The sequence below is a fragment of the Bos grunniens genome, chromosome 17 (assembly GCF_055505025.1).
Source record: "Bos grunniens cultivar Pamir isolate PY7600 chromosome 17, Bosgru_T2T1.0, whole genome shotgun sequence".
NCBI lineage: Eukaryota > Metazoa > Chordata > Mammalia > Artiodactyla > Bovidae > Bos > Bos grunniens.
This window is the reverse complement of record NC_141181.1, coordinates 4,995-76,426: the sequence shown is the minus strand read 5'-3', so window position 1 is coordinate 76,426 and position 71,432 is coordinate 4,995. Positions and strand designations below refer to the sequence as shown.

Genomic DNA, 71,432 nt, shown 5'->3' with positions numbered 1-71,432 from the left:
TAAGTCTTTAAAATCCAGTGTGAGTTTCATGCTTGCAGCGCATCTGATTGTAGAGCCAGCCGCATTTCAGGTACTTCATGGCTGCAGGTGACTACATACCAGGGCCCAGTTCCACGAGAGATGTGTCTTTAACGTCTCCCACTGGGATTATGAACTTGGCTGTTACTCCTTTTCTATTTCTGTTGGTTTTTATGTATTGGTATTTTGAAGTTATGTCATTAGGTACATTCAAGTTTAGAATCCTCATCTTCTTGCTAGATTGAACTTGTATCAGTATGAGATGCTCCTTTTTATTGCTAGAAATGCTTCTTTTTTAGAGAATATCTGACAGTGATATTGCCACATCGGTTTTCTGTCCTTGTTGGCCTGGGTATCTTTTAGGTTCACCTGTCTAAAAGATATTCCATCTTAACATGTAGCTCTGTGAATAGTGTACAGTTTTCATTGGAATCAGTTTGACACTTTATCTTTTAATGAGAGTGTTTGCTCTGTTTATAATGTTGATATTCAGTGTGTAGACACCATGTTGCTGTGTGTTTTCTGTTTGTCCCACCTAGTCTGTGTTCTTTGCTCTTGCCTTCTTTTAGAAGTTTGAAGTGTTTCTCTAGTTCTGTGCTCCTCTGTCAGGTTGTTGGGTGCACATTCAGAGACACAGCGTGTGTTTTACATTCAAGTCTAACTTAGTACTTTTACTGCCTCCCTGACACGACTGTTTCCTCCTTGTCACTGTTACACTTTAAACTGTTAGATGTATATTTGGCGTTAACATCATTGTTTTGTAGAGTTAGTATTTACCCTCACAGTTACCTCATTGTTGGTCTCTACTTGTTTTTTATATTTCCATCAGAGACTACTTTTCTTTTTCCCAAAGCACTGCCTGAATATTCTTTTAGTGCATGTGTGTGGGTGATGAGTTGTCTCATTTCCACTTGCCCTAAAAGTCTTTATTTTGCTTTCATTTTCGAAGAGTGTTTTTCTTGGGTATAGAATTCCAGGTTGGTGGTTATTTGTTTTTCAGCATTTTACAGATGCCAGTCCATTATTTTCTGACTTCCTTGTTCTTGAAAAGTCAGCTCTCAGTGTTGCTGTGCCATTAAAAGCCACACCATTTTTCCTCTGAGTGCTTGAACATGTTCTTCTAGCCTTAGGCACCGACAGAGCTGCTGAAACCAATGGGTGGTTATCATTTTTGAGTCAGTGGTCTGATTCTTGAACCAACTCTTACCACTGTCCCTGTCAGCCAGTTCAGTCGCTCAGTATCTGCCCCGTTGCAACCCCATGGACTGCAGCACACGAGGCTTCCCTGTCCATCACCAACTCCGGAGCTTGCTCAGACTCATGACCATCAAGTTGGTGATGCCATCCAACCATCTCATCCTCTGTTGTCCCCTTCTCCTCCTGCCCTCAGTCTTCCCCAGCATCAGGTTCTTTTCCAATGAGTCAGTTCTTTGCATCAGGTGGCCAAAATATTGGAGCTTCGGCATCAGTCTTTGCAGTGAATATTCAGGTCTGATTTGCTTTAGGACTGGCTTGTTGGATCTCCTGGCAGTCCAAGGGGCTCTCAAGAGTCTTCTCCAACTCCCCAGTTCAGAAGCATCGATTCTTTGGCATTCAGCCTTCTTCATGGGGCAACTCTTACATCCATACATGACTACTGGAAAAATCATAGCTTTGACTCAGTGAACCTTTGTCGGCAAAGTAATGTCTCTGCTTTTTAATATGCTGTCTAGGTTTGTCATAGGTTTCCTTCCAAGAAGCAAGCATCTTTTAATTTCACCATCTGCAGTAATTTTGGAGCCCAAGAAAATAAAGTCTGTCACTGTTTCCATTGTTTCTCCATTTATTTGCCATGAAGTGATGGGGCCGGATGCCATGATCTTCATTTTTTGAATGTTGAGTTTTATGCCAGCTTTTTCACTCTCCCCTTTCACTTTCATCAAGAGGCTCTCTAGTTTCAACCCCTGGAGGCATTTCTTATTCCCCTTTCTGTCTTTTCTCCACCATGAGGGTCCCCATTTATACTTTTTAACAACATAGTTTAACAACAGACTCCTTCAATATATTCTATCCTTTTTTTCTCTCTCTTATATATATTTTTTACTCGACCAGTCCTTCAGTTCACTGATCCTCTCTTCAGCTACGTCCAATTTGGTGTTAAGCCCAGAGACTGAGTTCTTAAATTCAGTCACTGTTATTGTAAAGTTCGAGAGTCGGTTTTGATTCTCAGAAATTTTTCCTTTTGTCAAGTATATTTTTGAACAGGTGACATTTGCATCTGATACCTCTAGCACACTTCTGATATGCTGATATACATCTGATACCTCTGGATCTGGTTCAGCTCTTTTTCTCTTGGTCTTGTTTGTTGTTACACCCTTTTTTGCTTCTTTGGTTGCATGTTGGACATTATGTTTGGAAAACCCTAGAGGTTCTGAGTGATGCTGCCTTCTCCAGAGTTTCCTCTGACACACACGTCCAGTGGGGACAGAGCTGTCTGTTCACTTAGGGCCTGAGGGACTTGAGGCTGGGGAGGGGGCAGTGTCCTTGTAAGCTCAGTCTCAGCAGCCTTCACCTACCTTCCACCACCACCCCAGGGAGGAGCTTTCCAGCATCTCGGTCTGGAAGCCTGGGCTGCCCCATATGTTTCCCCCCCCCCCCCCCTCTCGGCAGGTCCTGAAGTCGGGGGCTGCCCCCATCCGCAAGAGAGTGTAACCAAAGGGCCCGCCTGTGGGCACTTTTTCAGTGTTGCAACCCCAAGGCAAAGACCAAGACCAGGAAGAACTTGGCCTCGGCCCAAGTCCTGGAAGCAGAGTGGCCTGAGGTGAGAGCAGCCAGGGGCTGGGCCCATCAGATTGGGCCTCACCCAGTGAAGTTTTGGGGTTGTGTTTCATTTTGTTAGCATAGTTGTGGGCCCTGCCGGCCAGGGCGCTTTGGCCTTAGTGGGCACGATCGACCCCAGCAGGATTACCTTGTAAGAGGTTGTGCAGGTGCCACGTGGAGGACAGGTGGGGGCCCCACAAGAAGGGAAACACTGCATGGAGGAGTCACTGGGGCACGTGGACTAAGCTATAAAGTCAGTCCTTGAAGCAGAAAGGCTAAGCCCCTTAACGTCTCCCTTCTTCCAAAGAAAGGATACACTGGCTGGAGGAGTCTCTGGGGCATGAGGATCGAGCTAGAGAGTCAGTCCTTGAAGCAGAAAGGCTAAGCCCGTTAATGTCTCCCATCTTACAAAGCACAGACCAGTGTGTCCAGTATTTTAATGTCAGGTACCTACTGCTTACATGTATGACATACACCCTCATAGCTACACATGTCTACTACATGCCTCTTACAAGTGCTGGGCATTGTTCTGGGTGCTGGACACTCAGTATGTAGTAGGGGATACGTAGCCCAGGATTTTTTTATTTCTGCAAAGAAAAATAGAAGAACGAAAGATTCCATGTGGTTCAGTTTGAGAAAGTTCACCATGTGGAGGGCCCCATGTGCACACAAATTGTGGTAAAATACATATAACATAAATTTAACATTTTAACCACTTGACTGAATGACTGGGTGGCTTCAGTGGAGTCAGGCTAACAGATGGCCCTGAGGTGTCATCCACCTTTCTCCCAGAGGAACACTCCAAAGCTTGGTGGCCTTGTAGACCTTCCCTTTATTCTTCACTCTCCCCAGTGGCTCTAGGTCATTGGTCTGTGTGTCATTTAAGAATCTCTTTATCCACTTTGTTGTTAGGTTTATATTTTGGAAAGCTTCTCAGATGCCCCTGGGTCTTGAGAAGGTAGGCTTGGATTCCACGTTCTCCCCTGCCACATGCCTGCCAGGTTGAGGTGGAGGCCGAAGGCTGGTCTGAGTTGTGGTGGTCTGTGTGCTCGTGTGGTCAGTGGACCCCCTCTTCTCTGGAGGGGCAAGGAAATCCTTTGTGTGGAGCCTGGAGAGACTTGACAGCGTCAGTCTTCACAGTCTCTCTCTCTTTTTAATTTATGTTTGCATTTAGTTTCTCATTTAACTGTTTTCTAGGAGATTCCAACTCCTACTGAAGAACTAAAAATATGCATGGAGCAGCTTCTTGAAAGAATAAGAAGAAATCGCTGAGCTTAGAGTGGAAAGAAGCAATACCAGGGTCAGTAGGGGGATTCTCACGTGTTGACATTTGCCCCGCGGGGGTCACCGCTGGCCTCCGTGTGCTGTCTTTAAACTCTGTCTGATTTCCAAGTCATTTTTCACACCTTCCCACTGAGCAAACCAGGGTGGATCAGTTCGGGGTTCTCATACCTTGCTTCAAATTTATGATGAGAGCTAATGTAATTTTAGAACATTTGAGGGGGGAGTTCTCTTAACTTACATTTTTGTCCATGTTACACTTTGTGTGGGATCTTAGTTCCCCGATCAGGGATTAAAACCAATGACCCCTGCAGAAGTGTGGAGTCTTGACTACTGGGCCCCTGGGAAAGTCCACTCTAACTTTAGCCTGAACTGGCGGGATTCCGATGTGCCTTAGCATGTTTTCCGCTATAGGGTGAGTCTGAGAGGAGTTATTGGGCCTGAATCAAGCATGAGGTTGAAGGTGCTCCTTTGGCCCTGCCCTGCAGCTGCTACTGGAGCACCTGGAGTGCCTGGTTTCCTGGTATGTGTCATCCCTCCAGATGACGGTGGGCAAGCAGCAGGCGCAGTCCCTAGCCGGCATGACCAGCGACGTGGAGGTGCTCAGCGCACTGAAATTGCTGTTTGAGCACCACAAGACCCTGGACGAGAGGGTACCAGCCACCCAGTCGTCCTGGATTTGTACACTTGCTGTCTTGTTAGGTGGATGATGCATGTATTTATGTAACTACTTGACTTTTGAGCTTCTTGAATTCTTGTATATATATTTTTTCTGTAAGAAGTCAGAGTTTTATATAGTTAAAAAGCATTGCCTGTGTACATGCTCAGTCATGTCCAAATCTTTGTGACACTGTGGACTGTAGCCCACCACGCTCCTCTCTTCATGGGGCTTCCCAGGCGTGAATACTAGAGTGGGTGTCCATCTTCCACTCCAGGCAGTCTTCCCAACCCAGGGATCGAACCTGCCCTCTTGTATTGGCAAGTGGATTCTTTACCACTGAGCCACCTGGGAAACCCCCAGTTAAAAAGTGTTAGTTGGCATAAATGTCTCCAGATTTATTATATTCTGTATATCAACTTGCAGTTAAAAACTGGGTAATAGAATTAATTTAGGATAACATTTTGTTCTCTCAAATTTAGAATTTAAAGCTGTTAACAAGCAGATTTACTTGACGTTAAGATCAATGAGAGACATTAAAGGTATTCTGTGACAGTATCTATGTATTAGGGTGAGTATACACTAAGAAGTGTACTAATGTATATACACACATCAACACACAGTGACTTGGCCCCTTTTGTTTGAGTTGAGAGCGTGATTACGAGTAGCACTCGAAAGGTGTAGTTTGTTAGAAGAAGAATTAGGTGCCACACATAAAGAGGTAAGTTTGATCAGTCTTTGTGTAATTTCCGTGAAGGGTTTGTCATTTGAATCCTTTCATTTTAAAAAAGAATGAAAGCTGTAGTGGTGGGCATCAGATGTTATTTATCGTTCTGATTGAGGACCTGCCCACCTGGGTTATTTTAATGACTAGTAAACTAGACTTGTGGCTCAGAGTTGCAGGATCTCTTAAGTACCCCTTTTTCCAGCAGAAGACAAATTCTGACTCTAATCACCTGGTGGTATTCGGGATGGATAGTATCACCATGTATTTTCTTTTTATGTTGCGTTTTCAGTTTAGACTTGAATTTTTCCAGGTGTTTTGCTGTCTTTACTTATTTCTTTACTCTAATTCAACTTTTTGGTTTTAGCAGATGATTCTTAAAGAGGAGAATAACCAGGAAAAGATACTAATGCACAGGGTGCTTGATGTAAATCATGAGCAAGGAAACATGCCAAGCGCCAATGGAAAGGCAAGTCCTTGGTCTCACTCTCTGTCTGGTTCTTGTCTTACCATCCAGTCTGTGTGGGGCTGTCGGGACCTCTCACCAACATACCATGTAGGTCTGAGTGGCTGTGAGGGTCTTGTGAGCTCCCAGAGAGCAGAAGGCAGTTTTGACCTCACCGATTGCCCGGAAGTGCTGTGGTCCCTCCCTCTCAAAACAAGGCTGTATAAGGCTTCCTTTCCCCCTTAGAGACCCTCTAAGCCACGAGGAAGACCTGGCTAAGGTGATCGACCTCCAGGAAGTCATAGACAAGCAGGAGCAGAGCCAGATGGAGGAGCGCCTGGCAGCCCTCTTTGCCCATGTGACTGAAGGAGGACCTGGACATGGCCAGGAAGGACCTCCTCAAGTCCGAGGACGTGAACAGGAAACTGCAGCAGGATGTTCACGAAGTGAGTGACTGCAGCTGTGTCTGTTGTCCTGAGGTGGACTGTGAGTCCCTTGTTCTCCCGGTGATCTCAGCCTTGGCATGGCTGTGTGAGCAAGAGCAGAGCTCTGGTGAGACTGCAACTGGCTGCCTCCCCGCCTCTGCATTGAGATCTCTGGGGTAGAAGAGGCCTGGTCCAGGCATTCCGTTGGCAGTGAACCAACATTAGGGCAGCCCTAGCGCTGTGCTGCACCCTGGGTGTGGACTCCTCATTTCTACAAGTTCTAGGGTGCCCAGTGTGTTCCTTTTTTAAAAATTCATTCATCCATTTTTTGGCGTATAGTTGCTTTACACTGCTGTGTCAATTTCTGCTGTACAGCAAAGTGAATCAGTCATCTATCTATCTATCTATCTATCTACGTATCTCCCTCTCTTTTAGATTTCCTGCCCATTTACTTCACCACAGAGCACTGAGTAGACTTCCCTGTGCTATGCACTAGGTCCTCACTCGTTGACTTTATGTGTAGTATCAGTGCTGTATATATGTCAACCCGAGTCTCCCGGTTCTTCCTCCCCCACCCCCACCCCCACCCCCCGCAACTCCCTGTCAAATGTGTTCCTGATGATGCTGAAATTTCCTTCTGATTCACTCAGGCGAGTCTGGTGACGTCTGTGGAGCCCGTTCTCTCGGAGAGATGGGAGCATGCTGTGTGGACTCTGCTGAGGCAGCTTGCCTGGCCATCTTCTCTGGTTTTCTGAGGTTCCGCTCCTTGAAGGGATGTGTGACAGTGATACCGGCGGTCAGACAAGTCAAGTGGCATTTGCTCACCCTCAGATCCTCAGGCCCGAGTTGTGTAACCATGTGGAATCATGATGTTTCTGGCGGTCGTGTCTGCGGGTGTCATGATTTATAAGAAACTACCTAACGGTCACCGTGAAAACAGAAGAGTGCTGGGGGTTCAGGCCTCCTCCTGTGAGCCTCACCTCTCCTCTGTGCACAGACAGACAGCGCCCACCCTGCCCACCCCTCCCCCTTGAGACCATCTCAGAGAGAACCCCTCCAACATGTGGTACAGCAAGTGTCCTTGTTTAGTAGCTTGGTGTGAGTAATTCTGCGTGAGAACTCAAAAAAGAAATATTTGCACAGGTTTGTATAAGCTATTCACACTACTCTTTGGCAACAGGAGATTAGGTGGCAGAGTTTAATACATACAGAATTCTGGAAAAAGCGTTTTTAAGACCTTTCACTTTTAATGTTAGGACTTTGCCCACATTGGTTACTTAATGACCAGGGAGGGACCTGAAATGGATTTTGAACTGGCACACAGGAGTTGTACCAGCAGCAAGTTCTGGTCCTGGTTTGAGTGTTTCATACATGTGGTGTAACTCTGCTTTAGAAGAACTAGGCTTGAGAAATCTGTGCCCAGTTGTGTTACACTTTGATCTGCTTGCCTCATTCACAAGCCAGGTGATTCCTCCCACCATAGTCAATGACAAGTCATGTCTCAGTCTCCATTCATGTAAAAAAGACTACAGGTTATTAACCTTCTGCAACTCTTAAGAAATGGCAGTGTCACAGTCTGTCAGGCCCCTCAAATAAATACACCCAAATATCAACTGGTCGCCCCCCCCCCACCCAGTTCCAAACCTCTGCCTGTGTTTTTGAGTGTTGTCAATCCTGTGACTACCACTCCGTGGTACCAAGTTTGACCCTAAGGAACAATGTTTGTCTCTTCTCTCTCGCTGGCCACGAAGCTACAGGCTCCTTGATGTGCGACCATGAGCAACACCCAGTCATACTGTCCACACACCAGAGAGGCCCTTGTCACACTCGACAGCGCTGAGGGGAGCTGCTTGGGGGAGCGGCCTACCCATGGTGGAAGGGAGCCCCTCGTAGCCTCGTCTGGTCCAGTTCGGCTCTCAGGGGCTCCAGGTTTAGAATCAGCTGGACCTATGAAAAAGCAAATGACACAGCCTGCACCGCTTGCTTTCTGGATGTAAAATGACTTGCACCAAAATGTGTAGAACAGGTTATAGGAGTAGTTATCAACTCCAAATATTTTAATTGTGAGAAAATATTCTCTAGGTGTCCCATAGCAAATAGAAGCACTCAGAACAGTATTAAACCCTATAAACCATAATGAATAAGAAGTTCCATCTCAGGTGTAGAAAAGCTTCTGGAGGAAACACGGCAAGCCATTAACAATGATGAAGTCTGTAGAGAGAAGCTGGACTTGGGACGGGGCTTCGGGTAGGGGGTCAGGACTCACTCTATTGCCCTCGCTCCTCTCATTGCTTTAAACTGTATCCATGGAGCTCACCTGCATTCCTGGGCATTCCTCACATTCATTCCTCTACACCCCACTTCTTCATGGGGTAAAACAAGTCAAACGGGCCAAGTTTCTGAGTCACTTGACTCAACCTGGCAGCTCTGTGCTGTCGGCCATGGCAGTCACTCGCCTCCTGCAGCCCCTGAGCACGTGAGACAGGCTGGTGCAAACCTCGATGTGGAAATCACACAGGATTTCAAGACTCGCAGTGAAAAAAGGACGTCAAATAGCCTGTTGGTTTTTAAGAAAGTTTAGATTGCATATGTGACTCATATTATCTTTCTAACGGACAGCACAGTCCATGTGAAAGGCTCACGCTTTGTCTCAGCTTTCGGGTGAACCCAGAAAGGACTACTCAGAATTCTGAACCACACACAACGGCCACACACTCTAAATCCATCTATAATGCAAACACATTCAGTGTTCAAAACCAGAAATGCTATACATGTTACAGCAGTGGATTAGCCATAAGGAAAATGTAACTCGACATCTCCTAAGCATCTTTAGTGACTGGAACAATGAACCCAGCTCAATTCAGCTCTTAACAAATTGCTAAACGATTTAGAGATTTAAGTAGCTTGTTGTTTTGCATTTCTTCTAATTGCTTTTTAACATTTTTAGCTTCCCATAGGAGAGAATTCTGAAAAAGATACAAACAGCTTTAGTGTCAATTCTTACAGATGTTGCATGGACTGCGGGATGGCTACTCTTCTGTCTGAAAGCATAAAGCACCTTGGGATGAGTGGCGGACCTCGCGCCCAGAGTGAAGTGCCAGCAAGAGGCTGGATGACAACTTTTAACATTAACTTGTACACAGACAATCTCCTCCTTCCCTGACTGATCTTTTAGATACAAGGAGGCCAGGTCCCGGCAGAAGTGAAACTGCTTATAGCTTTTTGCAGTTCAGTGGTCACTCAGGAAACTGGCGCAGGTTTCACATGCCAAATTCAAGCCTGAGACAAAACTATCCCCACCTCAGGGCCAGCCCACAGTTCAGGGTGAAGTGAGGGGACCACACTGTGTGGTCTCTAGTGAGGTGTGTGTTTCATCTTGGGTTTTGTGGGGGGAAAACGTGCCACAGAACTTGTAGTGACCATTGGTCTCTCTCAGACAAGCGTTGCCCAAACGCCAACCTCGGGAAAGGTTCTGGGCCTCGTCTTTAGGGCACTGGTGCAGGTGGGACAGGTTTTCACCGAACCTGAACCAGAATGTTGCCCACTGAGCTGCTCTGGTAGAGGTTCTCAGCCATTTTTCAAAGCAAATGAAAAGAGAGAAGGCTGGAGTTGGAATATGAGAATACTTGCTTTTAGTTGATTCAGTCTTTTCTATCACTTTATGTAAAAGATCCTGAACTAAACTTATTGATTTGACTGTGTCAGGCCTTAGCTTAGCTGCATCATGCGGGATTCCTTTGTCATGGTTGCCACGTGGTCTGTGGGATCTTAGCTCCCCAACCAGCCATCGAACCTGTGTCCCTGACCTTGCAAGGCAGACTCTCAGTCACTGGACTGCCAGCAAAGCCCCAGAAATAAACTTCTAAGAAAGAAACGAAAGGGTGAGGGTGGACCTAGAAGAAAGTTCTAGCATGGTGGCTGGTAACACTGGGGCCATCAGTGGATCCGGCTCTCTGACGCTTTCTGTAAAGGTTGCAGGCACACATCTATGTCTGTTCCTTTACACACTGCCTGTGGATGCTGTCACGCTTATTCACTAGCATGAAATGCTGCTACTCAATTATTCGTACCAGTAAAGACATTCACTCCGGGGCCCTCTATGGGAAGAGTTTTCCAACTCCTATGCTGGAGATTTCCCCCACACACAGGCCGGGCCAGGCCGGGCCAGGCCAGAAGCGCCTCTTTCTAAAGAGGCCATGGGGCTGGCTCACCTTACCCTCCAAAGCTGCCATTCTCTCCTTCAGATGAAGCTGAAGTTTCTCATCTGATTCGCATAGAAGCTTATCCAAGGTATCTGATAAGCATTTATTGTGCTCTTCATTTTTAGTCTCTGCATCGCCTAAAACAGGAAAAACAAAAACTCATAAACTTCAAGAGCAAGTATGGTCTTTCTTTTAAAACACCAGGGAGCCGCGACGTGAGCGGCCTATGTCTTGGTTCCCGAGGCAGTCCCCTCCCATGGCCACCTCTGGTGGGCTCTTAAGCATCACCAGAGCAGATGGGCAGGTGCAGAGGGAGGCAGGGACTTCACTTGTCAAAGGTCACTCCCAATGCTTCTCTTTGGCAGAGCACCTGGTGGACCTTACTGGCACCAGATATTACTCGTCGCAGGGGCTTGGGGAGCAAGCAGATTTACACTCAGAAACAAGCAGACTTTAAAGGGGATCGGCTTACACACATGTTGGTGGAGGAATTTCCCAGTATACAAACAGAATCTTGATTCTGGATTAAGGGGGTAAAATGAATTCAATTTATAAAGCAAAAGGTGAGAAAATTCATTTTGGAAAAAAAGCCAGTGGAGATAGGCTTTCACATATTTGTCTTTACATGCAACATCACTTGAATTCTTTGAAATAATTGCTGTTGTTCAGTTGCTCAGTCATGTCTGACCCTTTGTGACCCCATGGACTGCAGCACGCCAGGCTTCCCTGTCCTTCACTATTTCCCAGAAGTTGCTCAAACTCATGTCCATCGAGTCAGTGATGCCATCCAACCATCTCGTCCTCTGTCACACCTTCTCCTCCTGCCTTCGCTCTTTCCCAGCATCAGGATCTTTTCCAAGGAGTGTGTTCTTCACATCAGGTGCCCAAGTATTGAATCTTCAGCTTCAGCATCAGTCCTTCCAATGAATATTCAGGACTGATTTCCTTTAGGATTCATTGGTTTGATTGCCATACAGTCCAGGGGACTCTCGAGTCTTTTCCAACACCTCAGTTGAAAAGCATCAATTCTTTGATGCTCAGCCTTCTTCATGGTCCAACTCTCACATCCGTACATGACTACTGGAAAATCCGTTTCTTTAAGTAGGTGGACCTTTGATGGCAAATGATGATCTTAGTTTTTTTTTTTTTTTTAATGTTCAGTTTCAAGCCATCTTTTTCACTTTTTTTCACCTTCATCAAGAGGCTCTTCATCAAGGTCCTCGTGGCTTTCTGCCATAAGGATGGTGTCATCTGCATATCTGAGGTTATTGATATTTCTCCTGATAATCTTGATTCTAGCTTTTTCTTCATCCAGTCCAGCATTTCTCATGATGTACTCTGGATATAAGTTAAATAAGGAGGACGATAATATACAGCCTTGACTTACTCCTTTCCTGATTTTGAACCAGTCTGTTGTTCCATATCCAGTTCTAACTGTTGCTTCTTGACCTGCATACAAATTTCTTAGGAGGCAGGTCAGGTGGTCTGGTATTCCCATCTCTTGATGAATTTTCCACCGTTTTTTTGTGATACACACAGTCAAAGGCTCTGGTGTAGTCAATTAAGCAGAAGTATGTGCTTTTCTGTAAGTCTCTTGCTTTTTCAATGACCCAACATATGTTGGAAATTTGATCTCTGATTCCTCTGCCTTTTCTAAATCCAGCTTGAACATCTGGAAGTTCATAGTTCACATACTACTGAAACCTGCCTTGGAGAATTTTGAGCATTACTTTGCTACCGTGTGAGATGAATGCAATTGTGCAGTAGTTTGAGCATTCTTTGGCATTGCCTTTCTTTGGGATTGGAATGAAAACGGACCTTTTCCAGTCCGGTGGCCACTGCTGAGTTTTTCCAAATTTGTTGGCATATTGGGTTCAGCACTTTCACAGCATCATCTTTCAGGATTTGAAATAGCTCAACTGGAATTCCATCACGTCCACTAGCTTTGTTCGTAGTGATGCTTCCTAAGGCCCACTTGACTTCACATTCCAGGATGTCTGGCTCTAGGTGAGTGATCACACCATCGTGAATATCTTGGTTGTGAAGATCTTTTTTGTACAGTTCTTCTGTGTATTCTTGCCACCTCTTCTTAATATCTTCTGCTTTTGTTAGGTCCATACCATGTCTGTCCTTTATTGTGCTATCTTTGCAGGAAAAGTTCCCTTGGTGTCTCTAATTTTCTTGGAGAGATCTCTAGTCTTTCCCATTCTATTGCTTTCCTCTATTTCTTTGGATTGATCACTGAGGAAGGCTTTCTTATCTCTCCTTGCTATTCTTTGGAACTCTGCATTCAAATGGGTATATCTTTCCTTTTCTCCTTTGCCTTTTGCTTCTCTTCTTTTCACAGCTATTTGTGTGGCCTCCTCAGAAAACCATTTTGCCTTTTTTGCATTTCTTTTTTTGGGGGGATGGTCTTGATTACTGTTTCCTGTACAATGTCACCAACTTCCGCCCATAATTCTTCAGGCATTCTATCAGATTTATTCCTTTGAATCTCTTTTATCACTTCCACTACATAATTGTAAGGGATTTGATTTAGGTCATACCTGAATTGTCTAGTGGTTTTCCCGACTTTCTTCAATAGAAGTATGAATTTAGCAATAAAGAGTTCATGATCTGAGCCACAGTCAGCTTCCGGTCTTGTTTTTGCTGACTGTATAGAGCTTCTCTATCTTTGGCTGCAAAGAGTATAATCTGTCTGATTGTGGTGTTGACCATCTGGTGATGTCCATGTGTGGAGTCTTCTCTTGTGTTGTTGGAAGAGGGTGTTTGCTATGACCAGCGTGTTCTCCTGGCAAAACTCTATTAGTCTATGCCCTGCTTCATTCTGTACTCCAAGGCTAAATTTGCTGTTACTCCAGCTATTTCTTGACAAATTAAGGTGCGTGAGTGTAAAGTCACTTCATTCGTGTCCCACTCTGTGCGACCCTATGTGCTGTAGCCTGCCAGGCTCCTCTGTCCATGGTATTCTCCAGGCAAGAACAATGGAGTGGATTGCCATGCCCTCCTCCAGGGGATCTTCCCGACCCACATAGTGGCACCTGTGAAGCTGCACAAATTAGGGGGGGGGGTCATATGTATTTTCATTTTGTAATCTATGGCTTTGTACTATTAAAAGACTCTTAGTTCTTGGAGGATCTCTTCAGTATTGAAATGTTGCTGCGATGAGCTGTGACAGATGCCAGGATACTTGGCCTCTGGAGGAAAGGAATTTGATCCAGTGCCAGTGATGAGGCTTGATTGCTCAGAGCTTTTTATGTAATAAAGTTTTATTAAAGTATAAAGGAGATAGAGAAAGCTTCTGATATATGTCAGGAGCCACCACGAGAGATCCCAACCATGACAAACGTCATGTGGAGAGGACCTGACAGACAAAGGCGAAACAGGACTCAAGGGATTCTCTGGATCTGCTCCAGCATCTACCCCAAAACTAAAATCTGTCTGTCTACTGTTTATTATATTATGCTTTTCACCAACTTTTTTGACATTTACAGGGGGCTATCCCTGACCACCTTTTTCTGAAACAAATCAACTTAGGGCTATAGTTACTAAGTCTCCTGGGCTTGAAAGGAACATTTTTCCTGTAACCCCTCTGTTACTATTTTAGCTTGTTTGGCAGGTTTATCCACATTCTTACAACTAATGCACATGATTGTTCACAACACCCCAAGCATAACCTTCGAGCGATAAAAAAGCTTTATTAAAATAATACTGCATTGTTGAGCCAATGTTTGCTGCTGAGTTTCCTTGTCCTTTACCCAATGTGCGCCTGGGAGTACATTAACAAAAATAGTTGGTATGCAAGAAAAACAAGCAGTAGCCTTGGCATTAGCAACATAAAACCCTTGAGTTAGTAAGTTCTTTCTTTGTTGTAACCCACTGTGCCTTTGTTCCATAAGAATGTATCTCTGTTTCTTGAGGGGGACTGTAGACTAAAACGATAAAGGGAAAACAGGTTTTCTGGGCGACCAACCTTTATCAAAAAAGAGTTACAAAATGTTAACAGGCCACAGGGCCAGAAGATGGTGTGCACAACATAAGACCCTTGTTTATAAAAAGCTATACAAAAAATGTCCTGCTTTTGATAAGGGTGAAACTGATGTAATGTTGAGCTGACTCTATATAACTCTGTATCTTTCACTTCTGGAAATATGCAACTTAGGGTATAAAAGCTCCTTTTGAAAATAAAGCTACAGACCTGGCTTCATCAGAGCTTGGTCTCCCTGTGTCATTTTTTTTTTTCCTTTTCATGCTTTTTTCCTCTCTGTTCTTTTTTTAGGATGACTACTTAAAACACAGGGGCTCTCTGTTCACTTTTTGCCTGGGCTTCTAAGACCCTATCGGGAAGGCGCCCTGCGTCTTCACCAGGGAGAGGGCGCCCTGCGTCCTAACCCCATCTGAGAGGGCGCCTGCGGACTCTGTGAACAGAACAAGTTCTGTGTCAGGAACTTTATTGGCTTTCTGTGTAAACCAAGGAAGATTAAGCCTATTTTTTCCCCCTTTTATCTATCTCCTTTACTTTCTCTATTTGCCGACACCGTTCTCCTGAGGGAATCCCTGGATCCAACTGGGGCTGGACCCCGCTAAGTGGCACCCGAAACAGGGTCCCGAAGGTAAGTCTCCCCCATTGTACAGTTTTTCGAACAGCTAGGACCCCACTCAGGATGCCGCAGACCCCCCTGCATAAAATAGGTAAAGTAAAAAACAGTGGGAAGTAAAAATCTTTTCGATGAAGAGATAAAAAAGATAATTTTCTGACACGGGTAACAGTGAGTCAAAAGAATGACAACTCTTTATAGGAGTAATCTTACAACTGTTAAACAAAAGAGGAATTAAGTTTAAGAAAGCTAATGTTCAATCCTTTTTACATTTGTACAAGAGCAATGTCCTTGGTTTCCAGAAGAGGGCACTGTTAACCTAGATATCTGGGAAAAAGTAGGGAAGCCCCTAAAAACTTATTACACTTTACATGGCCCAGAAAAGGTCCCTACTGACACCTTTTCTCTATGAAATATGATTAGAGACTCTTTAGATCCTGCTCATGAATCTGGTTAATCCACTACATTAATTGCCAACGTGATTTAGTAATAAAATATATAAATAACTTACATTAATTTATTAAAATGTATTATTATTATTTTGTAATTAAATAATATAATTTTAATATTAATAAATGTTTGTGAATCTAATAATATATAAATGTATTACATTTATTACATAATGCTATTATTACATTATTATATTATATATTATATATATTAATTATACTTATGTATATACACATACATTATATATGATTAATATTTAATATTAGCTACGAATTACATTATAATTATTTACATAAATAATATTACAAAAATTTATTGTAAATACTTATATTTACAGTATATTACTTTAATTAAAATGTACAATTATATAAATACATATATTTATTTATGACAATGCGTAAATAATTATAAATTAATAAAAACAATTCGTTAATTGTTTATAATTAATATACTTCACCTCAAGATGAAAAAGATTTAAAAGAGGCAGCAGCCCGATACCATTCTAATAAAGATTGGTCTTTTTTAGCTAAAAATGCTCCTAAGAGCTTAAGAGAAAAATCCCCAACCAGACCATCCATAAGATTCAGTCACCAAACAGTTAAAAGATCTCCGGAACAGGGAAAGAGAAACATGAGCCAAAAAGGGTTCCTGTAGATGCTTTTGCTCTGTGGAATGTGATTAGAAATGTCCTAGACCCCCGTCATGAGGCTGTTAGATAGCCTGTGGGGGAGGCTATGGCGGTGGATGGTGGTGGGTCTCCACTTTCTGCGCAGATCATATTTTTCTACCATTGATGAAGAAAAGGAGGGAGACTGTGCTCTACCTCCTGAGAAAGGAGGGGGCTTACAGGGCACTGCAGCTGGGCGCCCTGGCGAGCCCCCTGCCCCTCTACGCAAACCTTTAAAAACTTATCCACCACTTTCTGATTTAAGGCGATCGCCGCCGCCTCCGTTTGCGCCTCCCAGGGCCCTCCCGATCTCTGAGTCGGGAGGCACCTAACAAGTCAAGAGTCTTCGGAATAGTGTTTTATGTAGTGGTATCTGAGCCAATAACGAAACTTGTAACAGTAGTTGCCTGGATTCTTCAAAAAAAAAATGATAATAATCCTGGCTTTAAAATCTGTCTTATCTCCTGGTAGGCCTTATCACACCTCATCACTGGACCCGGCTTTTTTCCCTCAGGCTTTCCTAGGTATTCTTGCTCATTTTTCATGTGAAACTTAGAATCAGTTTATCCTGAAAATCAGTCTGAATGGCTGTTAATTAGGATTGCATTAGATGTTAGACTAACGAGAAGTGACATTTATATGACATTCAATCTGATCATTGAGAATACTGTGTGTCTTCACAATGACCCAAGTGCTTGCAGGTGTGTAGTTTCCTCCAGATGGTGTTGAAGTTTCCTTTATGTTCCCTCTGGAAACACTGGGCATCTGTACTGGAGATGCGGCATGAATGCAGCAGACACAAATTCCTGCCCTTGGACTTTTGGCTACCTGAGGTCATGAAGATATTCCCCTATGTCATCTACCGGTTTTTCTTTCCTTTCCACTTAGGTTCACTATTCACTTGGAACTGACTTCTGTTGGATCGATTTTATTCCATCTAGATGGGCAGTTAATTAAGCAGCATTTACTTTAAATCTACTTGCCTGCTCACTGGTACTGAGTCAGTGAGTGAATGAATGAAAGTCACTTAGTCGTGTCTGACTCTTTTCAGCCACCTGGACTGTACACTCCATGGAATTCTCTAGGCCAGAATACTGGAGTGGGTAGCTTATCCCTTCTCTAGTGGATCTTCCCAAGCCAGGAATCGAACTGGGGTCTCCTACATGGCATGCAGATTCTTTACCATCTGAGCTATCAGGGAAGTCACTGGTACTAGTAGTGTAATAAAGCAAGTACTCATGTATGGGCAGAACTAGATATATCTCAAAGACAGAATCAACTTTATTTTCTTCAATTCATGTCTGGAACTGGTGGAAGGAAGGACCCAAGAATGGAATCGTTGTTTGGGCCTGAGAAACAATAAGCAGTGATTACTATGGGGGGAGGGGTGGGGGGGGGCATCTGCAGGAACAGAGTAGAGGCAGAAAGTCATGGCTGTGGCCCTGCTGATACTGAGGCAGATCTTAGACTTCAGAATGAAGATGGGAGGTAGGCAGGTGGAGATGAAAGTATCAAGTTATATCTCTGAGCACCATTCCCTTTACAAAATTAGTTCTCTGAAAGCAAAAAAGTATTAAGATCCTCCATGTAGTCAAAAATCTGTGTACACTTTACAGTGAGCCCTCTATAACCTCGGTTTAATGTCTGTGGATTCAAAAACCATGGGACATGCCATAGTATATATTTATTGAAAAAAATACAGGTGTAAGTGGACCTGTGCAGTTCAAATCTGTGTGGTTTGAGGGGTAACTGTGTTTGTAATGCATTTTGCTTATCCATTGCCCATGGATGAACGTTTGGGTTGCATCTCCCTTTTGTCTGTTGTGAATGGTGCTGGTATGAATATTCGTGTACAAGTATCTGTTGGAGTCCCTACTGGCAATTCTTTTGGGTTTAGACCTAGAGTAGTTTTGTTTCAGGAAGGAGGACCCCTTCCAGGGCCCGAAGCTGGGCTCTTGTCTAACACTCAGAAATGAATTGTCCAAGGAGACACATGTGCTGACAAATCAAGAGATTTTATTGGGAAAGGGCACCCGGGTGGAGAGCAGTAGGGTAAGGGAACCCAGGAGAACTCCTCTGCCGCGTGGCTCGCAGTCTTGGGGTTTATGGTGATGGGATTAGTTTCCGGGTGGTCTTTGGCCAATCATTCTAATTCAGAGTCTTTCCTGGTGGTGCACGCATCGCTCAGCCAAGATGGATGCTAGCGAGAGGGATCCTGGGAAGTGGATGGACACACAGTGTCTCCTTTTAACATTTCCCGAACTCTTCCTGTTGGTGGTGGCTTATTAGTTTCGTATTCCTTATCAGGATCTCCTGTCATAAAACAACTCATGCAAATGGTTACTATGGTGCCTGGCCAGGGTGGGCAGTTTCAATTAGTGTGCTTCCCCTAACAGTTTTGCCAGCTCATAGGTCAATTTTAACTTTTTGAGGAATGTGTGAATTTTTTTCCACAGTGGCCACATCATCTTCCATTCTCCCCAGCAAGATACAGGGTTCCAGTGTCTCCACGTTCTCCCACCACTTGTTAATCCTGTGCACTCTTGTCATATTCTGTTGTTTCTGATCTTTACATTGAAGCTATCTTAGATGTGAGATAGTTTCTCATTGTGGTTTTAACTTGCATTTCTCTAGTGACAAACCATGTTAAGTATCGTTTCATGACCTTAGTATAATCCACATGCAGTAAAATTTAAGGGTATAGTTTTATGTTTTCTGACAGATAAATACACCCATGTACAGCCACCACAAGCAAGATACAGAATGTTTCCATCACCACAAATCTTCTCTTGTCCTTTTCCCAACCATTTTGATCAACACCAGGCAGCCAATGATTTGCTGGTTTCGAGAGATTAGATCTATTTTCTAGGATTTCATAAAAACCGGATCTTGTGTTTGCATTTGTGTCAGACTTCTTTTGTTTGGCATAATAGGTTTTCTGTTGTTGCTTTTTGTTTGTTTTTAAATTTCCTTAATTTATTTCTAATAACCATCAGGGCTTTTCCTGAAAAGGAAATGTCCCCATTTTTTATAACATTTATCAGAAATATATGGATACTATTTTATTTTTTATGCTGTCTGTGGCATTCGTAATTTTTCGTTTTTTTTACAATTTGGCTACGCTGGGTCTCAGTTGCAGTTTGTGGGATACAGTTCCCTGACTATGAATCAATCTGGGCTCCCTGCTTTGGGAGTGCAGAGTCGTAGCACCAGGACCACCTATATGTTTTCTCTTTTTAAAATTGTGTCATAGTCATTTTACAATGTTACATTATTCTCTGCTGTACAATGAAGTAAATCATTTATATGTGCATATATATCTGCTCCCCTTTGAGCTTCCCACCCACCCCCTCATTCCTCTTCTTTAGGTCAATGGAGAGCACCAAGCTGAGCTCCGTATATTAGACAGCTGCTCTCCACTAGCTGTCCGGTTAAAGACCTGAGGATTATTAGAAATAAATAAAGGAAATTTAAAAACAAACAAAAGCAACAACAGGAAACGTACATCTTAACAGGGCATGCATGTCCCTGCTGGCCTCTCAGTTTGCCCCTCCCCCCTCTCCTGCTGCGTCGTCAAGGTCCTTCTCTGTGTCTGTGCCTCTATGTGGGCTCTGGCGATAAGGGCCTCAGCACCATTTTCCATATACGCTGTGCTTAGCTGCTCAATCCTGTTCATTCTGTTGCCTGCAAGGCTCCTCTGCCAAAGGGGATTCTCCACACAAGTATACTAGAGTGGGTTGCCATGCCCTTTTCCAGGGTGTCTTCCCAAACCAGGGATCAAACTCAGGTTTCCCACATTGCAGGCAGATTCTTTACTCTCTGAGCCACAAGGGAAGCCCAACAATAGTGGAACGGGTAGCTTATCCTTTCTTAGGGGATATTGCCAACCCAGGAATTGAACCGTGGTCTCTGGCATTACAGGAAGATTCTTTACCAGCTGAGCTACTATGGAAGCCTACAGATAGACAGAAAAACGTATAAATTCATATATACAAATATATATATATATATATGAAGATATATATAGATATATATATATATATGAAGATACAATATATGTTTTTGTTTTTCTGTCTCATTTCACTTTATGACTGACCGTCCATCCACATGTCTTCAGAGGACCCACTTTCATTCCTTTAACGCCTACATAATATTACACTGTATATATGTAGCACTCTTCCTTACCCATTTCGCAGTTGATGGACATTTAGGTTGATTCCATGTCCTGCTGCTGCTAAGTCACTTCAGTCGTGTCTGATTCTGTGCAATCCCATAGACGGCAGCCCACCAGGTTCCCCCGTCCCTGGGATTCTCCAGGCAAGAATACTGGAGTGGGTTCCCATTTCCTTCTCCAATGCATGAAAGTGAAATTGAAAGTGAACTCACTCAGTCCTGTCCGGCTCTTCCTGTCCCCATGGACTGTAATCTACCAGGCTCCTCCATCCATGGGATTTTCCAGGCAAGAGTACTGGAGTGGGTTGCCATTTCCTTCTCCAGATTTCATGTCCTAGTTATTGTAAATAGGGCTGCAATGAACATGAGCGTGCATCTATCTTTTTGAATTATGGTAGTCTCAGCAAACCCAGTGGGATTGCTGGGTGGTATGGTAGTTCTCTTTTCAGTTTTTTAAGGAACCTACATACTGCCCCCCAAAGTGGCTATGTCAATTTACATTCCCACCAACAATTCATGGGGTCACAAAGAGTCAGACATGACTGAGCGACTGAATTGAACTGAACTGAATAGTGATAGAATAGTGAGTGATGTTGAGATTCTGTTGTGTTTGGTATTCCATCCTATGACTTACTTATACAATGAATAAGTACATTTGAATAGATTCTGATCGACCCTTTGCACTATATAAAATGACAGGCTTAGACAAATGCATATTGACAGGTATCCATCCTAAACGATCACTTCCAATTCCCCACTCCGTGATCTGCTTATCATCTATGTAGCTTTACCTTTCCAAGAATGTCACAATGGCGTCATACTGGGTGCAGCCTTTTCAACTGGATTCTTTCACTTAGCCATGTGCATCTAAGATTTATCCCTTTCAAGGTTGATGTTTCATTCCTTTCCACTGTTGAGTGTTATTCCTTTGCATGTATATAGGAGGAAAATAAATTTCCCTCTCCCCTTCCAGGTTCTTGGTTGAGCCCTCCTTCTCCATCATTAAACACAAATTATCAGGAGAAAGAAGTTTAATGAACATGTATACCTTTTGCATAGAGAGGAGATGCCAAGGAAAACTGAGTCCTCCCTGAAATGACCAAAGACTTCACCATAAATAGCTCTTCAACCCCAAACAGAAGAAAGACCTTGAGGGGAAGGCAGAGGCCATTTATGGCAGGTTATCATGCAAAGCACAGTAAATAAACAGAAGATTGTTTGCAGATTTAAGTTCTGACTTCCTCACTGATAAGTGTTCCTTCCTTGAGATGTAATTATTCCTCTCCTAGGTTCAAAGGGGGACACCCTTACAAATGGAGATTTCTCTCATAAATGTAAATGTACCTCACAAAAGGGTAACCTCAGTCTTCCCTGGCGAGCTAGCTGCTAAAAATCTGCCTGCTAATGCGCTGGACACAGGTTCTATCCCTGATCCAGGAGTATCCCACATGCCTCAGAGCAGCTGAGCTCATGCACCACAACTACTGAGCCAGCGCTCTAGAGCTGGGGAGCCACAACTACTACATGCAGGCGCCACAACTACTGAAGCCTGCACACCTAGAGCCCACGCTCTGCAACAAGAGCAGAACCAGCTCTCCACAGCTAGAGAAAGGCCTCTCAAAGCAACGAAGACACAGCATGGCCATAAAGAAATGAACACATTTAAAACAAAATAGGGGGCAACCTCTACTCAGGTTTTTATTATTATTATTTTAAATTAAACTAAACTAACTCATGTCAGACATAATTTGGGGTGGTGTGTTCTGGTCCCCTTGATATCTGTGTACACCAATTTGCTTGCACATTCATCTACTGAAAGATATCCTGATTTCTTCAAGTTTGTAGCCATTGTGAATAGAACTGCTGTGCAAAACTGCATCCTCGTTTGCATTTGGATGTAGAATTTCAGAGCAACTGCGTAAATACTGAAAGCATGATTGTTGGATCCCAAGGTGAAACCTGTGAGCTTTGGGGAAAACTACCAGACTGCCTCTCATGGGGACTGTACATGCATTCCACCAGCAATGAGGAATTGCTGTTGTTCCTCACCCTCCAGCAATTAGTATTATCTTATATTTGGCGTTTAGCAGTCCTAAGAGGTGTGGTGTGATATATCACGATTTTCATTTGTAATTCCCTGACTGTACATGATGGTGAGCCTGTGTGCTATTTATATTTAACAACTAAGGAAATTCTGACATGTGTTGCAAATTGAGTAAAGTTTGAAGTCATATGCCAAGTGAAACAAGCTAAACAGTAATGGACAAATAATCTATGATTCCACTGTGAGATGTCCAGATAAGTCCACTGCAAACACAAAGTAGAATAAGGCTGCCAGGGGATAAGGGGAGTTGGACCTGTTGGACTTGAACAAGGGCCAGTGACCGTGCACGATGATGGTGGTGGTCAGTCAGTCAGTTCAGTCGCTCAGTCGAATCTGACTCTGTGACCCCATGAATCACAGCACACCAGGCCTCCCTGTCCATCACCAACTCCTGCAGTTTACCCAAAGCATGTCCATTGAGTCAGTGATGCCATCTAACCATCTCACCCTCTGTGGTCCCCTTTTCCTCCAGCCTTCAATCTTTCCCAACATCAGGGTCTTTTCAAATGAGTCAGCTCTTCGCATCAGGTGGCCAAAATGTTGGAGTTTCAGCTTCAACATCAGTCCTTCCAACGAACACCCAGGACTGATTTCCTTTAGGATGGACTGGTTGGATCTTGTAGTCCAAGGGACACTCAAGAGTCTTCTCCAACACCACAGTTCAAAAGCATCAGTTTTTCTGCGCTGAGCATGAGACACAGGACACAGCCAGCAGTAACACCTTCTCACACAGATTTCCAGTCAGTGCCTGTCAACCTTCTACACCCTTGGTTTCTCTCCTTTGGGTCTGAGAGCTCAAGGCCTCATGAAATTGAGGTGTTCTCCTTCTCAGAAAATGGAACTTGGCACACAGCGCCATGCCTCATTCTGCCAGCCAAGGCTATCAGCTCCTCTTACTGAAGAGCCATGTGTCACACGTGTCCTATAAAAATCCTCAAATTAACAACAATGCCAACAAGAAGACCTAGGGTGGGGGAGGGCTGAACTTAATGAAATTATCACCAGATGTGCCAGACTGCCAGCTGCTAAGGTATGTGGCATCAACTTCCCACTGGCCTGACATCTTGGAGGTCATATCCTCAAACTGGTGACAAGACACCTATGAGGGACACTGTGGCAACATGATCAGCAGGTAGTGAAACCTGGAGGGAAAAGTGGAAGTGGACAGAAGGTGGATCCTGCAGCAAGAGTAGGTTCTCCGAGTTGCTGTGCTTGGCATGTGCTATGCTTAGTTGCTCAGTCATGTCTGACTCTTTGCGACCTCATGAACTGTGGCCTTCCATGCTCCTCTATCCATGGGGATTTTCCAGGCAAGAATACTGGAGTAGGGGATCTTCCCAACCCAGGGATCGAACCCACGTCTCCTGCATTGCAGGCAGATTCTTTTACCGTCCAAGCCTTCCCAGAAGAGAGATTGTAAATGGAACTGAGTAAAGGTCAGGTTATTTGACCAGAGACCAAGCCCTTGGCCTCTGAAAGCTCTTGAATTTTTATTTGCTTTGCTCTCACTACTGTTTCTTGACTTTCCAAGAATTTCAGAAGGTTAGGGGGTAGGGAGAGGAAAGCAGTGAATGATCAAGGAGAATTGTAGTCCTACAACTAAACTATGATCCTAAGATATTGTCTTATATCTTATATAAGACATATATAAAAAGACTTCCACCTCCACGAACCCAACTCAGGAGATATTCAGAGTTTGAATGTTGCCAAAGAAATTTTCATTTCCTTCTTTCATATTGCATAATGCATCCTCCTTAATTTTCAGTCTCTAAAATCTAAATTAATGGGGACATCTGCTTCTAGCAAATGCAGTCAGTGTTGTCTTGCCACCACCAGTATGCAATCATAAAACCAAAAGAAGAAAAAGAGGAGTAAAAAGGACAACACGGTACAGCTTCCAGAAACCAGACCCTTTCCCAAATCACCCCCTTTCCACACCCATCTTGCTTCTTCCCATGTGTCACAATCTGCTGTCATAATTCAACTGCAAATACACATGTGTGCTCAGTCATTTCAGGCATGTCCGACTCGGTGCATCCCTATGGACTGTAGCCCACCAGGATTCTCTGTCCATGGGATTCTCCATGCAACAATACTGGAGTGGGTTGTCTTGCCCTCCTCCGGGCGATCTTCCTGACCTAGGGATCAAACTTTTATCCCTAGTCTTCTGTGTGTCCTAAATTGGCAGATGGGTTCTATACCACCAGAGTCACCTGGGAAGCACCCTGCTATAAATATACTTAACAGGAAATGCACTCCAGGCCTGTTTGGTCTCTCGTCAATCAAAAACCACCAAGATTTGGTCAGAACTGAAAAATTCAAACAATAAAATCTTTGTAAAGACAAACTACACTCAAGGAATCTATATGCCCCTGACCAGTTCAGCTACAAACGACTCCAAAGGGGAGAGTCTAACTCTTTCTGGGGAGAGGGGTGCCCCACTCCCAGCCCGATGGTCGTTAGGTCCCCCAGCATTGCTTTTGCTCTAGGCCAAAGCTGTCCAGTGAAGTGTACTATGGACTACAAACTCAAGCTCCATATAATACCTTAAATTTTCTAGTAACCACATTTAAAAACATAAAGAAGCAGATGAAATTAATTTTCAAATTATATTTTAATCCAGTAAACAAAAAGTATTATCATTTCAACATGTGATCAATATGTCACAAGTCATGGCTGGCATGCAGGTAAGTCTGACCTTATTTTGATGACTAAATACATTCCTTTCTAAGACAAAGTGCCACTCCTAGGATGGGAAGCTAAAATGGGAACCCCTTTACCTTGGGAGTAAGCCTGTCAGGTAAAACACAAGACATCTAGTTAAATTTGGTTTTCAGTGAATAATTTTTAGTATAAGTACATCCCAAGTATTGCAGGAGATGGACTTCTACTAAACAAAAGAAAAAAAAAAGTTTTCATTGTTTCCCTAAAATTCAAATTTAACTGGGATTCGTGTATTTCTGTTTGGTAAATCCAGCCACCTAAAAAGCATGATTAGAATGGATTCCTTCTTTAGCTAAAAGAGAGTACATCAGTGGTGGGTGAACACAGCTCTCTCCCATCAGGGCCAGAGTTAACGATCACGGGAGGATGACGTGTCATCAGGTGGCCAGTAGGGTTCAGAAGTGCAAAGGTGCGTCTTCCTTGGCCCAGCACAGACCACAAGGTACTGGCACCCCCACAAAAGACCAGGCGATAAAGGCAGAGGAGATGAAGGCAGAGGGAGAAAACATGGCCAGTTCAGGAAGCAGCAGAAGGTGATGGTGCCCAGGAGGTCACAGGCCAGCCTGCTGGGGAGCCTCACAGTTCAAGGTGTGAAGCGCTCTTCCCAGGGTTCAGTGGTGATCACACCTGCAGGAAGGTGCACAGCTAAGCAGTAGGGGGTCACTGAAGCCCAGTGGCTACTCTGCTCCACCCTTGTTTCTTTTCCATGAAGGTAACAAACTATCTGTACATCCTGTACTCCCATGAACCTTGTACAAGACCTTGATCTTAATGCAGCATCTGCACCTTTCCAACATGCTGTAGGATTTTCTTTACCAATCAAATTTTTCTTTATTTTTACTTTATGTACTAAGAACTCTCACAATGGGTGACGAGAGAGAAGTATCGTGTCCAACTTATTAGATATTCCTTAGTATCTTCCAAGAGAGAGTGGTGAAACATGCCCCCCCAAATTCCTAAATTTCCTCAGAATTGCAAAACAGTAGTACCTGGTTAAAGCTAAGGGGCACGGTGGGCCCAGAACCTTGGGGAAGATGTGTTTCAGATTAATTTAGTATTGAGCATGTGTATGGCTAGGAGGAATGATTCAGAGCGTCTCATACAGTAGATCAGGGTGGACCTTAGGAAACTCCAGTTTTAACCACTTCCCAGGTGATGCTAACACGGCTGGTCCAGTGATGACACTTGGAGAACCACTGACTTACGCAAGGAGACAGCTTCCACAGAAACTGAAACAGCACTTTTTGAGACACTTACTCTATTTTATTCTGAGAGCTTCCTCACATGGAGAACCCAGATGCCAACTTGAAAATTAGCAGAGTAGCTCTTCCACAACTAAGGTTGTAAAGAAAAAACAATATGGAGATGCATTGGAAGGGAGAGATAGAGTCTAGTCAGGACCCATACTCCTGATGGGTAACCCAGAATTAGGAGGGGACATTACCAACTTGGTATCTTCCCTGGGAGGACATGCTGAGCACCTGAGCCCTGGTGACCTGAATGAGGAAGACAAGCCCCCATATCTTGATTTGAAACCAGCAGAGCTACGTCTGGGAGAGAGCTGGGGGCTGTGGTAAGCCAAGACCCCATGCTTAATAGGTTAGTGCCAAACTTACTGACGCTGAATGTTGTCAGTAATGACGCTCAATGTAGCCACAGGTCACATGGGAAAGAGAATTATATACTAATTTTAGGACACGTGCCAAAGGGGCAAGGATTTCTTGAAACTTTATCCAGGGATGAAATCACTTGACATTTAAAAAAATCTTCCCTGTACCCAGCTGTCCCAGTGCTAGAAGGAGACTTTTCTGACATTCCTCACTTACCTTGCTAGCACTGCTTGCCCTGCTATGTCTCTGTGTTCCCTGTGGAACAGACATATCCAGCCCAGCCATGCCCACAACGCTCCTCCAAAATGGCTTTGCCCTCAAGGGCCTGGATTCCCACACAATCGCCTCCTTTCCTACCATTCACGGTGGGTGGACTCAGCTGTGACTTGCATCCCCTCAAGTTGATTCCCACTTCAGGTCAGCTCCAGCCAGAACTACACCTGCAACTGTTGAGGTGGGGCTTACATTCAGCTGCACTGGGGGCCAGCCAGACCCACCAGCATGCCCAAAGCAACGCATGCACATCTAACAGAACACCAAACTCAGCCTACACAGGAGACACCCTGGATTTCCTGTCTCTGGTGACCTGGGGGAACTGTTCCTTTGGGCCGCATAGGAGACACTCTACAAAAATCCACTTATTCAGACATAGTTCATCTACCTAATATTAATGCATAGAAACAAAAAGGCAAAATAAAGAGACAAAGAATCTATGCTAAATGAACAGCTAAGACATAAACTCAGAAAAAGAACTAAACAAGATGGAGATAAATAATCTACATCGAATGACTGCAAAGTAAGGGTCATAAAGATATTTACTGGGTCTTCCCTGCTGGTTCATTTGTTAAGATTTTTCAGACAATGTAGGCAACAAGGGTTCAACCCGTGGTCTGGGAACTAAGATCCCAGGCTGTGGGGCAAGTAAAGCTGCATGTCACAGCTGTTGAACTCATGTACCCTAGAGCCTGTGCTCCACAAGAGAAGACAGAATGATGGGAAGCCCACGCACCATAACTGAGTGCAGCCCCCACTCTATGCAACTAGAGAAAGCCAATGACACAGCAAGCCCCAGTGGACCCATTAAATAAACGAATAAAAGATATTTACTTGTATCAGGGGAAGCATGAAAGAACAGAGTGAGAACTCCACAAACAGGCAATAAGTATAAAAAAGAACTGATTATAATGGAAGAATACAATAACTGACATGAAAAATACAGCAGATGAGTCAAGAGATTGGATGATTCAGAGGACAGATCAGTAAGCTGACATACAGAGCAGTGCCGGTGCACTGGGCTGACCCAGAGGGAGGGGGCGGGGCCTCAGGATGGGGAGCACATGTGCACCCGTGGCGGATTCATGTCAATGTAGAGCAGAACCACTACCGTACTGTAAAGTAATTAGCCTCCACTTAAAATAAATACATTTATATTTAAAAAAAAAGACAAAGAAATACAGAGTAGTGGAAATCACCCGATCTGAGCACCAAAAAGAAGAAAATAAGCCAAAAAATTGAGGATAGTTTAAGGCATTTGGTGGATAATATCAAACATACTAACATTCACATTATAGGAATTCAAGGAGAAGAGAGAAAGATAAACTCTCCCTTGAAGAAACAATGACTGAAAATTTCCCTATATTGTTGAAGGAACCACACCCAGGTCCAAGAAGCACAGAGAGTCCAACACAGAGTAAACCAAAGGAGAAACATGCCAAGACATATACTAATCAAACTAAGAAAAACTTAGCAAAAAGAGAAAATATTAAAAGCAGAAAGGGAAAAGCAACAAAGAACAAGGGAATCCCCATAAGTTTAACAGCTGATCTTTCTGAAGAAACGCTGCAGGCCAGAAGGGTGTGGCATGATATACTTAAAGTTATGAAAGGGAAAAACTTACCAGCAAGACTACTCCAACCAGCTATGACCTCACTCAGATTCAAAGAACTCAGTACCTTTACAAATAAGCAAAAGTTAAAAAATTCAGCACCACCAAAGTAGCTTTACAAAACAAATATTAAAGGATGCTCTCTAGGCAGGAAATAGAAGGGAGTGAATAGACATGGAAAAAAACAGAATAATAAAGTATATAATAGTATCATGCATAGCAATAATTACCTTACCTATAAATGGATAAAATGGTCCAACTGAAACACAGACTGGCTGAATGGAAACAGAAACAAGCCCCATATAAATGTTGTCGATAATACATGCACCTCAGACCTAGGGACACACACAGACTAAAACTGAGGGCCTGGAAAAAAGGTATCCCATGCAAATGGAAATCAAAAGAAAGCTGGAGTAGCAATTCTCATCTCAGATAAAACAGACTTTTAAATAAATACTATTACAAGAGACAAGGAAGGACACTACATAATGATAAAGAGATCGATCCAGGAAGAGGATATTGCAATAACAATACACACGCATCCAACACAGGAGCACCTAAATACGTAAGACAAATACAAATAACCAAAAAACAGGGAATCGACAGTAAGAAAATAATACTAGGGGACTTTAACACCCCACTTATACCAATGGACAGATCATCCACAAAGAAAATTAATATAGAAACATAAGCCTTAAATCACACATTAGACTAGATGGACCTTATTGATATCTTTAGCATATTCCATCACCAAACAGCAGAATACATTTTTTTTTTTTCTCAAGTGCACATGAAACACTCTCTGAAATGGATCACGTCTTGGGTCGCAAATCAAGCCTTGCAAATTTTAAGAAACTGAAATCACAGCAAGAATCTTTTCTGATCACACTGATACATGATTAAGGATCATTTATAGGAAAATTTGTAAAAAACACAAACACATGGAGAAATCAAACAGGTCACTGAAGAAATCAAAAAGGAAATTTAAAAATACCTAAAAACAAATGGCAATGAATAAATGATAACCCAAAACCTATGTGATGCAATAAATCAATGCTAAGAGGGAAGTTTATAGCAATACAAGAAGCCTACCTCAAGAAATGAAAAGAACATCAAATAAACAACCTAATCTAACACCTAAAGAACCTAGAAAAAGAGGAAAATGGCCGCAAAACCTCCAAAGTGAGCAGAAGGAAAGAAATCATAAAGATCAGAGCAGAAATAAATGGAAATGAAGGAAACACGAGCAAAGATCAATAGAACAATAAGATACGTCTTGGAGAACATAAACAAAATTGACAAATCATTAGCCGGACTCATCAAGAAAAACAAGGAGAAGACTCAAAGCAACTTGAAATGACAAAGGAGATGTTACAACAGACCACACAGAAAGACAAAGGGTCATAAGAGACAATTAGAAATAACTGCATGACAATAAAATGGATATCCTGGAACAAAAGGACAAATTCTTAGAAAAGTACAATCGTCTAAAGACTGAACCAGGAACAAATAGAAAATATGAATAAATCAAGCACAATAATTGAAATATTATTTAAATTAAAATAAATTAAATATTAATTTAAATAAATCAATTTAATAGTTAACAGTTAATGTAATCAATATAATAAATTACTTTATAATATTAATACAATAAATAATTTAATATTTAATAATTAAATTAACTCAATAATTTAATTTAATAATTTCCATTATTAAATTAAAAAATATTCAATTATTCAAGTACAAAGGAATCGTCCCATTGGGACAATGTGGTATCCATGTGGGAAGGTAAGTTGGATCCCTACCTCACAAAACACCACCAAACCAATTAGGCACATACTAAAAACCAACAATTGAAGGAAAAACTTTACAAAATTTTGAACAATTTTTGATGAGGGAATATCTTTTCTTTAAATTGAGGTATTGTTGATTTGCAATAATTTGTTTGTTTAAGGTGTACAGCAAAGTGATTCAGTGATTCAGCCTCTCAGGTGCTTCCTTGGACAAAATTCATTCCCTTTGGGAGGCCCCTGGGCCATGCCCTCAGAACAGCTGCTGCTGCTAAGTTGCTTCAGTCATGTCGGACTCTGTGTGACCCCATAGACCCACCAGGCTCCCCTGTCCCTGGGATTCTCCAGGCAAGAACACTGGAGTGGGTTGCCATTTCCTTCTCCAATGCATGAAAGAGAAAAGTGAAAGGGAAGTCGCTCAGTCCTCTCCGACTCTCTGCAACCCCATGGACTGCAGCCTACAAGGCTCCTCTGCCCATGGGACTTTCCAGGCAAGAGTACTGGAGTGGGTTGCCATTGCCTTCTCTGTCAGAACAGCTAAGAATCCTGAATAGGCAAAGCAGCAAGCATATGGTGGTGCTTGTGGGGGTTTTTAGACTGAATAAATTATTCGAACAATATAAGAAACTGGAGAAGGCAATGGCACCCCACTCCAGTGTTCTTGCCTGGAGAATCCCAGGGACCGGGGAGCCTGGTGGGCTGCCGTCTATGGGGTCGCACAGAGTCAGACACGACTGAAGTGACTTAGCAGTAGCAGTGGTAGCAATACAAGAAACAAGTCCAGAGGTTAAGAGAGGATCTCCAAACCTACCTTCAAACAGGAAGTCTTGCTCCCTTGAATGTGGGTGTGTGAAACAGCGCTTGGGAAAGGAAGAGGTGTGTCATGAATATTTTGTCTGCAGAGGACAAAGCGGTGTGTAGAGAGGATGTGCAGGCACGTCCCAGGACACTGAGCACACGGACACATGGACTGGACTCTCAGCCCTGCTCTGGGGGCATCACACTATTTCTACCCCTGACACAGGGTGAGCAGCTTGCACGTATCCTGGAGAGTATGGTCACATGACCTGGACCTGACCAATCGGTGTGTTCCATCCTCCCTGGCCACCGTGAGTGGCTCAGGACTGGGGTGGTGACCAATCAGGGCCCAGGGCCGGGCCTCACACTGGAATCAAGGGAAGAGGAGGGCTGGTTCTGCCGGAAGGGGTGAGGTCAGGCTACAGCTGTGGGAGGGGATTGAGGTCAGCCTGGGGCAGTTGGTGGCCTTCCTGCGCCCGTCAGGGTAGAGCCACCGGCCTGAGAAGGAGGGCACTGCTGAGCCCAGGGGTTGAGAGCGCCAGTTCTTGCTGTGGTCCGGGAGCTGCCCTGAGGCCAGAGGGAGGCCGTCTGCCCGTGAGTCCTCTCCTGCTTGTCTGTCAGCTTGTTTGAACCACACTGGATTTTCTGTCCAGCTGGCTACGTGGAGACCCTGGAAATGCTCCTCTGTGAGTTTTGGCTGGCTTCAGGGAAGAAATGCCAGATGATACTGGGAGACTTCAGTTTAATCTGGATTCAGGTCATATCTCTTGAAAGTGAAGTGAAAGTCCCTCAGTCATGTCTAACTCTTGGCAACCCCATGGGCTATACAGTCCATGGAATTCTGCAGGCCAGAATACTGGAGTGGGTAGCCTTTCCCTTCTCCAGGGGATCTTCCCAGTCCAGGGATTGAACCCAGGTTTCCTGCAATGCAGGAATATTCTTTACCAGCTGAGCCCCAAGAGAAGTCCAAGAATACTGAAGTGGGTAGCCTGTCCCTTCTGTAGTGGATCAGCATGCCCAACCCAGGAATCAAACCAGGGTCTCCTCATGGCAGGAGGATTCATTACCAGCTGAGCTATCAGGGAAGCCCAGTATCTCTCAAGGCCAGCTATTCATTGATATCTCTTAAGGCCAGCTATTCATCGATATCTCTTAAGGCCAGATATTAATTGTAGGATTACCCTAATTAGTCTTCATGGGATTAAGCTGGCAACCTGCTAAGGTAGCAATTGATGTCCTTTATCTAGAGGACAAAACGGGGGCTCACAGAAGTGGGTAACACAGCTACAGCAAGGAAGTGTGTACCTAGACAAAACCCCCCGATCTTCTGTTAGAACTCAGGGAAGCCATGTGGTGTGGCTTGTCCATGTGACGGGGGCTAAGGCACCCAGCCCACACTGGATACTGTGGGGACCTGACTTGGTAACTGCCTTCTGGCAGCTCTGAGACTCACAAAAGCAATTTGCACTGAAGAGAGGAGGGACACCTCTCTTCATCCTCCCCACCACACCCTCCGGGTACTCCCACACCCTGCCCCCTTTCTCTTTCTTTGTGAGGGAATAAGTGTCACGCTCATGTGACCACATTGGCTGTCCACTGTTCACGAGCTACCACCTGGAGCTGCTACCGGAGAGGCCAAGAGCCTTTGCCCCCGAGTACCTCTCTTTCCTTTGCACCGTGGGGGCCCTCCTCCACACCTGCACACCAGAGGCCGTTTCTGAGACATGCAGGGACCCTCCTTCAGTTTGCAACAGGTTGCATCCATCGCTGTCCTTTCAATGCTTCCCTTGACACTCAGCTCCTGAGCTCCTTTGTCTGCATTGCAGCCCACCTGGCTGCCACGGGAGGGACAGAGCTGACCATGAATCCAAAGCTCAGATCTGACAGGCAGCAATCTGTGTGTAAAGGGCCTGATTAATCATGCTGTAGAGGCTGTAGTGGGCTCTAGGGATCCGTAACCAGGGCTTGGGCCAAAGTGACTCCACAGCTGTTTTAATGCCTGGGGAGGGTTCTGGCTACAGTGGGGGTGGGGTGAGTCTCCTGAGGTTCTGAAGGCCCACTGTGCAGGTTCATGGCACACAGAGAAGAGAAGGCGGAGTCCTTTCCTGGAGCTGGTGGGCTGCGGGCACAGCCATGGATGACCAGGAGTCTGCATCTCACTAGGGGCCGAGGCTGGTGCTGAGGGAATCCTCAGTGAGGATTTTTTTCCTTAAAAGCCATCCTAAGTGACTTCAGCTCCATTGCTTTTTTGCCAAAAACCTACAATGATCTCAAGAGCTTTGTACACACCAAGGGTGGTGACTGGACATGGAGCCCAGCACAGACGGAAGTCAGTCCTGCCCTGAGTCCCACGGGCCAGCCACACCTTCCCCCTTCCATGGCCTGGCTTTCTTCTGCCAGGACCGGCAGAATGGTGGAAAGGCAAGTGTGGTCTCAAGCTGAGGGGCCCAGCCTGGGCTCCAAGCCCCTGAGCGTCCCCTTGGGACGTCTGGTGGACCTAGTTCCCCCTGCCGTGGGGCAACTCTCTCTCGGGGACTGTCGTGTTTCTTTGCTTTCTGTTGTGATGGGGCACTCCAGTTATCTCAGGGCGATTGGGAAGTCTGCTAGTGTTACATGCTCCCGCCTTAGATGGGAAAACATTATTGCTGCATTGACGCTGCTCACTCGATACTGGGTATCTGTTAAACACAAATGGCAAGGGGAACAGAGCAAAACAGAAAAAAAAAATGGAGAGTTGCTGGGTTGCCTCAAGTCTCACCTGTGATTAAGAGTGTGTACAGCCTGCATGTGAACCCTGGTTCCCACACCTGCCAGCTACCAGGTGCCAAGCGCCGATTTTAGACCCCCAGCTTCACTAAGGAGTCATTGACAGATACAGTTTGTGTGTATTTCAAGTCTACATTGTGATGACTTGATGCCCATAGACGTCGTGGAATGATTGCCCCACATTCGCATCGCCTCACACGATTAACTCTGTGTGTGTGTGTGTGTGTGTGTGTGTGTGTGCCTTTTATGTTGTTCTTATAATCCATGAACACAATACAGATAGCTCTCCATTTTTTTAGATCTTATTTATCTTAGAAGTTTATAGTTTGCTGTATGTTTTGCACATGTTTAATTAGATAACTTGATATTTTTAGTGCCATTATAAATTCCTAATAGAGATAGAATTGACTTGTCTATATTCCCTTGGTAAATCCACTTACTTCAAATCCTTCTAATTGTATTTTTTTTTGTATACACAATTATGTCTGCAAATAAGTTCTTTTTTTTCCCCTTTGCAACTGTGATAACCCTTTCCTTTTTCTTGACTTATTGTACGGACTAGGATCTCCAGTACAGTGGTGAACAGAAGTAGTGAGAATAAGTATCCTTGTCTCTGTCCAATTATCAGAGGAAAAGCTTTCACTATTTCACCATCACACAGGATATTAGCTTTTTTGTAGATATTTTTATCAAAATATGTAAATTATTCTCTGTTAGTTTACTAAGCAGTTTTTTCTTAGTCATGAACTAAAATTATTACATTAAAAATTCTTAAGTTTATCTTCTGCAGATTTTGAAACAGGTGATTTTTCTTTTATGTGGTGATTTAACTTTTAAAAATTTTGTGATTCTAAAACAACCCCAACCTGATCTCAATGTATTCTCCTTCAGTTGGACTTTACTTGTTAGTGTTTTATTTAGGATTATTTCATCTATACTCAGAGTCTGTAATTTTACTTTCTTGTACTTCTTCCTTGTTGGTTTTAGTATCAAGGTTATGCTAGTCTTATAAAACAAGTTTGCAGAGTGTTCCTTGTTTACCCCGAGAATTCCTGTGAGACTACTGTTTTCTTCCCTAGATTTTTGGAAAAACTGATTGGCAAAACCAGTTGGTTTCATTGTGGGGAGGCTTTTAATTTCAGATGTAATTTTTTTCATGCAAATAAAATTTTCTCATATTGTATGTCTTCGTGGGTCTATTTCAGTAAAACATTTCCCCCCCTGCTAGGAATTTATTGAGATGAGCAGACTCTCCAGTTAGTAAGTGAACTGTGGTTCATAATATCTTTCTTATCTGCAAGATGTGTTGTCTCCCCTTTTAAAAACCCTCGATGCTGGTGATTTGTGCTTTGTCTCTTTTTCTTAATAAGTCTTTCTAGGGGTTTATCAGTTTTTATCATTCCTTTCAAAGTGCCAACTTTTGGCTTTCTTTTTAAAGAAACTTCATATTTGCTTTCTGTTTCCTTGTTTTCTGCTCTTTCTTTTTTTTTTTTTTCCATCTGCCTTGTGTTTCATTCGCTATGGTGTTTTTTCTGGTTTCTTGGGAGGGAGGCTTAATTGATTTTTAGCCTTCCTTCTTTTCCAGTGTTTAAGGCTTTAAGTTACCCTCTAAACATAGTTCGCTGCATCCCACAGGTTTGAATAAGCCAGATTTTCATTATCTTTTATGGAAAAGTATTTTCTAATTTTCATTGTGTTTTTTAAAATTATTAATCAGGAAATTCTTCAAGCAGTATGTCATTTAACTTCCGAATGTTTGGGGAGGTTTTTCTAGTGACCCTTGTTTGATTTCTAGCTTAATTCCATGAAGAGCCCCGTTGTAGGCTTTTGGGGCTACTGTTATAAATCCCGTAGACTAGCTGATAAACAACAGAAAGTTGTTTCTTGTAGGCCTGGAGGCTGGGGAGTCCCAAGATCACCAGCAGGTGCCTCGTCTGGTGAGGCCTGTTTCCTGGTTCCTAGACTGCCTGCTGCTTCTCCCTGTTCTCGCAGCACAGGAGCCCATTCCCTCCTGGCCTGACCCCTCCCAGAGTGCCTGCCTCCTTGGATCATCACCACCTGCCGGATGAAGTTTGAGGGCCCATAAACCATCAGCCCATTGCAGTCGCTAAGTATACCCTGCATTATTTCAGTCCTTTGAAATAATTTGTGCTTTCCTAATGGCCCAATATATATTCTTTTTGTTATATGTTCCTTTGGCTCTTGAAAATAATATGTATCAGTGGGATGCAATGTTCCATGTGTATCAGTCAGATCAGGCTTGTCACTCATGTAATTCCGATTCCAGTACCCACATTGAGTAAAAGCAGAAGTAGGTGAAATTACCTGTAATATATTTTATTTTAGCACACATAAAATATCATTTCAGTGTGTAATCAACATGATAAAACCTAATGAAATAGTTCGCATTCTTTTTTTCATGCTCAGTCTTTAAAATCCAGTATGTGTTTTAGGCTTGCAGCGCATCTCATTGTAGAGCCAGCCATATTTCAGGTACTTCATGGCTGCAGATGACTACATACCAGGGGGCCCAGTTCCACGAGAGAGGTGTCTTTAATATCTCCCACTGGGATTATGAACTCGGCTGTTACTCCTTTTCTATTTCTGTCAGTTTTTATGTATTGATATTTTGAGGTTATGTTATTAGGTACATTCAAATTTAGAATCCTCATCTTCTTGCTAGACTGAACTTGTGTCAGTATGAGATGCTCCTTTTTATCACTAGAAATGCTTCTTTCTTTAGAGACTATTTGACAGTGATGTTGCCACATCAGTTTTCTGTCCTTGTTGGCCTGGGTATCTTTTAGTTTCACCTGTCTAAAAGATATTCCATCTTAACATGTAGCTCTGTGAATAGTGTACAGTTTTCATTGGAATCAGTATGACACTTTGTCTTTTAATGAGAGTGTTTGCTGTGTTTATAATGTTGATATTCAGTGTGTAGACACCATGTTGCTGTGTGTTTTCTGTTTGTCCCACCTAGTCTGTGTTCTTTGCTCTTGCCTTCTTTTAGAAGTTTGAAGTGTTTCTCTAGTTCTGTTCTCCTCTGTCAGGTTGTTAGGTGCATATTTGCAGACACAGCGTGTGTTTTACACTCAAGCCTAACTTAGTACTTTACTGCCTCCCTGACTCGACTGTTTCCTCCTTGTCACTGTTACACTTTGAACTGTTAGATATATATTTGGCGTTAACATCATTGTTTTGTAGAGTTAATATTTACCCTCACAGTTACCTCGTTGTTGGTCTCTACTTGTTTTTTATATTTCCGTCATAGACTACTTTTCTTTTTCCCAAAGCACTGCCTGAATATTTTTTTAGTTCATGTGTGTGGGTGATGAATTGTCTCATTTCCCTTTGCCCTCAAAGTCTCTATTTTGCTTTCACATTCGAAGAGTATTTTTGTTGAGTATAGAATTCCAGGTTGGTGGTTATTTGTTTTTCAGCATTTTACAGATGCCAGTCCATTATCTTCTGACTTCCTTGTTCTTGGAAAGTCAGCTCTCAGTGTTGCTGTGCCACTAAAAGCCACACCTTTTTCCTCTGAGCGCTTGAACATGCTGTTCTTGCCTTAGGCACCTGCAGAGCTGCTGAAACCAATGTGTGGTTTCATTTTTGAGTCAGTGGTCTGATTCTTGAACCAACTCTTGCCACTGTCCCTGTCAGCCAGTTCAGTCGCTCCGTATCTGCCCCGTTGCGACCCCATGGACTGCAGCACACCAGGCTTCTCTGTCCATCACCAACTCCCCGAGCTCGCTCAGGCTCATGACCATCGAGTCATTGATGCCATCCAACCATCTCATCCTCTGTCGTCCCCTTCTCCTCCTGCCTTCAGTCTTCCCCAGCATCAGGTTCTTTTCCAATGAGTCAGTCCTTCGCAGCAGGTGGCCAAAATATTGGAGCTTCGGCATGACTCTTTGCAGTGAATGTTCAGGTCTGATTTGCTTTAGGAGTGACTTGTTGGATCTCCTGGCAGTCCACAGGTCTCTCAAGAGTCTTCTCCAACTCCCCAGTTCAGAAGCATCGATTCTTTGGCGTTCAGCCTTCTTCATGGGGCAGCTCTCACATCCATACATGACTACTGGAAAAACCATAGCTTTGACTAAATGACCTTTGTCGGCAAAATAATGTCTCTGCTTTTTAATATGCTGTCTAGGTTTGGCATAGCTTTCCTTCCAAGGAGCAAGCATCTTCTAATTTCACTGTCTACAGTAATTATGGAGCCCAAAAAATAAAGTCTGTCACTGTTTCCATTGTTGCCCCATTTATTTGCCACGTAGTGCTGGGGCCGGATGCCATGATCTTCATTTTTTGGAATGTTGAGTTTTGCCAGCTTTTTTACTCTCCTCTTTCACTTTCATCAAGAGGCTCTTTCGTTTCAACCCCTGGAGGCATTTCTTATTCCCCTTTCTCTTTTCTCCACCATGAGGGTCCCCATTTATACTTTTTAACAACGTAGTTTAACATGGGGCTCCTTCAGTATATTCTATCCTTTTTTTCTCTCTTGTATATATTTTTACCTGACCCATCCTTCAGTTCACTGATCATCTCTTCAGCTATGTCCAATTTGATGTTAAGGCCAGAGACTGAGTTCTTAAATTCAGTCACTGTTATTGTAAAGTTCGAGAGTCAGTTTTGATTCTCAGAAAGTTTTCCTTTCGTCAAGTGTATTTTTCAACAGGTGACATTTGCATCTAATACCTCTAGCATACCTCTGATATGCTGATATACATCTGATACCTCTGGATCTGGTTCAGTTTTTTTTTTTTTTTTTTTTCTCTTGGTCCTGTTTGTTGTTACACCCTCTTTTGCTTTTTTGATTGCATGTTGGACATTATGTTTGGAAAACCCTAGAGGTTCTGAGTGATGCTGTCTTCTCCAGAGTCTCCTCTGACACAGACCTCCAGTGGGGACAGAGCTGTCTGTTCACTCAGGGCCTGAGGGACTTGAGGCTGGGGGTTCCTTGTAAGCTCAGTTTCAGCAGCCTTCACCCACCTTTCCCCCCGAGCCCAGGGAGGAGCTTTCCAGCGTCTCCATCTGGAAGCCTGGGCTGCCTCCCGGGGCCGCCCTCTTCTCAGCAGGTCCTGAAGCCCACCATCTGTCTCCTGAGCACCACGAGGTGACAGATAGTGCTCAACCAGTTCGGGCAGAGTGTTGGGTACATTTTCTGATATCTGAACTGATTCTCTAGGCCTGCACACAAATTTTTGTCTTCCCAGCCCAAGGAACCATCCAGAGCTGTGTTATCCAGTCCCCTCTGCTTGACTTTTTCCCTGCCTTTTCTTCGCAGAGTCGGCTTTGTTCAGATGGCCCAAGGGAAGGAGCGGGCCTCTCAGTCTTCAGTTCCCTCACTGGGCTTCCCTTTTGTTTGAAATCTTGGATTGTGGCTGCCTAAGGACCTCTTTTTAAACTGTATTTAGCTTTTCTAGTTCTCGGTAGGCTGACCTACAAGCTGCTTGCATCTGTCACTGGATGTGGGGACACCCTGGGTGTAGTCTGTCATCTGAAGCCACATGCAACAGTCACAGTACTTGTATTGATCAACTTTGATACTGGGGAAAACAAGAACCAGGTGTCCTTGCTTAGTACCCACGGTTGTGTTTCTGGTCAGAATCCCCAGCTTGCCCAGGCTGTTTCAGTGCCACGTGAACTTGGGAAGGAGGTGGAGCAAGCAGCCGACGTGGCCTGGAGACAGAGGAGCCGGTCTCCCCTCTTCCCTTGCCCCTGCCGGCCCAGGGCAGGCCTTGCGACGACGGGCTGCTGGTGGTGGAGGCCAAGGCTGAGGAGGGAGAGGTTACGTGACCTGTATTCTGTGACATGGTCACATGTGGGTTTTCTTTTTCAGTTTGAAAAAATGACTGCTTTTAGTTTTCCCTCCAGTTTTACTTTAAGGTGGAAAATGAAGATTTTATTCTTAAAGTTGAGCACAGTGATTTTACAGTCTTTTTGAAAGCAACAGTTGAGGTTTTAAAAACACATCTCAGAGAACTCCAGTAGATAAAGCCAAAAAAAGAGAACGTGTTCAGGGTGAACTGTGGGCAGGACCCCAAACTGTACACACTCCCAGAGTGTGTAATTGGTGAGATGGGTGGATATAGGACCCCAAGCACCCTGGGGACTGAGGCCCTCAAGTGACAGCAGAGGTCCAGGCTGAGCCAGGAGCAAGTGGCCTGTGCCCTGGCAAGTGGAGAGCCGCAAGGGTGGGAGTGGGGCCAGGAGAGGGGTGGGAGACTCGGGGGCGGAGGGTGGGGCAGCACCTGGTGGCGTCTGCGAGGCACTGGCTGTCACGGCTCGAGGCAGGGACATCCCTGAACCTCCACCTTGCAGCCCCCACGGAGCAGAGTCATCTGACAGCCCAGGGTTGAAGTTAAAAGGATGAGTTCACAGCAGGTTGAATGAACCCCTGTACCCACTGTGGGTTCATTTTAAGTACCTGGAGCGAGGTTGGTCAAGCCCTTGCTGAGCTTGAGTGAGGGAGTCAGTCAGGGAGGACTGAGCTCAGGGTGAGAGTGAGGGGCAGCTAGCGTGGTGAGTCCTCCTCAGCCGGGTGGATTCTGGGGACGCCCTTGAGTTCATGGGTGCCCTTTCAGTAGCCTCACTGGAGGCTTGTTTGGGGCTTAAAGGGGTGCAGAAGCCCACTTAGAAGACGTGCTCATTCCCAGGGGTGGTGGTTTCTGAAAGAGTTTATACTGGTCTGTTCGACTGTGACCCAGTACCTTGCAGGGTCGTGTTTGACAGGGGGCCTGAGCCATGGGCACGGCCTTCCTTCTCCCGCACCCCACACTCACCTGTCATCTTTTTGGCAGCCCGTCCCCCCTCTCTGTACCCTTGACGGTGGGCCTGAGCCCAGCCCCCCTGTTACGACAGAGCCCCTTGTGACTGAGTGGGTTCCGGTTCTGGGCTCCTGGGAGACGTGCTGGAGGCAGAGCCTTCGTGCCATTTCTCCTTGAGACAGTGGTGCTATTGGTCATAGTGTGAGAGCAGTGGTCATAGTGTGGGAGTGGTGTGTGTGAGAGCAGTGTGTGTGAGAGCGGTGGTCATAGTGTGAATAGCAGTGTTTGTAGTGTGAGATTGGTGGTTATAGCTCAGGAGCGGAGGTATCCTACCGTGAAACAGCAGTTGCCCCCGAGTGGGGGGCTACCCCCATCCGCGAGGATGGGTTGCAGAAGGGCCCGGCTGTGGGCGCTTTTTCAGTGCTGCAACCCCAAGGCAAAGGCCAAGACAAGGAAGAACTTGGCCTCGGCCCAAGTCCTGTAAGGAGAGTGGCCTGAGGTGATGTCAGGATGCATTTAACAGGAGGCTTCCTGTGTGCTGTTTTGGATCTGTCAGGAATTCTCTGCTCCTTATTAATTCCTGAATACTCAGGAATTAAGAGGAGAGGCAAGCCTCTCCTGCTGGCCGAAGAATCCAGGCATTTCCTTCATTAATTTTTCTATATAGTGATAAGTACCCTCTTCCTTCTTGTGAACCATACGGTAAAAGTGACTGTTTACAACTCTCTCTCTCTTTAATATGGTTCGCCTATGTTTTGTAAGTCTGGAATTTTAATCTTTATCTTTGCTGAGAATAACTACCTTGTAAGACAGTATATATTTCCACACCATGTTGATTAAAACACCTTTGTTGCATCAGAGCTCTGGTCCCCGTGTCTTTCTCTCTCTCTCTCTCTATCTCTTTTTCAGGCTGATCCCTTGGAGCTCTGCAGAGGCTCTCTGAATTCACTTTCCTGCTTGGGCTTCTAAGACCCTCTCGAGAAGGCACTTTGCATGTTCACTCCATTGAGAGGGCACCTGAGGCCTCTGTGAACAGAGCAAGCCCTGTGTCGGGGGCTTTATTGGCTTTCTGCATAAGCCAAGGAATATCAGCCTCTTTCTGTCCCTTACCTTCTTGTCGTCAACTCCGGACCACCAAGTTCTGGTCCATTAAAGGACCTCAACAAGTGGCACCCAGAACAGGGACTTGGTGCACGTAGGCAGATTCTTGGACGGAGTGACCCCAGGGCCTATTGAGGCCGGTAAGTACTAAGACATGGGTAAAAAGGCTGGAAAGCCCCATCACTTTTCTACTTTAATTCATCACTTATTTAAAGTTCAGGGATCTAACGAAATGCATGCTGATTTTTTAGCTAGATTAGAAACTGCTATTTCCCGTAGTGTATTTGGAGAAGCCAAAAGGCAACTAGAGAAATTATTTGCTTTACAACTCTCTCTCTCTTTAATATGGATTGCCTATGTTTTGTAAGTCTGGAATTTTAATCTTTATCTTTGCTGAGAATAACTACCTTGTAAGACAGTATATATGCCCACACCATGTTGATTAAAACACCTTTAATTACTTGCAAATTACCTGCATTATGTGATAATGCAAATCAGGGATGTCAAAAAGCTATGGCTCCAATTCGTGAGAAAGGGACTATTGATTATTTGAAGGCTTGTGGCAATCTGGGATTAGAAACTCAAAAGATGCAAATGGTAGCTGAAACAATAGCTGCTGCCTTAAGAAAGGGAAATAAAGGATGCTTTACATGTGGAAATAAGAACCATTTGAAAAGGGACAGCCCTAAGAAAGCTTAAAAAAAAAAAGAAAAGAAAAATATATAAAGATAAAAGACCTCCAAAAATCTGCCCTCGCTACAGTAGAGGAATGCATTGGGCAAAAGATTGTAAGTCTAAATCTGACATTGAAAGGAAACCTATTCCAGAAAACTGCAAGCAGGGACCCCCCAGGTCCCCTTCAGCAAAAACCTGAGACAAATTCCATCTTTTACCTGAAACCCTCAACATCTGGCAGTGCTGCCATCGATATACCAGCTTTGGTTTTAGATACTATGAAGTTAATGAGCTCTATTTAAATTCAAATTCACATGAACTGAAAAATATTAAATATATATAATTATTTACATATGAGTATAATTTAAATATAATTGTTTGCTAATCTAATTAAGACATGTCTTAAATCATCAACATTATATAATACTTTTATTATGCCTAGGTTTAAGGTAAACTAAATTTGTCAAAAAGGTAACTCTTTTTATATATATATATATATATATATATATGAGATAAAAACTTTTGGATAAACTATTAAAAGTTATTATATTTTTAATAGAATAATCTATTATTGTAATCTGTTATTATAATCTAAAATAGTCTCTTAGGATTGGAATAACTTAAATTTCTAGAGTTCTACTAAACTAAATAATAAAAGTTTATTAAATAGCTAGGTCATTTCCAAATAAAATAAGATTTTAAAACATTAATTACTAAACATTAAATTCCTCTTACAAAAAGTTTTTCTTACAGAAAGACTAAAGAGATTTTAAACTATTAATAAATATATTTTATAATGTATAATATATTGATATATATAAATATAAATATATATTTATATGTAATAAATATATTCACCAATCTATAAAATGCTAATGTACAAGACACTTCATAGTTGCTAAGGAAAAGTGAGATATATGCTTTTAGTAAAAAGATACAAGATATGACATACTCAGATATACATTCCACATTTTCCCTGGGGGCCCCTCCTCATTTAACAAACAATACAATTATTAAAATAACTTGGAAGAATGACGAGCCTATTTGGACAGAGCAGTGGCCCCTCACGAAAGAGAAATTACAGGCAGCTAAGGAACTTATAGATGCACAACTAGAATTAAAACATATTGAAGAGTCTTGTTCTCCTTGGAACTCTGCTATCTTTGTCATAAAAAAAAAAAAAAAAAAAAAAAACCTAACAAATGGCGTCTCCTAACAGACCTTAGAAAAGTTAGTGCATCTGTGAAACCTATGGGTGCATTGCAACCAGGACAAGATTGCTTTTTTAATAAACCTTTACACCCTTTAGACCAATAGAGATTCGCTTTCTCTCTCTCTTATCCTAATCATATTAGACCTCATAAACGGTACCAATAGACTGTACTGCCACAAGAGATGATGAATTCTCCCACCATGTGTCAGTACTACGTAGCCAAAACCCTTGAGCCTGTGAGAAAGCAATTTCCTAACTTTCTTGTTATTCAGTATATGGATGATATATTGTTTTCGGCTCCATCTATCTTAAACACTGAACACATGTTTGATATAGCTCAACTATGCTTTAAAAACTCTAGATGAATCATTGCCCCTGAAAAAATTCAAACCTCTACACCATACTATTACTTGGGGTTCGTTGTTAATAGGCAACGCATTACTCCCCAACTAACTCAGATCCGTGCTGATAAATTATCAACCGTAAATGATTTTCAAAAGCTCTTAGGGGATATTAATTGGATTAGACCTTCTTTAGGCATTGCTAATTATCAACTGAATAGTCTATTTAGTACTTTAAAAGGAGATCCTGATTTAAATAGCCCTTGTTCACCTTCTCAAGAGGCACGAGAAGAACTCTGTTTGGTGCAAAATAAATTAGAAAAACAATTTCTTACTCGCATCAAAATAGATTTACCTCTAGAATTGTTTATACTCCCCTCTCATTCTCCCACAGGACTTATTGCCCAACAAGAAGACCCAGTAAAATGGATCTATATCCGTTTCATGGAAATAAAGTCACTTACACCCAACCTTGATTTAATTGCTCTAATCGTTATCAATGGAAGAATTAGGACTAAAACTCTAATTGGCTCCGATCCTCATAAAATTGTAATACCTATCAATAAATACGTATTACAGGTATTCCTTATAATCCACAGACACAAGACATAGTCAAAATAAACACATCACACACTAAAGTTACAAATAAAAAAAATTAAAAAGGGGAATACACAGGTACACTACTGTCTTCCTTATCTAAAGCAGACTTTACTAGCTTCTAACATATTTTCTAAACCTATAACTATTGTTACTACAGCTTTATTTGTTTTAAATTTTTTAACCTCTTCTTAAGATTCAACCCAAGGGGGCCCCCGGCATTCAAAATGGAGATGAAATAAGAACCCCAGGAAGAAGAAATTCCAATACGGGCCATGTCTGCTCCAAAGATCTCCAGAAAGCGCCGCCTTCGACGGCATCACCCCGATGATCTCCTCACTTGGAGACAAATAAAAGCCCTACTAATCAAGCTGAAAATTTGGTCTCTCAACAGGGGTTGCCTCCGAGTCCTGAGTACATTCTCCCGGCAATGCTCAGTCTTTTGGCCTGTACCTCCCCCTGCTCAAGCTCAGACTAACACCCAACCCCCCTCTATTGCAGGTGGTCGAATGGACGGAGAGAGGACCAATCATTTCAACTAATGACTCTATACATATGCTTTCTCCCTAGTACATGAAAGGGCCTTCATACCCTGGGCAGGAAAGAAAACTAATTAATATTTCTTTAGGCTATGAAGTCCTTCCCTTGTGCACGGGCCCAGCAAAATTGTGCATAAACGTCAGCCGACAAATTTGGGCTGACAAATTTGGGCTTTCATCCTACCTCCAAAAGAAGACTTTCAGACACTGCTTGGATTATTTACTGCCCTTTCGTTGTCTGTAAACCATGTTTATACTACTGAAACTTTCGGGAAAGAGTTAGGGAAAGAACAAAGAACTTTATGCAAAGGGTTTACTTATAAAAACTTTACTTATACTCCCATTCCTTGGGACAAATGTCAAACCAATCAAGAAAATCAATGTTTGTGGCTAATCATACAATTGTTGCTTGGGGACCCCATGGTATGTGGTTATCTGACTGCTCAGATGATATTAACAACACTGTGTGTGATATGGAAGGTCACTGACACTATGATGGAACATTACTATGACAAACGACTTCTTGAGTGACTTGACCATGGATTAGCCCCACCTCCTCCTAAGATCGTCCTCCATAAACAGAGTGGGCCTGAACAATGGGCCATTTGGAAACTTGCTGCAAGCATCAGAGCACAGAACAACTTGGAACTTGGACCGGACATTTCATAGGGACCAGTCGTCACAATAACTATTTCTTTCGCTACAGTCAGTCATATTTTATACAGGCCTGTGTCCCACTTCCTTTTGTTATAGCCATAGAAAATTTACAATTTAATAAGACTTTTACATTCTGTAACTTGTATTAATTGCAAACTATATACTTGTATTAACACCTCTATTTCTTTAAGCTTTTTGTGTTATTCCTGTTCACGTCAATCACAGTGCCTACAACTGGGAACAAATCAAATTTCATTTAATAAATATACGTGATAATGCCTCTCTGAATGTACAACTACTATAAAAGAAAATCTTTAAAACTTTTTTCTAAAAATCTGCCCTCTTCCCCTAATTTGGAAACTTTAGCTGAACAAATTACCTGGGCTAGACCCACGAGGATGGTTTCAAAGTATTACCCACAGTATCGGGTCTGGAACTGTAGCTTTGGTGATTGTCTTGATAATTTTATTTGTTGTTTACCATCACCTTTCTATAAGGTTGGTTAATACTAACCAAATTCATTTGGTCAAGACCTTTTTTTTACAAATATAATAAAATAGAGGGAATTGTCAGGAAGCATTTAACAAGAGGCTTCCTGTGTGCTGTTTTGGATCTGTCAGGAATTCTCTGCTCCTTATTAATTCCTGAAGAGGAGAGGCAAGCCTCTCCCACGGGCTGAAGAATCCAGGCATTTCCTTCATTAGTTTTTCTATACAGTGATAAGTACCCTCTTCCTTCCTGTGAACCATACGGTAAAAGTGATCGTATACAACTCTCTTTCCCTTTAATATGGATCACCTATGTTTTGTAAGTCTGGAATTTTAATCTTTATCTTTGCTGAGAATAACTACCTTGTAAGACAGTATATATTTCCACACCATGTTGATTAAAACACCTTTGCTCCATCAGAGCTCTGGTCCCCATGTATTTCTCTCTCTCTCTCTCTCTCTCTCTCTCTCTCTCTCTTTCAGGGTGATCTCTTGGAGCGCAGAGGCTCTCTGAGTTCACTTTCCTACCCGGGCTTCTAAGACCCTCTCGAGAAGGTGCTCTCCGTCTTCACTCCATCGAGAGGGCACCTGAGGCCTCCGTGAACAGAGCAAGTCCCATGTCGGGGGCTTTATTGGCTTTCTGCATAAATCAAGGAATATCAGCCTTTTTCTCTCCTTTACCTTCTCATCATCGACTCTAGACCACCAGGTTCCAGTCCATTAAAAGACTTCAACAAGGTGAGAGCAGCCAGGGACTACGCCCGTCGGATTGGCCCTCACCCAGTGAAGCGTTGGGGTTGTGTTTCATTTTGTTAGCATAGTTGTGGGCCCTGCTGGCCAGGGCATTTTGGCCTTAGTGGGCAGGATCGACCCCAGCAGTTTACCTTGTAAGAGGTTGTGCAGGTGCTGCATAGAGGATGGGCGGGGGCCCCACAAGAAGGGAAACACTGGCTGGAGGAGTCACGGGGGCATGTGGACTGAGCTATCAAGTCAGTCCTTGAAGCAGAAAGGCTAAGCCCCTTAATGTCTCCCTTCTTCCAAGGAAAGAATACACTGGCTGGAAGAGTCTCTGGGGCATGAGGATCGAGCTAGAGAGTCAGTCCTTGAAGCAGGAAGGCTAAGCCCGTTAATGTCTCCCATCTTACAAACCACGGACCAATGTGTCCAGTATTTTAATGACGGGTACCTACTGCTTACGTGTATGACATACACCCTCATAGCTTCACATGTCTACTACATGCCTCTTACAAGTGCTGGGCACTGTTCTGGGTGCTGGACACTCAGTATGTAGTAGGGGATATGTAGTCCAGGATCTTTCTATTTCTGCAAAGAAAAATAGAAGAACAAAAGACTCCGTGTGGTTCAGCTTGAGCAAGTTCACCACGTGGACGGCCCTGCATGCATGTAAATTGTGGTAAAATACATATAACATAAATTTAACATTTTAACCAGTTGACTGAATGACTGGGTGGCTTCAGTGGAGTCAGGCTAACAGATGGCCTTGGGGTGCCATCCACCTTTGTCCCAGAGGAACACTCCAAATCTTGGTGGCCTTGTAGACCTTCCCTTTATTCTTCACTCTCCCCAGTGGCTCTAGGTCATTGGTCTGTGTGTCATTTAAGAATCTCTTTATCCACTTTGTTGTTAGGTTTATGTTTTGGAAAGCTTCTCAGACGTCCCTGGGACTTGAGAAGGCAGGCTTGGATTCTGGGTTCTCCCCTGCCACGTGCCTGCCAGGTGGAGGTGGAGGCCAAAGGCCAGTCTGAGTTGTGGTGGTCTATGTGGTCTTGGGGTCAGTGGACCCCCTCTTCTCTGGAAGGGCAAGGAGATCCTTTGTGTGAAGCCTGGAGAGACTTGACAGGGTCAGTCTTCACAGTCTCTCTCTCTTTTTAATTTATATTTGCATTTAGTTTCCCCTTTAACTGTTTTCTAGGAGTTTCCAACTCCTAGTGTAGAACTCAAAATATGCAGGGAGCAGCTTCTTAAAAGAGAAGAGGAAATTGCTGAACTGAAAGCAGAAAGAAGCAACACCAGGGTCAGTAGGGGGATTCTCATGTGTTGACATTTGCCCCACGTGGGTCACCGCTAGCCTCCGTGTTGCTGTCTTTAAACTCTGTCTGATTTTCAAGTCATTTTTCACATCTTCCCACTGAGCAGACCAGGGTGGATCAGTTCGGGGTTCTCATACCTTACTCCAAATTTATGATGAGAGCTAATGTAATTTTAGTACCTTTGAGAGGGGAGTTCTCAACTTACATTTTTGTCCACGCTACACTTTGTGTGGGATCTTAGTTCCCCAACCAGGGATTAAAACCCATGACCCCTGCAGAAGGGTGGAGTCTTAACTACTGGGCCCCTGGGGAAGTCCACTCTTAACTTTAGACTGAACTGGCAGGATTCCAACGTGCCTTAGCATGTTTCCAGCTGTAGCGTGAGGCTGAAAGGAGTTATCGGCCCTGAAGTCAAGCATGAGGTTGAAAGTGCCCCTTTGGCCCTGCCCTGCAGCTGCTGTTGGAACACCTGGGGTTACTGGTTTCCCGGTACGTTCCATCCCTCTGGATTACAGTGGGCAAGTGGCAGGCACAGTCCCCAGCTAACATGACCAGTGAGGTGGAGGTGCTCAGGGCACTGAAATTGCTGTTTGAGCACCACAAGGCCCTGGACGAGAAGGTACCAGCCACCCATCCATCCTGGATTTGTACACTTAGTGCCTTGTTTTGACCTCACCGATTGCCTGGAAGTGCTGTGTTCCTTCCCTGTCAAAACAAGGCTAAGGCTTCCTTTCCCCCTTAGAGACCCTCCTACGGCTCTCTAAGCCACGAGTAAGACCTGACTAAGGAGATCGCACTCAGGAAGTCATAGAAAAGCAGTCACAGGAGGAGAGCCAGTTGAAGGAGTGCCTGGCAGCCCTCTCTTTCCACGTTACAGATCTGGAGGAAGACCTGGACACGGCCAGGAAGAACCTCCTCAAGTCCAAGGACATGAACACGAAACTGCAGTGGGACATCCACGAAGTGAGTGATGGCGGTCCTGTCTGCCTGAGGTGGACTGTGGGTCCCTTCTTCTCCCGGTGATCTCAGCCTTGGGATGGCTGCGTGAGTAAGAGCAGAGCACTGGAGAGACCACAACTGGCTGCCTCCTCACCTCTGCGTTGAGGTCTCTGGGGTAGAAGAGGCCTGGTCCAGGCAGTCCGTTGGCAGTGGACCGACATGAGGGCAGCCCTGGCGCTGTGCTGCACCCTGGGTGTGGACTCCTCCTTTCCACAAGTTCTAGGGGGCCCATTGTGCTCCTTTTGTAAAAATTCATTCATCCATTCATTCATTAATTGGTGTATAGTGGCTTTACACTGCTATGTCAATTTCTGCTGTACAGCAAAGTGAATCAATCATCTATCTATCTATCTGTCTATCTGTCTGCCTCTCTTTTAGATTTCCTGCCCATTTACTTCACCACAGAGCACTGAGTAGACTTCCCTGTGCTGTACACTAGGTCCTTACTCATTGACTTTATGTGTAGTATCAGTACTGTATATATGTCAACCCCAGTCTCCCAGTTCATCCCCGCCTCCACCTGCCTGTTGAATGCTGAAATTTCCTTCTGATTCCCTCAGACGAGTCTGGTGACATCTGTGGAGCCCGTTCTCTCAGAGAGATGGGAGCATGCTGTGTGGGCTCTGCTGAGGCAGCTTGCCTGGCCATCTTCTCGAGTTTTCTGAGGTTCCGCTCCTTGAAGGGATGTGTGACAGTGATACAGTCAGACAAGTCGAGTGATGTTTGCTCACCCTCAGATCTTCAGGCCCGAAGAAATGTGGAATCATGATGTTTCTGGCGGTCGTGTCTGTGGGGGTCATGATTTATGAAAAACATTCCAGGGATGTGGTGCTGCTACGGGAATCGTCCCCACTGCCAGCCAGCCAGCCAGTCAGCCACCTTGTCCTTCTGGTGGGAAAGTGTTGCCCCACACTGCCGGTGGGCACTGGCTGGTGATGAAGAGTCAGGCGGGGTTGTGCTGGCGTGGCTGTTGGGAGCGTTGCCTGGAGCTCAGTGAGCAGCTGAGGGGCCGTCCATCCGTTGGTGGGTGGTGGGCGGTGTCGGGTGCTCGCAGACCCTCCCAGAGCAGGGTCACTAACAACCGCCAGGGGGCGCCCTTCTGCCTGTGATCTTCTCCAGGCTTGGTTTCTCCTCCCCGCTGGCATCTCTGCTGTCCTTCCCCGGTTGGCCTCGTAGTCCGACCTTTTGTCTTCCAGAAGCTCTGCCACTAAGGAGGCTAAACGGTTCAAACTTCCTTCCCAGCTTAGGAAGGTAGAATGTGTGCCTCGCGCGTCCTGCTGCCTGCGCTGGCTTGCCACATGCAGTCCGAGGAGGGGGCGCAGTGGCGGCGGTTGCGGCGCCCAGGGCAGAGGGGAGCACGTCTTCTCTCACGAGCCGGTCACCAGCACCCTCCGTGAGCCACGCGTCACACACAAAACTGCACAGGCTGCGTGAGCAGGCATGCGGGCATGCCCCCCACGAACCTGGGGCCGGTGGTCCACACAGAGCATGGTCTGCTTGCCGCCCCTGCGGTCACAGCCCGCGTGCTGTCAGGACAGGGTCGTTGAGAGCGGAGCTGATGCGGTTCTTGGCGGACAGGCGGGAGAGAGTCATGGCAGCATGGAGAATAGGCTGTGCCAGATGGAGGCCCAATTGGAGGAGAACAAGGAGCTGCAGCGGGTGCCTGTGCTGACGGGGAGGCGGCGTCTGGGCAGGAGACACGGCTTGGGCAGGGGCCAGAGCTGCCTTTCTCCGCCGCTCCCTTCTCTGCCGCCGAGTGTGTGCATGTGTGGCCCCATCTGCTGATCCGGGCACCCACCTCCTTGGGAGCAGGGCCAGAGGTGGTCGCCCATAGGCGGTGGGCAGGAGCCAGGGCGTCCCCACGTTCAAAGAGGCTGCTTGTTGCTCTGACCAGCCAGTCTGGGAGCTGCTTGGGATACAGGTGGACCTCCCAACTGCCCCTCAGACAAACCTGAGGGTGCCAGCCCAGGGCCCATGAAACTGAAGGCATGGTGCCCAGGTGTGGAGCCTGCTTGCCTCGGACGTGGTGCTGGAGTCCCACATGCCAAACTGCTGGTCCAGACACGGTGTATGTGTAGGATGGCTGCTCCTAGGCAGGACGAGAACCGTAGTTGCGCTGTGACAGAAGGTGCGTCAGGAAAGGGTGATGGTGGAGGCTCACATCACCGAGTCCTGAGAGAGGTTTCCTGGAAAGGTTGGCCACACGGCGATACAGACCATTCAGGAAATGGAGTGGGGATCCCAGGTCCAGCCTCACATGTTAGTACTGTCCCCACTATGCCTGTGTTCTTGGGCCTGGACTGCAGAGCCTCAAAGACGGGCTCCCAGGGGGCAGTGGTTCTGACTCCCATTGTGAGACCTGTGGTGAGGCGCCTTCCCGGCTTAGGCAGAGAGCTCAATATCTCCCGATCAGGGGTGCTCTTCCTTACTTTCAGAACTGCTGTTCAGAGGCTGTTGAGATCAGGATGCTGTTTATGACTAAGCCAATTCAAAGTCAACTTTTGTTTTGCTTTAAAAATCTTTGAATGCCGATGCCTTATTGTGGAAGCTGTGACAGGTTTTATTTCCTTGGGCTCAAAAATCACTGCAGACGGTGACTGCAGCCATGAGATTAAAAACTGCTTGCTCCTTGGAAAGCTATGACAAACATAGACAGCATATTGAAAAGTAGAGACATCACTTTGCTGACTAAGATCCATATAGTCAAAGCTATGGTTTTTCCAGTAGTCACGGATGGGTGTGAGAATTGGACCATAAAGAAGGCTGAGCCCTGAAGAACTGATGCTTTCGAATTGTGTTGCTGGAGAAGACTCTGTTCTAACAGAAAATAAACTGTTTTTAAATGTATTACAATGGAAAATTTCAAACATGCACAAAAGTGGATGGAGTAGTATAATAAATACCCATGACCCATCAATTAATCTCAGCAATTTTTAACACAAAGCCAATCTCAACTAGATCATTCTTCTCTCCATTTCTTTATACAGTAGATTCTAAAACAGCTTTTTAAACCTTGAAATGGAATTGATGCTCATTTTATAAAACACAGCCTTGCCAACTTTGTTATTACATTTAAAAAATGCTTGAGGTAATTATTTCCAGTTTTTTAATATGAATTTTCATATTGGAAAAGACCCTGATGCTGGGAAAGATTGAAGGCAGGAAGAGAGTGGATGACAGAGGATGAGATGGTTGGATGGCATCACCAACTCAATGGACATGAGTTTGAGCAGATGCTTAGCAGAAGTCAAGTTACATTTTCCTTATGCTAATCCACTGCTGTAACATGTATAGCATTTCTGGTTTTGAACACTGAATGTGTTTGCATTATAGTTGAATTTAGAGTGTGTGGCTGTTATGTGTGGTTCAGAATTCTGAGTAGTCCTTTCTGGGATCACCTGAAAGCTGAGACAAAGCGTGAGCCCTTCACGTGGACTGTGCTGTGCGTCAGAAAGATAATACGAGCCACCTACACAATCAAAAATTTCCTAAAACCCAATGGGCTCCTTGACATCCTTCTTTCACTGTGAGTCTTGAAATCTTCTGTGTGATTTCCACATCTAGTGTTGCACCAGCCTGTCTCACGTGCTCAGGGGCTGCACGAGGCGAGTGACTGCCATGGCCGAGAGCACAGAGCTTCCAGGTTGAGTCGAGTGACTCGGAAACTTGGCCCGTTTGACTTGTTTTACCCCATAAGGAAGTGAAGTGGGCTGTAGAGGAATGAATGTGAGGAATGCCCAGGAATGCAGGTGAGCTCCATGGAGACCGTTTAAAGCAACGAGAGGAGTGAGGGCAATAGAGTGAGTTGTGTCCCCCTGACCCGAACCCCCGCCTGAAGTCGAGCTTCTCTCTACAGACTTCATCGTTGTTAATGGCTTGCCATGTTTCCTCCAGAGAAACCTTTTCTGTGCCTGAGATGGAACTTCCTCCTCATTGTGGTTTATGGGTGAATATTGTTCTGAGTGTTTATATTTTCTAGGGACTCCTAGAGAACATTTTCTCAGAATTAAAATGTTCGGAGTGGATACCTACTCACATAACCTGTTCTGCACATTTTGGTGCAAGTCATTTTACATCAGGAAAGCAAGCGGTGCAGGCTGTGTCATTTGCTGTTTCGTAGGACCAGCTGATTCTAAACCTGGAAACCCTGAGAGCTGAACTGGACCAGATGAGAGTGCGAGGGGCTCCCTTCCACTATGGGTAGGCTGCTCCCCCGGGCAGCTCCCCTCAGCGCTGTCGAGTGTGACAAGGGCCTGTCTGGTGTGTGGACAGTATGACTGGGTGTTGCTCATGGTCGCACCTCAAGGAGCCTGTAGCTTCGTGACCAGCGAGAGGGAAGAGACAAGCATCGTTCCTTAGGGTCAAACTTGGTACCATGGAGTGGTAGTCACAGTATTGACAACACTCAAAACCACAGGCAGAGATTTGGAAGTGTGGGGGCGACCAGTTGATATTTGGGTGTATTCATTTGAGGGGCCTGACAGACTGTGACACTGATGTTTCGGAAGAGTCGCAGAAGGTTAATGACCTGTAGTCTTTTTTACATGAATGGAGACTGAGACATGACTTGCCGTTGACTGTGGTGGGAGGAATCACCTGGCTTGTGAATGAGGCGAGCAGATTACTGAGCATCCTGATTTTTTCTTCCTCATTGTTCGAGGGGTGGTAATTCTTATTAAGTATTTAAATGTTTCTTTGGCTTCTTCACGGAAAAATGGTCACAAGTGAGAGACAAACTTTAGCAAAGGTCATTAAGTGCTTAACTGGTGACATTCATTCATCTGTAGGAAATCGACTACTGCTTGAAGCCTGACTTAGGAGACAGTTTGGAGCCCATACGCATATTTCTGTGTTTGTGTACTTAGGGGATCCTCACAGTCCAGGGCCCCAACCCAGCCTTCTTCTAGAGTAAGGGGATATCATTTGAGACAAAGGCAGAGCCAGAAACTGGCAGGTGGAGTCCGAAACCACAGTGGGTGGAGTTCAAGGAGAGCACGTGCCCTGCAATATGGATAGGGGACATGGCTGGACTTGCTGGTAGAGCTCCCCCAAGGTGAGAGGCTGGTGCTGTCAGAAGTGGGGAACCCCTGCTCCCGGGATGGACAAGGTGAGTGTGAGGCAGACTGTGTAGACAGTGGAGAAAGAGGAGGTGGACATGGCCTCCTGCTCTTGGGGGTTTTTGGGTAATGAGGAGGGCCCTGGTGCCAGGACCCGAGGCCTGGCATGGTTGGGGGGCTCAGATGGAGAAACCTGGGGCCTGGTCACCAGTCCCCTGTGTGTCAGTGAGTGTGAGAGACAAGAAGAGGAAGCAGCCGCGGGGCAGGAGGGCCCGCTGTGCTCTGAAGACAGTGGGCCACAGTGGCTGGTGCGAGGGAGGGGTGTCTCCAGGAGGCAGCTCTCGAGGGGTCACGGCAGTGACGTAGCAGCACAGGTGGGGCTTCGGAGTGGGGCTTGCGGGCACTGTGGGCTGGGTGGGGAGCACTATGCTGGCTCAGGAGAAAGGGAGTGGGGACTGAAAACCTGGCTCACAGGCAGGGCAGGCACAGCATATTTAGTGGGCCTCCCAGAGGAATTGGTCACCTTGTCTCTGAGACCTTCTCCGGGGGGGATAGAGCTTCGGGTGATGAGGGGGAAAGAGATGGAGGCTGCATCCCGCGAGGGGACTGGGAAGTGATGGTTGGGTGGCGACCCAACCCGGAGGCCTCTGTGGCCCTCAGAGGACCCTCGAGGGTCCGCAGTCCACAGTGGGACTGTGTCGTACCCCCTACCCAGTTCCCAAGTGTGTTCTGGCCCCAGGCCCTTGGGTGCAAGTGGGGCAGAGAAGGGAGCAGTTCTGTCAGGAGGGAGAGGAGACAGGAGGGAAGACAGGTGTGGCTCTGGGAGATTCCAGACTTCCATCTCCTATGCAACACAGTATTCCTTGCAAAACCGTCGAGCAGAGCAGTGGGTGACCCCGAGCAGGCTGAGCTGGTGGTCGGCCCTGGCCACTCTGCAGACGTATGGGGTGTCCTGTCCTCGGAGGAAGGTCCTGTCTCCCAGGTTTAGGGACTCCTGCACGTGAAGGCACCACCCTCTTCCCAGGGACAAGACTGAGCACAGCCCGGGCGGTCCTGCAGTGCAGGTGGCTCACAGTCAAGGCGGGGCCACCCTGCCTCTCAGCAGGCCCCTGCTGAGTGAGCTCCTGGCACCTGCAGGCCCAGGCCTTAGTGCTCAGGGCCTGAGCATCTGTGCTGGGCCTTGTTCAGCCCAGAGTCCAGTGACACGCTCGCCTTTGTTTTAATGGGAGACACCAGTGGTGCTCAGCTCCGAGGTGTGGGTCCGAGCCCTTTCTGCTGCGGGTTGTTTGAGACACCTTTAAAAACAATGAGAGCAGTGCAGACAGTGTTCCAGGCAGACTGGTGATTGTGATCCACAGACTTCCCGTGGGAGAGGGAGGTCAGAGCAGGCGTGGGCCGAAGGGGAGGTGGGGTGCCAAGGGGAAAGCAGAGCAGGTGCAGGCCCCGCCCTGGGACCTGAGAGTGGGCTCCAGAGGGACCCTGGATGCCCCAGCCTCAGACAGCCGATCCTGTCCTAGTCAGCTCCACACCCTCGCGTCAGCACTGCCTTCCCCACATATGGGAGTTTTCCAGCTGCTGGGGATGAGCCCTGAGTGTCTGTGGAGCAGCGGGTGGCCTGTTGCTGTTGGAGCCAGAGGGCAGTGCCCTCCCGGGGGCCCTTTTGCTGTGAAATTGCCAATCTTCCAAATGGACAGGCTCTGGCTCGACTGACAGAGTGAGCTCTCTTTTCTTCTAACAGCGCTGCTCTTTGCCGTGTGTTTCAGCTGACCCCACTTGGGCAGTGCTCTGGACCTCAGGTTCCCTGTGGCAGACTGGTCAGCAGACTACTCAGGAGATCGGGCAGTGCTACAATGCCCCCAGAAAGGCCAGCTGGCAGCGCTGCACGATGAGCTGTCAGAGGCAAGGACCCCGCGGCCCTCTTCCCGTCCCTGGTGGGCACCTTGTGAGGCACCTGCCCCCTCACACTGTGGTCCTGAGGTGGGTTTGGAACAAAGCGCTGATAGGTCGCTTTATGTCTTCCCATTTTCCTTTTTCTGGCTAAGAGTTTACTTTTAAGGCATGCTTTTTTTTTTTCTTAAAATAACCAATTTGGATAACTTGTGGCCTACTGTGAGCTCCAGCATGGTACTAATTACCACAGTTTTGAAATCATCCTACGAGTAAATGGATACACATATCCATCAGCTTATAGTGAGAAGAATTCTCATTGGGAGTTTAAGTGCCTTTATCTTTTCACCTCATTCATGCCATGTGTTTGTTCATACATGTCTGTGTTTTGAGCTTCCATATTCAGTGAGCAGTTAGTTTGGGCCAGACATGGTCAGAAGTAGGACTCCAGCAGTGAATTAAAAACCGTGTGTGTCCTTTATCCACTGCTACGTAACGAATCATTGCAAAGCTTAATGACTTCCTAGGGAGCAGCTCACAGTCCACAGTGCCTGTGCATTGTAGCAGGCGGGCCTGGTTCAGGGCCTCCTGAGGGCACAGACACAGGAAGGCCCCCCAGGGCTGGATGGCAGGCTTTCAGATTCACTTGGCTGCTGGGGACAGGCCCAGGTCCCTGCCGTGTGGCTTTCCCATATGGCCTGACTCTCCTCGGAACACCCTCTAAGAGTGAGAGCGTGGGGTTTAGCCCGGGGCCTTTTGCACCCTGATCCCGAGGCCGCACACCTTCACTTCTGTTTGCAAGAGTGAGCTGCACAGTCCTGCCTCGCTTAGGGGCTGAGCAGGAGTTGCCCCTTCTGCCGCTTGAAGGGAGGAGGAGGGAAGAATTTGTGGACCCCTTTTTAAACCCGCACAGCCTGTCGAACAGTAATGAGCAGGGAAAGGAGACCAGAGTGCCCGAGTTGTCCAAGGAGGAGGGGACGATTGTGTGTGAACAGGGTGGCCAGCAAGGTGACACCAGGAGGGTGACCTTGAACCAGAGACCCCGAGGCAGGAAGAGAAGTAGCCACTTGGAGATAGAAAAAAGGTCGTGTCAACCAGTGGGGACAAGGGAGAGAGCGGGCCACATCAGGGAGGAGCCCGGGCTCAGGCCTCAGCAGCTTGAGGCCAGAGCCTGTTTCCTGAGGTGAGGAGGGCTGCCGGGACGGGGAGCTAAGAGCTGGGCCTCGGCCCTGTTGAGGTGGACAAGCCCATGGGGTGTCCCAGGGACTTGTGAGGAGAGCAGCTGAGTGTTCCGGCCTGCATCCGGGAGAGGACTCACTCAGCTCAGGGTGGACTTGGGGTCGTGGGCATACAGATGGCATTGAAAGCCACGAGCACAGTAAAGTCACCAGGTGGGTGCCCGTGGAGAGAGATGGGGTGCAAGGGTAGAGCTGTGGGGAACCCTGCATTCCAAGGTTGAGAAGGGGTGCAAGCGACAGGAATAACTGCAGGGAGGGCAGGGCCTGGATCCCAGGGAGAGACATGCTGGGGCGGGTGTGGGGGAGGGCAAAGAGGGGAGGGGGCTTGGTAACATGGGTTCTTCAAGCCCCCGGGGAGCTGCCCTGCAGGTTGGGGCACACCCACCGCCTGCTGGCAGAGAGCTAGGAACCGGGCGGGAGGGGACCATAGAGGCTGCTCCCAGGGAGATTTCAGAGACCCACAGTGGGTGCTGCAGGGAGCCCTGGAGGAGGAATCTGCTGGTTCCCCTTGTGCTATTGGAAGGCGAGAGAAGGGAGAGGATTTGCTGACCGGGCTGATGGGGGTGAACCCATAGGCAGCTGGTTTGCTAGAGCGGAGCAGGAATGATGGCAGGTGGTCCTGGAGCCAGCGAAGGGGGTAGCCCAGGCCTGGGGTGGGGTTGTGATGAAGACAGGAGGCGAGGGCACTGGCCACAGGGGACAGGGAGCCAGCAAGCCAGCACCTCGAGGCTGCCCCTCAGTTCCTTTGAGGTCATGTTTGGGAAAGAAGGCAGGACCTGGGTGACAGTGTGGCAGGGGGGACGTTTTCAGAGAGAAGGGTGTGAGGTGTGAGAGCCGGAGGGCGGCACGGGGCCCCGTGGGCCCTCTCCCGTGTGTCTCTGATGACAGAGCCACACTTGTGGTGTGAGGGGCCGTCCCCCAGAACAGCCCGAGGGCCTGTGCCCAGAGAGGAGAGCCGCAGGGGGGCTGGCCCTCCTGTCTCCTGGCTGACCCTGCTCGCTCCTGTCTGTGGGTGTTCAGACCAGCCTGGGAAATGGAGGGCTGGAAGCCTGCGAGGATGGCACTCTCTGGTGAACTGGTACCAGAGGTGACCGCTGATAGGGACCCAGTGGCTGCCGAGCTGAAGGGTTCTTTTTTCTTATTTTCCTCCAGCCTGGCTGATGGAGGCATGGATGTATTTTTGTAATTTTCAGTTTCTGTCTCTGACTCCATCAGCCCACCCTTTTGAATAACCTCATAGAATGCCTGCCGTCCTGGGTGTCACCAGGCCATCTAGGAACTGGATTCTCCCCCTGCCCGTTTCTTCAGTCCTGCTTGATTAAGAGATGGCAGTGTCTCATGAACATGGCCCATTTATCCACAGTCAGGGTTTCCATGTAAAATTGGGTTCAGTTCCTGATAGACTTGAGCTGCCCTGAATGTTGCTGACGAGACGTGGTCCTCTCGTGCCCAGATGCAGACCCTGAAGGAGCAGAACTGGGAGCACGCGGAGCAAGCCAGCATGCTGGCCGACGTGGCCCAGGCATTTGAGAGTGACGAGGGCGTGTCTGACGACGAGGGCGACAGGGTCACCCTCTTTAGCTCGGCCACTCAGCTGTCGCCCAGCGGGCAGGCCAATGCCAAGACTCTGACTGTGATGCTTCAGGAGAAGCTGGACACCATCAATGAAGAGATTCAGTGGGTGATTGCGAACTCGGCTCCCCAGAAACTCGGTTTCTCTGAGGAGCTGTCTTCTAGGGACATCTGAGTGTTCCATAGCAAGAAACCTGACCTCAGGTCTGCTTCAAGAATTTTCAGTTTTTAGATTGCCCTTGCTTATAGAGCTTGGTCAGCCAGGGCGTTCTATCCACGGTGTGGTGTCAGCACTCTGTGGGGGGGCGTTGTGGGGTGTTCCCCGTCAGCTCTGAGCCCCAAGGTGGGTGAGGTGCCGAGGCGGTGTCCCCTATGGCCCTTGCACCCTCCTGTGTCCCTCGGAGCCCCCCACGTTCTGGTGAAAAGCCACCTGGTGAAAGCTGGAGTTTTGGGGTTGGCAAATTCCCACTCAGATCTGCATTTTCCTTTTTAACTTAATGCAGTGTGAAGATTGGCTTGTTGTAAGACAGTGGTCCAAGGACATGTGTTTGAGTTTTTCACATCTCATCAGTATATTTAAGATGTTTTCTTTAGACACCATCTTGGCAGTTATAACAATTTTCAAAACGGGATAGAATCCAAAGGCCTCCCTCGTGGTGAGCAGGGGGCCTTGGGTCTGGGTGCGGCCGGGTGGCTGGGGGCCCCGAGGCCTGCCTGGTGCCACACCCGCACAGCTATGCCCGTGTCCCGAGTCCACGTTCAGAGTGGCCGCAGGCTGGTGACCCTGCACAGGACCAGGCAGAGCTGCTGCTCAGACTGTTCTCGCCACGTCAGCCCAGGCTGAGGTGCCCTTTCCTGTCGGCCGAGTGTGGGGATCCCGGGGAAAGGCAGGGGGTGAATGGGACAACCAGCAAACGCAGGTGGTGTCGCCTGCCCATTTGACGCCAAGACAGACAGCTTTGTGGGCCGTGTTTGAGCAGAGACCAGCTCAGAAAGATGATCTTTCTGCATCCCTGCAGGAAGTATGGAATGGTTATATATTAATATTTTTATTTTTACAGCAAGTTGTCAGGTAAAAGTGATTTTTCCTTATTTGACAAGTTGACTTGATGTAAATGGTAAATTCTGTCCATCAACTTGTAATCAACAGTGAAAAACTTTCAAGATGTATGAGTAGAAGTGAAGCTGGAGAGTTTACTGTCTGTAAGAATCTTGTATTTTAATTTGAAAATCATTTTATTTGCATAATCGTGTATTTAAACTGCTATATAAAAACATCCACCACACATTAGGGGAGAAGAGCAGAAACTGTGAATTCTAGGTTAATGCAGCACATTGACATGAACCCAGAAACTCACACAAAGCTGGTGGAGAACTTCATCAAGTGATGCGTTTGTATATACACAACCTTAAAAAAAAAAAAAAAAAATCAACTCAGCACTTCATCTGGTCTGGAGACTTGTGTTTAGAAACTGCAGCTTGTTTGTGAATTGCTGTTTTGATTATACAGAGTTCCTGATTCCCAGTGGAAAAGACTTGAGGCACTGACATGCATCTCTGCCCTGAGAGCAGGGGAAGTAAGGGTTGTCAACTTGAGGTATCTCCTCAGAGGAAGAGAGTTGCCACCAGGGTCCCTGCAGAAGGTTAGAGTAAATAAGTGAAATCAAGCGTGAATGATCAGGGGCCAGTAAGACTCAACGCTAAGTTATTGTAAGTTTGAGAATATTCAAAAGAGGAAACGTAGAACCTTTTGGCTGAGATGTTCATTGAGCAACTGTTTCTGGAATTTGCTAATCATGACACAGAATGCCAGCCCAAATTTATTGTCCAGACAGGTTCCTCTGCTGACAAAGGCAGGTGATGCATTTTATTCTATTTTAGGTTGATCGAAGAAGAGAAGGAGAACACGGAGCAGCGGGCCGAGGAGACTGAGAGCAGGGAGGGCAGGGGGAGCTTAGGCAGCCTCTGTCGTTTTAAATCAGTGAGCTCCCTCAACCTGCTTCTCACCTCCTCGCATGCTGGCTCCTGCCCACCCCTGCCCAAGCCCAGAACGAGGCGGCACAGCCCGGCACAGGAGGGAGACCAGCTGGGCATCATGACTCTGGTATGTGTCTGCCTCCTCCCTGCCGCATCCCTCCCCCAGCACGCTGTTTTTTGTTTGTTTTTTGTTTTTTCTCTTTATACCCAGAAGAAAATCAGGTACATTTGCTACGCTCAGAGGTCTAAAAGTTTTTAAACCGCCTAGTCTTTAATCATTCCACAATGGCACAGTGACAAATTAGTCTTGATATTTGGACCACCAACTTAGCATGTCATCATGAACTCAGCCAGAGCCTGCCTCTGTAACGTTGGGCCTGGCCTGTGCTGGGCACAGCAGCTGCAGGGAAGTTTCTGTTCTCAGGGAGCAGACAGCTTTGTGAAAGTAACTATAGGCAGCTGTCATGGCGTGGGAAAGTCGTGCAGCACATTTTCCATTGGGAATGCCTGGCTACAGGGTACAGGGCATGCGGTGGGAACAAAACCAAGAATCTACACTGGTCTGCTTGCTGATGGACCTGGCCACGCACTCCGGCCAGCTCTGCGTGTGAAACCAGGTTAAAAGCCCAGTGCCCCAGGGCCCCAGGGAAGATGTCAGGCTGCCTCACTTTTCCAAGTCTAAAACTGGGATGATGACCTAGGGCTTTTGGTGACAAAGTGTGCGGCTCTAAAGCACATGTTCCAGCTTTCTTGGGTGTTTAGCTTAGGTGTTGTGAGTGCATTGCTGTTTACCCCATGAAATCACGTGTACAACACTCTGCTTTGTAACTGGACTTGTATTATCTCTTTTTTTCTGTTACCACCCATTTCATGTTAGCTGCATTGTTAGTCAGCTTATAATTAAATTAACCGTGAATCATTTTAGAGGCCTGTGAAGTGGTAACTAGTCCATTTTGTGGTCTTTTGACACTGTTTTTATAATTTGCATCATTGGCTAATTAGTTGATATTTAAAATTCTTTGACGATTTCTCTATGGTTTCATGCTTGATTTCTTTCCGAATGTTTATGAAAAGAACAGTTCTGTATGTTTTCCTTGCTGTTGGAGTTCTCTGACAGTGTGTCTGCTTTCATCATTGGTTTTGATTTCCTGTCTCATCCTGTTGTCTGCTTAGTCGTCCTCAACCCAGATCCCCCCCCCAGCCCCCGAGGCTGTAGTTTACTCATCCATCTCCCCTCCCCCGTCCCCCCACTTCCTCTGGTCATAGCAGTGCTGTGGTCCACAGCGTGAGTCCCCTTAGTCGGGTTTGTGCTTTGTCTTCCTGTCTCGTTAAATGGTGTTTTTCCCCCATAGCAGTAATTTGAATTGGTGTATCACTATGCATTTACAGGAGAAGGCAATGGCAACCCACTCCAGTACTCTTGCCTGGAAAATCCCATGGATGGAGGAGCCTGGTAGGCTGCAGTCCATGGGGTCACACAGAGTTGGACAGGACTGAAGGGACTTAGCAGCAGCAGCACGCAGGTATAAGCATAATGTAGATGGATCCTAAACTACATATCATGTGTAATTCATAAATGAGATTGTGCTTACATAAAGAAATGATCCTCTTAAGTGTAGAATTAATGGACTTTTAGATATGCAGATGACACCACCCTTATGGCAGAAAGTGAAGAGGAACTAGAAAGCCTCTTGATGAAAGTGAAAAAGGAGAGTGAAACAGTTGGCTTAAAGCTCACCATTCAGAAAACTAAGATCATGGCATATGGTCCCATCACTTTATGGGAAATAGATGGGGAAACAGTGTCAGGCGTTATTTTTGCGGGCTCCAAAATCACGGCAGATGGTGATTGCAGCCATGAAATTAAAAAGACGCTTACTCCTTGGAAGGAAAGTTAATGACCAACCTAGATAGGATATTAAAAAGCAGAGACATTACTTTGCCAACAAAGGTCCATCTAGTCAAGGCTATGGTTTTTCCAGTGGTCATGTTTGGATATGAAAGTTGGGATGTGAAGAAAGCCGAGCGCTGAAGAATTGATGCTTTTGAGCTGTGGTGTTGGAGAAGACTCTTGAGAGTGAGTCCCTTGGACTGCAGGGAGATGCAACCAGTCCATTCTAAAGGAGATCAGTCCTGGGTGTTCATTGGAAGGACTGATGCTAAAGCTGAAACTCCAGTACTTTGGCCACCTCAAGTGAAGAGTTGACTCACTGGAAAAGACTCTGATGCTGGGAGGGATTGGGGGCAGGAGGAGAAGGGGACGACAGAGGATGAGATAGCTGGATGGCTTCACCGACTCGATGGACATGAGTTTGGTTGAACTCCAAGTGTTGGTGATGGACAGGGGGGCCTGGCGTGCTGCGATTCATGGGATCACAAAGAGTCGGACACGACTGAGCAACTGAACTGAACTGAACTGACACAATATCCTTTCTGTGTTGGTGCTTGTATTTAAGACTGTAAATCTCATCAGCTTTTGCACAGTTAATGTCTCTATTAGACTCGTTAAGAAAGTATCTTCTATAGTTAATAAAATGTAAAGACTGCACCTGCTATTATGCTAGCTTTCATTCTTACATATTATCACAGGGAACTTGCTTTAATGAATTTATTCTGAGAAGTTTTAAATCAAATTCTATGTCAGGATTTTACATTAATGTCCAAGAGCTGGTTAGATTTGTTCAATGTTAAAATAGATATTATGGTAACTTCCTCATCAGTTAAATTACTAATTTAAAATATAACATGTTTTTGATTAAGAGAAACTAACTTATAGAGAAATTTGGCTGAGAATAGACACCTGTTAAGGCCCTTTGTTGTACAGAATGCTGTGCTTTAATAAATCATGATGTTGTAATAGAATGGTATCTTCCTGAGTAATAATTTATAGTGTTTCTCTAGTAAATCTTGAATAGCTTATTTATCTTCTGTGGTCAAAAAAAATGTTCTGCTTCCAGTCATATGTTCTGTAAATCTTCATGTCACTTACATGTTTGCCATCATTTTTGCTTTACTGTATTTGCCTCTACGGATTCTTGAAATTTTAGCTTCAGAGTCGCAATGAATCTGGTTTCTCTTCATTTCTTTGCATGCATCTATCAGCCTAGTGATTTAAGGAAGCAGTGTCGAAAGGTAAACTATTTAGTAATGTAGCACGCCTTTGTTTCTCTGTGAAGTATTAAAGAGTCCTTATCGTTTAACATGAATGAACACTGTGTGATTATGTCCTGGTGAATAATTGACGTTTTAATGGAAGTGATGAAACTCACCCACCACTTAAAATGTGCTGATGGTTCTGTTGGAAATAGGTCATTCGTTGGGACAGTTGTAACAGTTTGCCTTTCTCCCACTTGTTTGCCTTCTGATCATCTCATGCATGTTTATAATAGACATAGTATTATTTCTTATTTTTAAAATGTTCTTTACTTATGTTTTTGGCCATGCTGCACAGCTTATGGGATCTTAGTTCCCCAAGCAGGGATCAGACCAGTGTCCCGGCAGTGAAAGTGCCAAGTCTTAACCTCTGGACCACCATGGAATTTCCGCTTGGTGTTTTCATGTAAGAAATGACTGAATCAGAGCCATAGATGTTAGATTTGCGGGAAGCCAATTTAATGATGGTGGGTAGCAGTGTGCAGGAGACTCTGTGTGCCAGGCACGTGCTTTCTGAGTCTGTCATCTCAGCCCCAGGTGAGATCCAGATTGCTGCTATCCCCATTCAGCAGACATAGACACTGAGGCTTAGCGAGGCCGGGCACCCTGCCCAGGCTCTCACACCCAGCAGCACGGTGCGGACTGGTCTGATCAGAGCCTGGACACTTAACCATGGTGCTGTCCAGCCACCTTTCCTCCAGAGGCTCTCGTGTCCATCACGGCATCCCTGATGGAGGGAGCATCAGGAGGGAGCTCGCTGCCTCTCCCCTCGGGTCACTTGGATGAGCCCCTGTTGTTGGAGTCCAGTGCCCCAAGGGCTGGCCTTCCTTGTCCCTCTCCTGCTCCCAGCCCACTGACCGAGTACTCCTGGGCCTTCCCGCAGGACTGGGGTGGCTGTGCTCCAGTTCAGGCAGCTCAGTGCCCAGGAGCCCTTCTCCTGGGCACAGCAGACCAGCGCTGTCCCCCTGGGGTTGGTGACCTGGGTGTGCCACTCGCCTGCTCTGTGGCCTGCTTTGCCCTCCTGTTAAGTGGACACGGTGCTGCCCATCCTGGCCATGTGGGCACCAGTGGTGTGGCTCCCATCCTGGGTAGGGCAGCCAGGCTGTGGACCCAGAGGCCTTCCTCAGGAGAAGGCCCAGGCGAAGGGGCTGGCCACAGTCCCTGACTTTGAGGCAGGTGTTTGTCTCCACTGAGTCCATAGTCAACCCAGGTGTGTCACTTCCCTGCTCTGTTCGTTGCTGTTTTCTGATTTTTATAAATGCTTATTTTAACTTGAATTTGAGATCGATCCCTGTTCAGTTCCATGTGGATAATTTCTAGCCTTTGTAGCCTTCTGTTGTCTGAGGGTTCTTGTTAGAGCTCAGGAGAGGGTGCCCAGTTTATCCAGCTGCTGTTAAACGAGCTCAGCTGTATTTTGCACTGTCACTTTGTTGTCACCAAGCTCCCGTGGGACTGCACGGGATCAGTATTCTTTACAGAATCCCACTAAAAAGGCACAGGTTAGTTGGTTAAAACAACACACTCATTGTTTATAAAAATACATGCCATGCATGTCTCCTAAAACCTCCCCTGGCTTAACCACACACCCAGATGTGTCAGTGAGACCTGTCTGGACCCTGAGGGGTTAATCTGTTCCCCACACTGTTGCCACCACTGTCTTTCCTGTCCTCACACCCAGGACCAGCAGAAACGCTGGGAGTCCAGGAGAGATCATCTCTCTTTTTTTTTTTTTTTTTTAATTTGTTTATTTTTTAGTTGAAAGATAATTGCTTTACAGAATTTTCTTTTCTATCCAACCTCAACATGAATCAGCCATAGGTACCCATATATCTCCTCCCTTTTGAACCTCCCACCCCACTAGGGTGATACAAGATCATCTCTTAGTGAAGACCAGGGGGTGCTTTACGGAAACCACTGTGAGTGAATGACACTCGAACTGCGTGTAAGTACTTCAGTGAGTAGCCCCAAGTCTGTATGTTACCGAGAAATACGATCCAGGCACATGGTGTTCGCGTGGAGGGGTTAGGTACCTTTTCTGTGTTTCTCTTGTTGTCATGGGTTCCAGTAACCTGCATCATCATTACAAATGATCTTGGGTGGTGGCACAAGCTGTGTCTTTTTCTCCTTCAAACAGAAAGGTCTGGACGGCTTTGCTGAGAGGTTTTGTACTCTAGCTGTGGTGCTTCTGAGCAGCATCTGGCAATGAGCACAGTCCTTTCATCAGGGCAGTTCATGCCATGCAGGGTCCACGGTGCTGGCGTCGCTCTGCTGTCCTGCCCGGCAGGGCCATCTGGTCGCTGGATTCCAGAGAGGGCAGAGCCCAGCTGCAGGAAGGCTCCCATCCATGGTCTCTGCACTCAATCGGATGCTCTCGCTGCCCCATAGCCCTGCTTCTCTTGAACAAGACAGTCCTTTAAGATGGCATTAAGCTAGAACAAGGGGGTTTTTTTGTACTTGGGGGAAAGCATAGCTAATAGATTTTCAAATAAGTTTCTGGTTATAATGTAACGCCTATGTGATTGCCATTTTCAAAACAGTCTATTGTTAGCCAATTGGACACTTACCTCACTCCCTCAGCTGCCAGCTATACGGGAAGAGGTAGGAGATGACAAGACCACCATCAAATGTGAAACCTCGACCCCCGCCTTACCGCTGTCCCTTCGGCTGGGCCGCCTGCACACGGGGGCGCTGCACACAGCCACCCATGAGGACCTCAGGGACGCCCACAAGTAAGTGGCCTGTGTGCCCGTCATCAGTTTCAGGAGCCCTGCGCCTCTTGTCTTGAAGGATGATTTTAAAGGAATACCCTTGGGTTTAGTGCCTGTGTTTAGTGGTGAACTTCAGGTGCTGGGGAAGAAGAGCTCAGTGACCTCAGTGATTTTAGAAAACGTCCTTCTCTACAGATTGACTCCTGTGGGAGCTTTCTTCCTGATCTTGGTAGAGGTCTGCCCGGCCCGGGGCATGTTCCTGACAGTGATGGCCCTGTGCCTCTCAGGTTCGCTCTTGAGGGTCCCTCCCTTTTCCTCAGGGGTCTCCTCTCAGGAGACTCTGTCCCCTCCTGTGACTGACACTGTCCTCATTGAGACCACCACCTAAGCTCCCGTCCTGAGCCAGGCAGCACTCGATGGAGGACACATGTGGTCACTTGGCCAGCAGACCTGCACGGTGACCGTCGCTCTCCTGCCATGGCCGGGGACAGTCACCCTGCAGGAGGTGGGGGGAACTGCCCAGAGCAGGGGAGCTTGCCTTCTGCTTGTGCGTTTTCACCTGCTGAGCAGCGACCCTGATGGAGGGTCGGAGTGCCCTCTGCACCAGCTGGCCTGGAGTCCAGCCCTCCTCGGGGGAGAGCTCGAGGCAGAGAATCTCAACTTCCTGGGGTGGTTCTCTGTGTCTCGGAGCCTGCATTGCTTGTGTGGAGTGTGTTTGGTGAAGGAGACTCCACTGTCTGCTTCGAGGTTGAGGTGCGGGTGTTGCTGGGTGCCCATTTCTATCAGTAGATCTTGTGGAGGGGTGTGTGTTTGTACAAGGGTGCCAGTTAAAGGTCCTTTTCTCTCCCTAAAGCTCGACAGGCTCTCAGGACAGCCCCGGGAACAACCCCAGCAGCGGCACCAGCAGGCAGGACTCGCTGCACAAAGCCCCAAAGAAAAAGGGCATCAATTAAGTCCTCCATCAGCCTCTTGTTTCACAAGAAGGAAAAGGGCCGGCCTGAAGACCCCAACAAGGAGGCATTAGGACCAGGTGGGTGCTTCACCTTTCAGAGGGAGGAGGGCCTGCAGGCATCTCCCTTCTGTGTCTCCCCTGTTGTCCCCACAAGGCTCCAGTCACTCACGCTGGGGGTCCTCCTAGGAGCAGGAGTGGAAGAGGCGTCTGTCTTCTCAATGGGTCTGAGATGATCAGATGAGTTAATGAGTGGATGGATGGATTGATTAGTGAGTGGATGGTTGGATGAACAGATGGCTGGCTGGCTGGGTGGATGGACGGAGCATGGAATGAATAAAGCAGATGATTGTACTCCAATGCTAGAAACATATTGTACGAAATCAATTGAGTAGGAGCTAGGCAATGATTGTTTCCTCCTAACAGTGACATGTGTTTGGAAACTGCCTAAGTGCTCATCAGTGAGGGGTGAAGTACAATCTGTGGACACCCCACAAGGAACAGCCCGCCCTCCTTCCTGCCACCTCCCCATCCAGGAGCTCATCTGCCCATGCCCCTACCCCACCCCACAGCCATGCAGGTCCTCCTGAGGTCCCCTCATCACACAGGGTTATCATTAGGCCCTCATCTCGCTTGGCTTCATCTCCTTGAAGACAGGGTATGTTCCTGCCTCTTCAGCCACAAATTTGTTGAGTCTTGTTTGTGCTGGGTGTGGGATTTATGGGGGTAAGTAAAGCAGATGTGATCTGGAGCACAGTTAAGTGACAAGAGAGAAAAAGGAGCAGGTTATTAAATGTGATCCCTGTTATTAATATATACAATGCTGCGATGGATGGTGCATTGATTATATACAAGATGCTGTGTGTGCCCCTTCCCAAGCAGGTGTTGCCCCCTCCAAATTTACAGAGGAGGACACGGTGACGGTCACACGGTCAGGGAGTGGTGAGGGCAGGTTCACACCCACGCAGCAAGACCAGGCACTTTGCCAAACCCCAGCCACCTCTCTGGTGGATGCCACCGGAATGAGATGGTTCTATGGCATGATGATTCAATGGACATGAGTTGGAGCAAATTCCAGGAGATACTGAAGGACAGGAAAGCCTGGAGTGCTGCAGTCCACGGAGTGGCAAAGAGTCGGACACACCTGAGTGGCTGAACTAAAACCTGAGTGTGTGCTAACCTGCTTCAGTCGTGTCTGACTCTGCGACCCCAGGGACTGTAGCCCACTAGCTCCTCTGTCCATGGGATTCTCCAGGCGAGAATACTGGAGTGGGTGGCCACGCCCTCCTCCAGGGCATCTTCTCGACCCACGGATCGAACCCACATCGCTTGTTATCTGATGCACGGGCAGGCAGGATCTTTATCCCAAGCACCACATGGAAAGCCCCAGTGAACGGTGACAACTAGAAATGCAGAAAATAAGGGCTGCTTCTAAGTTAAACTGGAAGAGCAGCAAGCACGGGTTATAAAGAGGAAAACACATGCCACCCCGCGGAAACTGCGACAGCCAGACAGAGGCGGTTGCTGTGGGGCGCCCTAAGAGCCTTGCTCGTCGCCACCCTTTCACTCTGATCTGCAGGTCAGGCCAACAGGCCGCACCTCTCCTTGGGGGGCGTGCTGTACTTGAGGTGCACGGCCTGCGAAAGGACACCAGCCTGCTGACGCCAGCCCGCCACCAAACACCGCCAAAACCAGACCAGGAATCGCCAGGCCAGGCCCTGGGGCCCGAAGGGCTTCCAGGACATCCCAGTGACGGGGAGGGTGGGCGTGTTTGCGCGTGGGGCCTGGGGGGTAGGCTGAGGGGTGCGGAGGTCTTGGCCCATTCCCACCCCCAGCCACTCCAAGCCCGGCTGCGTTCGCTGAGCAGGGCCTGCCCCCAATCCGTTTCTCTGATCAGGGCCACGCCGCCCTAGAGGTGTCGATCTTCAGGACCTGCCGTGACCTGACTCCTGCGGCCCGCTGGACTCTAAACCTCCTTAGGGACTAGGCGCAATGAATCTTGAGCGCCCATCTTGCTGGGCACCTGCCTGGTGCTGAAACACACCTGGAGCCATGGAGGCGCAGTCCACTGGAGCGCGTCAGCCCCACCCCTTCGCACTACCGAGGCCCCCCTTTGCCCCCACGCCGCCCGCCAAGCACTCGACCTTCCTGAGAGAGCAGATGAGCCACAGGCAGGCACACAGACAGCCACACAGACACTCGCACGCACCCACGCCAAGGGAGACAGCTGGCCTGCGCAAGCTCCTCAGCCAGAGCCAGAGCACCTGGCAGAGGCCGGGGCCAGACGAACGGGCCGGCGGCCGGCTGTCAGAAGATACAGAGGCAGAAATACATGAAGATTCCGAGACAGACTCCAAGACGGCAAGAGGAGATACACACACACACACACACACACACACACACACACACTTGAGTGTGGTCTTTGGAAATACTTCTGTTCCTAGTTGCTGGGTTGAGCCCAACTTTGATACGACCCATGGACTGCGGCCCATCAGGCTCCTCTCTCCGTGGCATTTCCCAGGCGAGAATACTGGAGTGGGTTGGCATTTCCTTCTCTGGGGGATCTTCCCAACCCAGGGATCAAACCCGAGTCTCCTGCACGTGGATGCCTTGCCATCTGAACCAGGACATTGCTAATTCCCTAGGCAAAATACAAAGAATAGAGCTCGTGTTCTACTAAATGGAAAGATGATTTCAGAAACAGAAGCTGTCCTTTGTTGGTATCTGTCAATCTTTATGTGGTTTTTGTTGATTTTTACTATTAAGGCTACTGGAACAAGGCAAGAGAGAAACCCCAGAATTGAAAAGCAACTGGCATTTTTGAAAGAAACATGTGCAGGCGAAGCTCTCTTCCTTTTTGAGAGGTGGTTAAATGCAAAATCTTGATTCAACACATAAGACTTTTGTGAACTTTCTTTCAAATCTCCATGATGAACCCCTAAGGCATCCAGGAAGAAAGGACTAGAGGGGCAGACAGAAAGAGCAACCTTTACCCTTGGAGCCATCTCAACCAGCGGCTTAGTTCCTTCATCTCAAGGACTATCATCTGGGCTTCTCTGGTTTGTCTGATTCTTGTTTCGGGACCGTTTCTAGTCACAAGGCTGTCAACAGTGGGGGTGGTGTGTGTGTGTGTGGGAAACCCTTCTCTCCATTCCACATGAGACCCAGTGGATAATCCAGGCCCTGCCCACTGCATTGAGTGTGCAGCAACAGTATCAAGGGTGATGCTGGTTAACAACGCATATTCCTGGAATCCACTCCGTTGGCTACTGACTGTGTGTGGTGGTGGTCTGGAACCTACACCTGGAAGCTGTCTTGATGATTGCAAATGACACCAAAGTCT

The 71,432-nt window shown here is 46.2% G+C and overlaps 1 protein-coding gene, 1 long non-coding RNA gene and 1 pseudogene across 11 annotated transcripts in view; all 3 read left to right on the top strand.

The window, feature by feature from the left end:
* Positions 1-7,574, top strand: part of LOC147354895 (uncharacterized) — a 17,643-nt gene extending 10,069 nt beyond the window's left edge. For 2 of the 7 annotated variants that reach the window (XM_086346162.1, XM_086346165.1), the window contains 5 exons: positions 4,015-4,117; positions 4,587-4,800; positions 5,851-5,949; positions 6,172-6,371; positions 7,001-7,574. In XM_086346162.1, coding sequence (XP_086202288.1) covers positions 5,915-5,949; positions 6,172-6,371; positions 7,001-7,260 — 495 coding nt within the window. In that variant the 5' untranslated portion in view covers positions 4,015-4,117; positions 4,587-4,800; positions 5,851-5,914 and the 3' untranslated portion in view covers positions 7,261-7,574. Of the gene's footprint in view, positions 1-3,474; positions 4,801-5,850; positions 5,950-6,171; positions 6,372-7,000 lie in introns of those variants that run through there. The other 5 variants (XM_086346161.1, XM_086346164.1, XM_086346163.1 and 2 more) reach the window with 3 other exon arrangements.
* Positions 7,575-31,778: 24,204 nt separating this feature from the next.
* LOC147354894 (uncharacterized) lies at positions 31,779-46,290 on the top strand. 3 transcript variants are annotated; one of them, XR_015144089.1, is made up of 2 exons: positions 31,779-31,945; positions 45,316-46,290. It is a non-coding gene; the product is annotated as an uncharacterized LOC147354894 (long non-coding RNA). The 3 variants fall into 3 exon arrangements; XR_015144087.1 differs by having other exon boundaries at positions 31,779-32,037; XR_015144088.1 differs by lacking the exon at positions 31,779-31,945 and adding an exon at positions 32,068-42,128.
* Positions 46,291-58,160: 11,870 nt separating this feature from the next.
* LOC147354893 (liprin-alpha-1 pseudogene) lies at positions 58,161-61,177 on the top strand (annotated as a pseudogene). The gene has a single exon (XR_015144086.1). The product of XR_015144086.1 is annotated as a liprin-alpha-1 pseudogene (transcript).
* The last annotated feature ends 10,255 nt before the right edge of the window (positions 61,178-71,432 follow it).